The sequence below is a fragment of the Thalia democratica genome, chromosome 3, assembly GCF_965202585.1.
Source record: "Thalia democratica chromosome 3, ktThaDemo2.hap1.1, whole genome shotgun sequence".
NCBI classification, from domain to species: domain Eukaryota; kingdom Metazoa; phylum Chordata; class Thaliacea; order Salpida; family Salpidae; genus Thalia; species Thalia democratica.
In genome coordinates, this window is record NC_139167.1 from 64,599,795 (window position 1) to 64,671,883 (window position 72,089).

Sequence of the window (72,089 nt, forward strand, 5' to 3'; positions counted from 1 at the left end):
TATTTACTTGTTTTTATTAAAATAATCAAAATATCAAATGATGCCTTGAAAATAAGCATCAAAATAAAGGCCACCTGCCCTAACTATTAATTAAAGAAAAATATTTTTTTTTTTTTGTTTAAGAGAAAATATAAATTAAATTTATCTTTAATAACAAAAAATAATGTAAACCTATCTATTTAAAGGAAACACTCCTAAAAAACTAGTTTCTATTGGAATTTTATCAAAATTAGAAATAATATACGTTTGTTTTATAGTTTTTCCACGTTTTCAGCAGAAAACTTATGGAATTTTAAAAGTTGCGAAACTTTTTTAATTAAACTTTGTGTCTACTATTGAATGTGTTTTGATTTTTTTCTGACCGAAACTGTCCGGATAAGTGAGCGTTAGGATAAGTGAAGTCCGGTTAAGTGAATAAGCACTGTACTATTGTTCTGATTATTGTGCAATGTTGGACTCAGGCATCAACACCTGGGCCAAGTAAACAGGACACACAAGAAGAAAAATATCACGTTCAACTACTAAAGATGAAAAATAAACATAAAAACACAAAATATAATTTATAAAGAATTTATTAATAAGTTTAAAACTATTTTTTTAGTATAAAAGGCGAAACCTTAGTGCATCTAAAATATAAATAGTAAATGGTAATTTTAAAGAAAGTGTAACCTTCCAGAAGCAGCATTGTTCAACAGACATAACATATCGCTAAAAAATATAAAAGTAATTTTATATTCAGTTAGATTACTTTTGTTTTAGTTTTTTTATTCCAAACGTTTTAAAATTAACAAAAGTTGTTCTTATATTTTTATACTTTATTTAGTTTTATATGTTTATTTAAGAACTATTTACAAACAGTCGCTTACTAAATGTAGATAAAAAATCATATAGGTACATTACAATGCTTGAATAAAATGAAACTGAAACTAATTCTAGTTAATAAAGTTTACTCTTATTAAAAATCAGTTAGTTATAGTATTTATAACAATTGTGTCGACTTTGACAAACTTAATTTGATAAAACAGACCGATTTCTTAAACTCATTTCACTTTTAGTTTGCAATTTTTAAAATAATTAAATTTTGAAATATTTGTACTTTAAATCTTTTTATGACGCATATAGTTTAATCTCGTGTTAAAACTTCATACGTTTTGTATTCAATTTAATAAGGCAGTTGAATATTAGCAACTACATAAAGTAATCAGGCACATTTTAAGTCATAAAACTGTGACTAAGGTAATTTAACACAGTTACAGCAGTGTTTATACTAATTGGTGTTATACCCTTATAATCCTAAGTAGTTCATTACTAGCTACAGCCATATTGAAATAAACTGATTTCTAAGTTAGCAAATTTTACAAAATAGTTTTATAACATTACAAATTTTACTTAAGCTTATTAATGTTTGATTTAAATTAAAGTTTTCTAAAATAGTTATTATAACAATTCAATAGATATATAGCTGTTTTTCACTTTAAAACATTCTAAATAAAACGAAAGTACTTGTTAAAATAACAGCGTGCATTTGCTTATTTTTTAAAACAGTAGAAATTTAACTGAATTTTATTTCAATAACTTTGTTCTTGGTTATTATTGGTTGTTCTAATTAATATAACTTTGTTTTAAATTATTATTTGAAGTTTTTACATGCATTATGTAGTTGTGCATAACAGTTTTTGTACTTTAATGACTCAACCATTTTGTTTTAATATGCTGAAAACACGTGTAAGTTAAAAAAATATATTGAAATTTTTTTTATTTTATTAAATCGGTTTTTAGTATATCCTTAGAGGTTCTAAAAATTTTCTATGATACTAATGTATGTACTTATCTATATTTTTTAGTTTTTTTTTCAATAAGTGTGTTGTGAGATCAGAAAATCTCTTAAAATTAAGTATTTAAAATAAAACTTATTTATGACCTAAAATTTATAGTTCTTGCATACTATAAAGGAGCTAATTGACAAATAATTTTTTGCGACAGTAATTTTTTTTAATAACTAGTTAAATTCCGTAAATGAATGTTATTGTTAAATAAGTTAACAACACCTAAAAGCCATTCATAAGTATGAACAATTAAAGCAATATATAATTACATTACATTTTATTTTATATAAATATTTAATTCTTATTGTTGTTGGTAAATACTAATAAAGTCAAAAAAAGAATAAAAAAGTTTGTGATAATAAATATAGAGTAATAGTTTGTTTTGTTTGAAGTGCAAAAAAATTTTAATCTGATTTTCTTCTTTATAGTTGTTGTTTATGTTTTTCTGATTTATTTTTTAAAATAATCTAATATCACAAAACAATAAAAACCTTAATAAAGTTTAGTTTTAATAAAGTTTAGTTGGTAATCTTTTACTATGTAAAACTAAACTAATATAAACTTTGATATTATTATAAACTTTGATATTTAATATTAGTAGAAAATTTGCTTTTTTAAACAGCTTGTTGAAGTTAAACTATTTAAACATCATACTATAGTGTGAATAAATATGCCTTAATTGTAAAATAAATGTCACACATAAAAGGACAAAAAAATGTTTCACCTGGATTTACGAATCGAAAAAGAGATTTTTTTTGTTCAAATTAAAAAACTCTTAGTGCAAAAATTATGTTTTATCACTTCTATACTTTATCTTAAATATTTTCAATTTTAACAAAACTTTTTTGGACTAGAAAAATACTATAAAGACGTATTTCTTTAGTTAAACATAAAATGTTTAGTTTAAGCTACAGTAATGATTTTAATTCTCAAAAAGTAACGTTGCCTAAAATAACAATTTAGTATAAACATTCAATTTTATAATTAAATTTTCTTTAAATATTTATCAATATTTTTAGCAAATAAGCTTTCACAAAAACGTTTTTGCGCTTAAACCTTTTTTCACAAATTAGTGACAACAAAGTTTAGTATCCAATTCAATTGAAACCAAGGATCTTATGAAGTTTAATTTTAAGGACAAATTAAGACGAACTACTTATAACATAAATTTCAAAAGTATGCATTAAGTAAGATAACAGTGGTATAGGAAGAATTAAACTTTAAAAAAAGAATTAATGAGGTTAATTTTGTACTTGTTTGAACAAAGCTGTTTAGTTTAGCGTGCTAAATTCAAAAATAAAGAGTAAAGTTATGATGTTAGAAACAAAAAATGTAAATCGACAAACTTAACAGAATCAAGAAAAAAACGTTTGTGCAATATTATACCAATTTTTATTAATAAAAAAGCTTATTGATTTTAGTAAATTTAGTTAAAATTTAGTATTCATTTGATTTTAGAACTAGGATCTTAAGAAGTTTGTTTTTACGGACAAACTTAGACGAACGACTAAGTACATTAAATTTCAAAAGTTTTAACTCAGAAATAAATAAATAACAATGATATAGCAAATATTCTTTTAGAAAATAAAATAAGTTATAGTGTTAATTTTATATCTGTTCAAACAAAACTGTTTTGTTTAGCGCGCTAAATTCAAAGAAAAAGTTATGATGTTAGGTACAAGAAACTTAAAACGACAAAATAAAGAATAAAGTAAACAACTTTTGTGCAATATTATAACAATTTTTTTGGTAAAAAACATTTGTTTTTTTAACATTGTATTTTGAAGTTATTTGTGACGTAATGTAGTTTATTCTAACTAAAATTCAATGAAATTTTATTCATAACCTTTTGAATTGGAGATAAACTGAGAATCAAAGAAACAAAACAGTTTAACAGTCACTAAGTGTGACTATTAAAATTATTGTGGGCTACCGATGTTGATGACCCAACATCTAAAGCCTAAGTTTGGTCAGGGTGACTTACTGTGGGCAGATAGTCAACCTGACCTTTTTGTTCTGACTTTTCCTGCAAGCGGGGTGACCTTCTAACAGGCTTATTTTCAGGACCCGCTGCAGGCAACTTATCATTAATATTCTCTAAGTGGGACATAGTACTATAACTTATTTATAAGTGCTAATTTGTAATTATCAGTAGAAAATATATTTAAAACACTTAAAGCTTATCTAGACTATTTTATATAAATCAGACAGACAGTTTTAAGTGATGACTCTTTATATAAAACAAAACAAGAAATAATAGCATATACAAAACTATAAATTACTATGACAAACTTTTTAGAAACTACAATCTATTTAAATCTCTTTAAAAGACTTTAAACAATAAACTAAAAATTTAATAAAACTTTTAGTAAAGAAGAAACTGTAAAAGAATAAACTATTAACTATAAACCTGGCTTAAATATTAAAACAATTAAATACCAGTTAAAATATTTACTTTTAACACAAAACAATACTTACAATACACAATCACAAATCAAAACAAGTTCAATATGTTGTTGCTTCCAGCTGCACACCAACTCACCAACTGCTTACAAATACACTGACTGTCATTTTCTGATATTTAGTTGCATCAGAATTAGTTTGAAACACGTCAGATGATTCTCATTGGCTAGTGCAATGAAGCGTGTCAAACTCAAAATATTCTCTGAGCTCAACTTTGAATAATGAATAATGCACGTATTCATTACACTATCTTCTGTAGTACTTTTTTTTTAAGAGGATTATCACTCTATCCTCTGCTTGCCTCCTGCTAGAAGAATTCTAAGGTGATGTTCACCTAAATCTAATTGGTAAACAGCAAAAAAACAAAATAAAAGGAACAGTGTAAAGAATAAATAAATTCAAAATAGTCATGAACTAATTTAAAAATCAAACTTAAATAGAATATTAATAGGAGAAAGAAAAATTAAGTATTTGGTTTTCACATAATAAAAAAAAAATTATATAATAACATAAGTTTTGTCAGAATAACTAACTCAGTAAAAAAAATCTTAGACAACATGGTAAAAAAAAAATGGTATCAACAAACTTAATTACAACTTAGACAACATAGTATTTGCACAATAAATAAAATGAAATATCAATAAATTTACGGTTACAATTCCAAATATTATTTTTACTATAAATAGATAAACAACTCTTAATCAAAATATTAAACTCAAAAAAAAAATCTTTGGCAATATAGTATCAATTGGTATTAGAATCAAAATTTTTTCACAAAAAATAAAAAATAAAATTTTTTTTAGTCATACAGAATCATCACTAAATTGTCATGCCTAACTAAACCCTAGAATAATGTTATTTTACATTAGCCTTTCAAAAACTTTATTTCTTAATTTTTCAATTTTAAGTTTAATACTCTCAACATTTTCTTCAATTTTTAAACCTTCTTTAATCAACTCATCTTTTTCTGAAATTAATTTTAGAATTTTACTCAGAGGTTCAACCTGTTCTTGTTCATTGCTAATAGGTTGATAGCCTGTTGAGATAATTTTAAATGAATCATTTGAACATATAGTTTGGGTGCTTTCTTTTGCAAATTGTCTATCATCAGTTGCTTGACTCTGGTGGGTTAATTGGTGGTTGTGTTTTATCTCATAACAGTTTTGCTCTCTTTGCTGTTTTTCTCTTACTTTACAATAGTCATTGACAAAATAACATTTTTGTTGAGGCCTCTGTTGCCTGTTAATCCTCTGGTTATAGCTTGGCCACCTGTCTTGGGCATATTTGGAACCTTTAACTGGTTTTTTATTAGGACCTGTTACGTTCACAGCCTGTGGTAAATTTCTTTCACTCAGGATAACATCAAACTGAACAGCCTCACCTTGAGCAAATGACCTTAAAAACTTATTAGGGTTGTTTTTAGTAATTTTAGTGTGATGAACAAAAACATCAGTGTCTTTATTATCACAATGAATAAATCCATATCCCTTTTTGACATTAAACCACACAACTCGGCCTGTTACTCCATATCTTATTATTTTTCTTGGAGCTTGAGGTTTAAATTTTTGTGCCTTTCTGATTGAATAAACTGAAGGAGTATTTATGGTTGCAAAATTACAATGCTTTACTGTTCTATCATTTTTTCCATGTACTTTGGAAAAATTTTGGTTTAGATAGCCTTCATTTTGTTTGTTGTTATAGTGGTCTCTGCCATTATTTGTACATTGGTTGTCTCCCAGCCTATAGTGCTCTTGATTAGGCTGGTTACTACTGTGGTTATTATGAAACAGATTTTGGTTTTGCTGCCAACCTACATTATTGTGACTCTTACTTCTGTACCTACCATAGTATGGTTTGTGAGGTTCATATGAAAGGTTTTTGGAATGCTCAACAATTCTCTGTTCTTCTATTTCACATATGGACTCTGTGTGCCTTAAAAATTCCTCATACTTTAACCCAAAATTTTCCTTAATTTTCTTTTTTAATTTATCAGGAGCATGAACATACATGAAATACTTAATTCTATCTTGCTCATTTGATTTTGCCCACTTTTTTGCTGATAAGTATAAATTTTGGAATTTTACTGGACCTTCCCATGTTGGATGGGCTCCTAAGATTTTTGGCAATTTACTGCCTTTGCCTTCTAAAAATTTGAAAAGATTAAAGTATGTTCTGTCCTCATCATAAGCTTCAAAAAAATCTATTATATCAGGACGTGGCCAGATTCTTTGAAGTATTTCAAACTTCTCAGTATCATCAGTAATGCCATAAGTACTACACCTATCCTCAAAAAATCTTAATTCAATGACAGGGTCCCCTATGGCCTCAATCTGGGAAAAAAGTTTGCAATTTTCTAGGGTCCTATGTTTCAAATTGCTGTTATATGTAGCCCCTACAGTGTGGGAAGAATTATATACAGGACTACTGCCACTATAACTTATCTTACTTTGGGATTTGTTTTGACCTTTGTCTAATCTATTATAAATTGAATTTAATTCCTTTTTTAAGTTGGCCTTCTTTTCTAAAATTCTAGCTTGGGCTACTAGTTTTGTAAGCTGCTCTATATCCAAGTTTTCCACCTCTAGTGAACTTTCATAATCTAAAGACTGCCTATGTCTATTGGCCTGCACATTTTCATGTATAAGGTGCTGACTGTAATTACCCATATAAGAATGTTGATTATTTTTATCAAATTCTGACTTATTTAACTGTTGGTTAAAAGATTGGTAGTTCTCACTACTTAAAAGGACGCCATTTTGGGCTACCGATGTTGATGACCCAACATCTAAAGCCTCAGTTTGGTCAGGGTGACTTACTGTGGGCAGATAGTCAACCTGACCTTTTTGTTCAGACTTTTCCTGCAAGCGGGGTGACCTTCTAACAGGCTTATTTTCAGGACCCGCTGCAGGCAACTTATCATTAATATTCTCTAAGTGGGACATAGTACTATAACTTATTTATAAGTGCTAATTTGTAATTATCAGTGGAAAATATATTTAAAACACTTAAAGCTACTCTAGACTATTTTATATAAATCAGACAGACAGTTTTAAGTGATGACTCTTTATATAAAACAAAACAAGAAATAATAGCATATACAAAACTATAAATTACTATGACAAACTTTTTAGAAACTACAATCTATTTAAATCTCTTTAAAAGACTTTAAACAATAAACTAAAAATTTAATAAAACTTTTAGTAAAGAAGAAACTGTAAAAGAATAAACTATTAACTATAAACCTGGCTTAAATATTAAAACAATTAAATACCAGTTAAAATATTTACTTTTAACACAAAACAATACTTACAATACACAATCACAAATCAAAACAAGTTCAATATGTTGTTGCTTCCAGCTGCACACCAACTCACCAACTGCTTACAAATACACTGACTGTCATTTTCTGATATTTAGTTGCATCAGAATTAGTTTGAAACACGTCAGATGATTCTCATTGGCTAGTGCAATGAAGCGTGTCAAACTCAAAATATTCTCTGAGCTCAACTTTGAATAATGAATAATGCACGTATTCATTACATTATTATTATTAACACTGACTGTTTAAAAATAATATTAGTTTGATGTTTATGATTAACATGCAATAAAAGTTTTTAAAAACTTTCAAGGAACAAAGTTCGACTATTAAAATACTTTCTACTTTGTTTTTCTAAAGAAATATTTCAAAAACATTGTTACATAATATTATAAATAAATATTATTCTGTAATTAACTTATTGAATTAAACACTGTTATTTAAACAAAATATGTTTTAATGAAACAAAACACTTTTGAGAATTTTTTAGTATTAGCATGTATGTGTTAAAGTGTCACAAACTTAAGGACTACTTATTTAAATGGTAGTTTCACAATGTGTTTGTTTTTTTTTATTGATTTTATTTGATTTACACTCAACTTTAATTTTTGTTAACATTATTTTTTTTTAATTATTAAACTATACTTAGTTTTTAGACGCTTAGAAAGAACTTTAAAAAAATTATTTAGAAATAGTCGCAATTAAAACGTAAAAGTAACACAGGCACACTGCTAAACTTTCTTTAAAGGAAACTTAATTTATTTCCAGTAAATAGAATTTATCTTAACCTTTAAACGTTTAATTTTAGCTCTTATATAAAAAAATAAGTTTTTTATATATTTTAAAATAAGTCTATTGGCTACGACAAACAAAAAAACAAATAATAAAGTTAAATAAAACAAAACATTGCAACATTTTAAAATTTATTACATTTTGAAACACATTCACTCTGAATCAACTTATGACGTATGTATTTTATTCTCGTATGAAAAGTTCCTAAGTTTTGTATTTAAGCTAGCAGTTTTAATAAATGATATTTTAAATGAAGTAGCATTTTATTTTACAAATAACCTGACTGCAAATAGACCAGTGTTGTAAATTTTCAGGAAGAAATTTGTACTTTTTAATGGTAAATATATTATTAAAAAGTACACCTAACACTTAAGCTATATATATTTTGATTCTTTAAACGTTTTCTAGGAAGGATTTTATTACAAATTTTTTTTTTTCATGATATACGGGTTTTAAATATTCGTATAAGTTCTTGACTAGCATTAAGGGCAATAAAGCTAGTTTTTTCGCAGAGTAAAACTTTAATACTAATATAAACTTTCCATATTTAAGTATTCAGCTTGAACTTATAATAATACACAATTTAATTTTACTTCACTTATAAATAGAAGTATTATAGCTTTCTTATAAGTTTGAAAGTACAGAATTTTTTTAGATTTTTTTTATAAAATAAATTCATTAGTTAGTTGTACAGGTGGTCAAACTTAATTTACTTTCAGTAAACATGTGTAACTTTTAAATGACTTTAGTTAGTTTTTAAAAAATAAAAAACTTAAAAATTAATACTAAGAACATGTGTAGTGTAGTTGATAAACTATACTTAAAACAGGACATTTTTGTACAGTTTTTATACTTATACTTAGAAATGCAAATGTTTCTTCGTAAAATATTTCACAATTATCAAAAGTAGTAAGTTAAGTGGAATGTAACATTGTGACAATTTTTGTTTTCATTGTTTCATACATTAAAAATTAAATAATAAACATAAGTTGATTTTTGTTTTTAAACTTTATTAAATGTCAAATATTTAGATAAAAATTTTTAACATATTATTTCTTTTAAACGTGGGTAAAAAAACATACTTTCAGTAAAATGTTAATTTAAACTTAGAGCGTTTAACTTAAAGCTCAAACACTTTAAAACTGAAAAAAAAAGTATTTAGAACAAGTGTATCTATTTCAAGAAACTTGTCTAGTAAAAGCACAGGAATTTATACACTCCATATAATGATATTTTGCAAAATGTAGATTAAATAAAAATTTGAAATCGTGCACTTTAAAGCTATTAATGACGTAATGTATTTTTTACTCGGTTTAAAAAATGTATTACTTTTCTATTTAAACTAATAAGTTAACTATAACCAAAACTGCAAAAACAGAAATAATATTTGTAAGTCACGAAACTGTGTCTAAATCAACTTGATCAAATTATACCAGTTGTTTATGTTTTATCTTTAATTTTAAATATACTCTTACAAGATTAGTTTACCACATTAATATTCTAACCTTCTTTAAAGTATAACATCTTAAAAACTTCCTTTTGCTGGTTCTATTAAATTTAGAAAAATATTGTTTGGTATATAGATGATTAAAAACTAAGAAAAACTTAGTTTATTAAATGTATATAAACTTAAAAATATACATCATTGATTTGATAACTGTAAGTGTTATTAAACTTAACTGTATTTCAATTCCATAGTTTTAAAACTATCTAACAAATTTACTCTTATGACAAACTATAAGGTCTCGTTATTTAAGAAACCTTATACATATTTAATATGTTCGACTTGCTTATGTAATATTTTTAATCAATTTTTTAATGCTTTTTGCACCCTCATACACTTAGTTCTAAATGTCAGCTAAATCTTAAAAATTTTAACAATTCAAGAAAAGTTTAGCAAAATCTAGCTTAATTCTTTGTACTTTTATTTAACCAGTTTAAAATGTAGAAAACAGGTAACAAACTTAAAATTATGTTTTTGAAATTGTTATAACTGTTTCTTGAATCCTGAAACGGCAATATAAAAGCTAAACGCTAGGCAATTGAATTATAGTTTTTAAATACTGAATTGACCTGAAAAATTACGAGTATATCTTATAAATAAAATTTGTAATGGAGTTTATTTTATACATATTACAAAGTCGTTAAAAATATAAACTTTATTTTTTGATTGGTTAATATTAATAACAATTACTTAAAAAAAAACTAGTCTTTTTATTATTTGTTATTTAAGGTTTTTAATTAGTGATTATTTTTATAAGTGTAAAATAGAAAGTCTTTTGTTATGATATTAAAAGTAAGAATTATTGTTGGCTCTAAAAGGTTCTAAATTTTTCGGACTTTTTAAGTTTAAGTTTGATAAATAAACTTAACTTAAAATAAATGCTTTGACGTTATATAATAAATTCTATATTAATTAGTTCAAAAAAAATATTTTTTTTTTATTATTTCTTAATGCAATTGTTAATATACAACAACTAAAAATTTCTAATGTAATTATTTATCTTCTAGATATTTATGTACAACTAATTACAAACAACATTAGACCTGTAAAAATTCTTTTTTTTTCCGGGTTTGCACCTTCTATTAGAAACTTTAAAAGCACACAGACTTTGATGACTTATATTTCAAAATTTTATTTTATTTTTTTCAAGCGGTTTAAAATAACTGATTGCTCAAATAAAACTCTAACAAAATACGTTTGTATTTTAACTTAATTCACTTGCAACAAGCATGAATGCCTTTAAACTTTAAATCAATTTAGTTTATATTAAAAGATATTAAGTTTATACTTAAAACTTAAAACATAAATTTAAAAAGATGTGATAACTTTTATTGAAACGGAAAATTTTTGCACAGTTTATATACTAATATTTAACAATATAAATTTATTTTTTTTATTTATATAAATAATTATAGTTGAAATGTCATCAATTATTTGAACAAGCGATATAAATTGAAAAGTCACATTGTAAATTGTTTAGTTTTTTTTTTTAACAAAACATTTAATAGTTAAGAAATGCTATTTCTTTTATTAAATTTGTTAAGAGACTTTAATGAGACATATTTACAAATACTCTGTTTTTAAATGAATATAATTACTATATTGACAAAGTTTATGCCTGACTAATTTTTTTTTCGGTAAATAAGAAACTTTAAACTTTAAGTATTTCGCTTTAAGCTCAGTTTTTAAGTAGAAAAAAGATAATCGTAGTATTTTGTACAAGTGTATCGATTTTTAAAGTTTATTTCAACAAAACAGAAACATTTATTACATTAATTTCGAAGTTTAAAACTTAATAAATTCTATTATATTGAACTATAAAACTGCTTATAGCGTAACGTAGCTAATTTTTGTGTTAGAAATACATAGAATTTGTTTGAAACTAGTAAGTTGATAAATACAGGTAATTTAATTTCAAAAAGTATTTTTAGCTAACAGAACTATGAATATTTTTCTTTGTACAAAATTTACCTATTTACCTGTTTAAAGTTTAATATCAAAACTTAAGTATATCCATTTTAAATTGGCTGTTTTTACGCAATATAAAACATCATTGTTTTAGAAATAATTTCTAATGATATACTTTACTGTTTTATATAAAGTTACAATGGGTTAGTCTTATTATTCTAGTGTATTTATATAAAACATATGAAATAATAATAAGTTTTAGAATTATTCATTTAATTTTATGATAATAAGTAAAAATAACTATTCAAACAAAGCAAAATTACAAACACTTTAAAGTGATTCGATGTCATCGACTTTGCTTTATAAATGTTGTTTGATATCAAATGTCAAAAAATAAACCTCAATATAAATCAAGGCTTTATTAGCAAGCTGTAAAAAGTTTTTCCTTTAAGTTTAGTTTACTTTCTATAAATATATGTATTTTTAAACTTTAATTTAATCAAATTTTAAATGAGTTTTAAAGTTTTAAAATAAAACTAATAACATGTTAAGTGTATTTAAAAGACTTGAATTAATAAAACAAAACAGCTTTTCTAATTTTTTTATTTTTTTATTTAGCGACACAAACCTTTACAAACTTTTAAACTAACAAAATAAATTGAGAATTTACAGTGTGGCTATTTTCTTTCTTATTATATTTAACTAAAAACTATAATAATAACAGAAGTTAAACTTGTATTGTCGAGTTTAAAAAATTGTTAACAGTTTAAACAATAAATACTTTCAAAACGTATCTTTTCAAATATGGATAAGGAATTTAATAATTGTATTTTTGTGCTTTGAATGGCACTTAGTAAAAGTAAATAAAACTTGCTTTCAACTTGTAGCGTTTTATTTTAACTCCGATTTAATTCTAAAATAAAGTTTATTTCAATATAACTAATAAGTTTATAGACTTCGATTTACTTTTTTCGATAAAACAAAACAATTGCTTACAATCTTATCGCTAAAAATTCGCAACATAAAAATTTATTAAATTTTGAAATATTACTGCTCTAAAACTAATTATGACGTATGTAGTTTATTTTCATGTAAAAATGATATTATTTTATATCTACAATAGTAAACTGTATTAGCATCTAAGTGCTAATAAAATTTCTGATTTATAAGTCACTATACTATGTGACTAAGTTAATGTATACAAATTAAATAGGTTGAGGTTGTACCTTACAATTGTAAACGTTTTACAAAGTATTATAGAAATACTGAACAATACTTAAACTGAATATTTTATTTTGTTTAAACAGAAAACTTTTTTTATACTCTTTATACTAATATTTTTAATGATTTAAATTATAAGTTTTTGAAATATTGAAATTTGAAGTAATCTATGACATAAGTCGTTTATTTTCATGTTATAAACACATAATACTTCTTTTTACACTAGTAAGTTAACAATTTATTACTACATATTAAACTAAAAAATATATAAGTTACAAAATGTAGTTATAATGTAGTAATAATAAATATACCTATATAATATTATTTTTAAAGTTACCTAACTAATGTTTAAAACTGTTATATTTAAGTCACAAGACTGTTACTTAAGAAATTTAGAAGTATTATAACATAGGAAATTGTACCTATCATAAACAAAGTGCCTAGTGATTAGTTTAGCAAAATCCTGTTTTAAGTCTTAGTTACTAAAATATTTTAGTAGTTTGTATCCTTATGTTCAGTACATATTTTTGATTAATAATTTGTCTTAGTAAGGTTTGAAAAAAAAATATCAGAAATACTTAAGTTTGTAGCTGTAAAATAAGCTATCATTTGTTTTCTTAATGTGTCTCTTACAAGTTGCTAAAGTATCTTAGTGTTGTTTATTAAAAGGTCAATCGGGTCAAACGGTTATGTTTTTTCCTAATTGTTATGATTTTACATTTTTCGAGATTTGAATCAAGTTTTTTTGATTTTAGTTATTTTTTGAAAGTATACAGTGAAGGTTGTTAAAAAGTTTGTATTATCTGTAAATAAACTAATATCACTTTTAATATAAAAGTTTAAATTAATAATGTAAATTAAAAAAAAGGACCAATTATACCATCTTGTGGTATCCCACTGTAAATTGATATATAAATATATAAATTGTTTGACACCGTATCATCAATGACCACTCTTTGTGGTTGAAATTGAAAATTATTGATCCATTTAACTAAAGATTAATGTAATCTATACCGATCAATACTTTTAATAATAGTTTGTGCGATACTGAATAAAAGAAAGCTTTTGAATTATCAATGTAAATTACTTTAATGTATTCGTTTTATGAGATAAGGAATTATCAATGATTGTACGCATGTTAATAGTTGAGTACTTGACGAGCACTTAAGTTTAATTCTTTTAAAAGTTTTTTTTATAGACAATATTAGCAAATATTTTAATTTTGAACTCAAACACTGTTTAATTGAAAAAATGAATAGACTATCGATAAATTACAAAATAAAAAAATAAAAATTTTGTTATAAAACTAGGTTTGAAGAGGTTTAAAAAAAGTTCTAAAATATTATATATTAAATAAGATATTTAAAATAAAATTACTAACTTTAAATAGCTTATTACTACTACATAATTACATATAACTAATTTTTTTTTCTAAAGCTTATCTAATTGATAAATGCTAGATTATACTCTTTAATATTTTTTAAACAAAGTCAATAATGCAAACAACTTGTACATAAAGAAAAAAATCAATTTTCAAAACCTAACGTTAAGAATAAAATAACATTTTAAAAGCAATTTTAAAACTTTACCAGTTACATAGAGTTAAATAATTTTAGAACGACAGAAAAAGTTATTACCAAATTTGAATTAGTGTCAGAGGCTTAATTAGGACGTTTTTAATTAAATTGTCATTTCAAGTATATATAATGGATCATATAAACCAGTGGTCGGCACGCTACTTCGAATCCGCGAACCCTAAATCACAAAATTAAAATTCTGTGCACCCCAATTTGCATTCTTTAGCGCCGCTATTTTTTAAGAATATGTAAACACTTTTAATCTTTTATTTTACTAATAATTCGGTAACACCCAGTTAATTTTTACTCGCTAACTTTAAATTTACCAGTTTACCCTATCCATTTCAATAAACTTTTAATATCGATGAGGTCTAACTAAATTTTAGTCAAATATCAGTTAATTAAGCTGATTAATATAGTGATTTTTAATGTAGCAAAACGCTTTTAAACAATAAGAGTTAATAAAACTAAACATTAATAGAATACTAAACGTTTTATTTTGTTAAAAAATCTATGAGGTTTGCTCACTTCGGTTTTTCTTTGGGCGGCTAAAGATGGAAGAATTTTTACATAATGTAACAGAATAGAACTAGGAGAGTACAAAAATGGTCGTTTTATTAACAACAAAATGGTCACTTAGATATCAAGGTTGAATATGTCTTAAATGTAGAAAGATTAAAAAAAAAACTTTAACTTAGTTTCTGCGCGAAAAAAAAATCATGTACCCCAAAATAAGTTTCATGCACCCCAAAAGTCTCGTGCACCCTAAAAGAATTTTCATGTACACTAGTGTGCACCAGTGTACACCGTGCCTACCACTGATATAAACAAACTGTTCTATTTGGTTCTAATGAAACTTAATTTAATTTCAGTTAGATAAAAAAACACTTTTTATTTAATATCTTATTGAATTTTGAATTTTATTTACATTAATAGTTTAATAATCAACAACAGTTATGCATATATTTTTAAGTTTGATTAAGTATCAGAGGCTTAGAGAATTTTCTTTTAAACGTCGATAAGGATTTATAAAACTGTTATTTTTCCTTAAAAAATTACTTGTAATTTCATGCGCGTAAGTTTAAATTAAACAGTGTATCGGCTTTGATAAGCTTAAGTATTTTAAAGTTTGTCTTTAAAAATTTGTCAAGTTTTATAAAATTTGCAAAAGCTTAATGTAAACTATGTAACTAATAAATATTTGAAATAACAAAAGCTTGTCATTTAAACTAATAAGTTAATTAAAAACTTATTTACACTATAAAACTTCAGTTTTGTGACTGAAATTTAATAATATGACTAACTAAATGCTAACAAATGTGACTAAACCAATTCAAAAGAACTTAAACTGTAGAAGTTTTACATTTTTAGTTTTAAAACAATTATTTGTAACTTTTCTACAAACGATTTTATATACAGATATATACTGTTTGTATTTGAAAATACTTATTTTTTTAGTGTTTATTAAAATCCTTAATAAGCAGTAAAGCGTTTTAGTCAAGTAGAATGGCATGAAAGCTTTTGTACATCTATTTGTACTTTAAACCAATTTATTACGTATGCAATAATTTTTGTGTGAAAGTTTTAAAAACTTTATATATATATTAAAGTAAGTTAACTTTATGCTATCAAGTCTTTAAGTTAATAAGTTTATAAGTCACTAGAACGTGACTAAATCTATAATTCAGTAATATAACAATAAAGGTAAAAGTAATTATTAGTAAATATTTTGACACTAGCTTTAAAAAAATTATTTATTTTAATTTAAGCTCTGACTATAAAATATGCAAAGTATATTATAGAGAACAACTATAACTGCTTTGACAAGCTTGTTTTGATAAAACAGAAAGTTTATTTTTATTCGTTACACTGTAGTTTGTTATAAATAATTTTTTTACTTAAGTTTTTAGTTTCAAGCTTCGATTTTATTAAATAAATGAATTAAATGTAGTATTTGAAACAAGTTAATTGGCTTTTGACAAGCTTGATTTAATAAAGCACAAAAGAGTTTATTTCACATTTTATATTAATACTTTGCAGAAAGTTTTTCATTAAGATCTTAGTATTTGCACTCTAAGTATTTGTACGACGTTTGTAGCTTATTTGTATGTGAAAAATAAAAACATTTTTATATTTAACTTGGTAAGTTTACTAAAATAATTGATGACTACGACACCTTATAAGTCTTAAAATGGGACTAAACCAATTTGAGAAAAATAAACATATTGAAGCTGAATGTTTTTTTTCGTAAGTTGATTCTAAAATAATTTGCTTTTTGAGTTGGCTAATTGTACAAAGTATAATATATAAATATAAGAGAATTTTTTTTTATTCTTATAATTGACTGTTTTGTGAAATATTTAAAATGGGCATATGGTAATAATCTAGTTTTATATGAAAGTTTAGCAAAATGGAATAAGATGTAGAACTATGTCCTAATAATAAAAATAGAAGTCCTTAATAAGAGGTTAAAAGGTATCTGTGTTGTGCGAGTAGAAAACCAAATGGTTCTTTGGGCACCAGGTCATTAAACCAAATAATTTCAGTAAATAAAATTAGTTTGAGCTTTAAGATCTAAATTTATCAAATGTTTTAACTCTGACCAACTTATTTTAATAAAACAAAATTTTATTAGACTGACTCGACTGATATTCAGTAATACTTTTATATTAAATAAAGTAATATCTGCACTTTGAATCTTTTATAGACGTGTGTACTTTATTTCCCTTCAAAAAGTTTAAACACTTTTACAATTAAACTAGTAAGTTATCTAACATTTATTAGCTATGTATATATTATAATTTGCATGTCATACAACAGTGACTAAATTAATGTAATAAAAACTACAAAGTTAGAGGATGCACCTTTTAAATCGTAAGTAGTTTTATACTATGTATAAAATATCAGAACAAACTGTTTTTTGTAAAAATTTAATGTTTAATTGTTTGATAAATTATTTTATTGATTTAATTAACTATTTTATATAACATTTCAACTGAGTATATAAATTTAATCTAGATCTTTTTTAATATAAATATCAATTTTAATTTAAATTGAATGTAGAATCATTGTTTTATAAACCTCTGTTTTAATTTAACAAAGCATTTAAAGCTATATTAAATTAATTTATCTGGCTTTGCTAGGAAAAAATTTACTTCTGTTAAACAGTATGAAAAAAAAAATTAAAAGCAATCTGTAAAGCTGGTTTTTAAAAATAGTTTACTTAACTTTCGGTAGACACGTGTATACTAAAACTTTACCTGATTTTAGTTAATTTAGTGCGGTATACTTAGCAAGTCTATCGGCTTTATAAATAGTATTTTTTCAAAACTATATACTTTACTAAAGTCGAAAAACGACGTGGTGTATAAATTAAGCATTTATTAGAAATATTCTAACAGATAAGATTGGATTTTTTTTTAAGCTACAAACTTAATATACTTTTATTTGATACATTTGTATAATGAAGAACGAACTCTGTAAAAATAGTACAAAAACATTTTAAAAAATCTTTAACTAATACATATAGTAGAAACGAAAGTAAAAAATTGAAAAAAAAACAAATTTCCATATTTTTTTCAAGTTTAATAACACATTTAAAACATAATTCTTATTTTGGTCTCTTCAGAAAAGTACAAGACATGAAAAAATATAGCTAAATGTCTAAAGTTCAATGAATAGTTAAATAAGCTATACATACTTGGTATAAAACAATAAGTAAAAACAAATTATTTCAGTACATAACAACTATAAAGCTGTTTTAAAGTTTAACAAAGTTTGATCACTTTAAATTTATCTTCTAACAATCTTTCGTTGTAATAAATACATATAAAAACTTGTGCGGCGATCTGTTTTGACTAACTATTAATGACGTCACTAGAACCATAGAGTTTTCTTAAAGCTTATTTATTCTTATTTCAAAATTTTATTACAATAAGGTTTTTCTTCAATTCAACTTTTTTTATTACTTATTTTATAGTTTTTTTTTTCGCTGTATTGCTTTTGTGAAAATTTTAAGTTTTTAAATTGCAGTAGCAATTTTAATTTATATAAATCAATTAAGGTATGACAAAATGTAACAAGTTGTTTAAACTATATATTTTTTTTCTTAAAATTTATTTAAACTAATAGTAGTTTTATTATAAATTTTTAATAATATTTTTTTTTATTAAATTATAAATTTTAGTAACTTTTAAAATATTAGAGGTCATAGGCAAACTTTAAAGTATAAAAAAGACATTTGAATGTATCCGCGATAATATAGAGTTTATGTTTATGCAAATTGTTATTTAATGAGCTAAGAACAACTTATTTTAATTAAAATCATATTATTTCAAAATTTTGCGTACTTAAAAAATTTTAAATAGTATTTTAAATATATTTTAACTGTTTTTAAGCTATAAATAATGTCTATTAAAACAAAAACAAAAGTTATTAATAAATATAAGATTTATCTCATTTTTTGTAATAAAATGATTGAAAATGTAGTTCATACTGAATTAAAATACACCTGTAACAAGATTGAAAAATAAATGTTTAATAAAAGTTTCAAAATTTTTCGTGTTTAAATTTAATTTTTAACGCATTTTCTGTTAATAAATCAATTGTAATTTTTTCTAAAACTATGAGCAATAAATAGTGATATTTTAAATGTGGCTGTAGTTTGAAAAATAATCATGATACATAAAAACAAAACTGATTACATGTATATAAAAACATTCGAAATTTTACTTAACAATTAAAAAAGTTTTTTATTTAATATTAAACAACTATCATTTAAAAATTATAATTAGTTTGTTAAGAAGTTTTGAAAAATTTACGAATTTTCATAATAGCAAGGTTTAAAAATTACATTTCTAAACAGAAAAAGTGTCAACTAAAAAAAACAAGTCTGTAATTTTGTGAGTTCTAAATAACATCTTAAAACTTATGATGTATATTTCTTAATGGCCTTTAAGTATTTTTTCTAATAATATACGCAAGATAATTAACAAAAGTATATTTTGCGGCAAAAAATTTATTATATGATGAGTAAAATTCAGTTGCTGCATATTTAATGATAATATGATTAAAATATGATAATTTTAAAAGGCTTTTAAATGCTGTTATAAAAGATAAGAAATAAAAATGCTTTTTAAATTTAATTTTTGTGTAAAATATAAGATGCTATTATTTAACAAATTATTTTTCTGATCTACTTGACTGTTGTATATTATGTTTTAAATGGGTATATCGTATTATTCCAAAAAGTTTTATAAAAAAATTTCAATAATGTAACAAGATGTAGAGTTAATTTTAAGTTTTTTGGCAATAAAGTATTTATGGCCACCTAATCTTAAGTCTGATTAAGACCTTTTTTTTCATCTTTATTATCAATTCCAGAATATCTAGTCTAAAATTTAGTTTATTGACTTGAGGCGACCCCTTAGACAGTTTATGGCCCCAAATTTTACAATTATGTCATTTAAAAGTTTCAAAACTACCTTTTTATGCGCTTAAGACCTTCTTGTTTTGTATAATTTTTTATCTCTCCATTATTTAACTCCAGAATATCTAGTGTAAGTTTCACATTATCGCACCTTTACTCTGCTTGCCCCTTTACTAAAATACAAAAATATTTATTAAAATTTTTAAATTATATTTTGTAAACAAAAATTTCTTAAAATTTAAAACATTTATAACTATGCTATTTATGACGTATATAATTTTTTTTGTGAAAAATAGTTAAGCTTTGTTCTCAATCTATTAAATAAGCGATATGGTTCTCTTTTACATACTGTTTACAGATTAAAAATAATATAAGTTTAGGTTGTATCTTTTTTGATTGTAAATAGCTTGATACTAACTTTATCTTCATTGAAACAAACTTCTTTCTAATTTGACTATTGTTTACTAAACATTTATTTATTTTATTGATTATATGTTAAATAATGTTATATTGTTTAATAAGTTTCTAAAGAAAAAAATTTCCCAGTTATTACCAGTTTTAGCCATAATGAGATCAACTACATACTTTTTAATTATTATTTTTTGCAAAAAATATGGTATAATTAATCAAAAAATGATTTATACTTTAAACTTATTGCTTTAATTGATGTTTTAAATAAATTTACTTAATCTCGTTTGATTTCATTTGAATTTCAAAAAAGTTCTGAAAGATATAGAATTATTGTTTTAATGTTTTGGTAATAAAAAAAGAAACACTGTTTAAACATAGTGTAATGCATCTGTAATGCATACCTGAACATAAGTTTCGAATATCAAAATGAAACTGTACAGCCAATCATAATCAGCACATTGCATAAATGGCAAATAACTTATTGCATAAAAACTGGATTTCTGATCCAATCATAAGAAAAAAACATCCAATTTTTTGTTACTGGCTTGCAGCCACTTCTGTGTTGTTGTGTCACAGTTTTATATTTGGATTTGAGTGTTGGTATCAGTCCAATTATAGCTTATTTGATTTGAGTTTGTTACTTCTTTAAACACAAACTCTATATTTGATTTTGATTAGTTGAATTTCAACTTAGCAGTTAGCTACCAGTTCAAAATAAAATAACATATTAAAAGTCTTTGTTTTCAAAGATAATTATTAATAATATATTAAGTTTTTCACTATTTTAACTTCTATATATCTTATAATAAAATATGAAATTTATTGATCAATTAATTTAACATCTTATGAATTTAAATGTAATATATTTAAATTAGCTAACTTTTTACTTTAAACTTTTACCGTAGATTTATTTTTTGTTTTTAAGATTATACACCAATTAAAAAACCTTTAAAATTTAGTAATTAGAATTAAAATATTAAATTTTAACTAATTGAGCTTTTCACTAAGTTAAAAGTATTATAAATTTTGTTGGGTTAATGTAAACTACTAATAAATTTAAATACCATGTTCTAAAGTAAATATGAGTTTATTTTAAATCAAAAATTCATCGTCTTTTAAAGTTTATTATTACGTCAAGTCGCTAAAAAGCGGGAAAATGTTTTGATTCTCAAAACTAGTAGAAATTCATATCATTTAACTTTTGTCAGATTGCGTTTTTGCTTAAATACAAAAAATAGTGACTATTTGACTGATTATTAAAATAAAAGTTTTTGCTGTATTATACGTTCACTAAAAAAATTAATATACACTTTTAAAACCTTATCAAAGTAGTACGTTAAAAACTGAGCTAAATTACATTAATTAAAGTGTTAAGCAGCTGTTTTATATTTTTGTACTCTTTATTGTACTAATTTTAAATTATTAAGCTTGATTTTTTTTAAGTATACGCTTGTAAAGTTTCGTATTTCTGTTTACTGTTGGTGACGTAAATAATGTTTGTTTTTTTTTGTAAATTTTCTCTGAAGAAATATCATTTAATGTAAACATTTAACTTTTTATTATTAGTTATGATGCATTTATTTTAAAATACAAATATAAGTTTAATATTATATTTTTTATATAACACTTTTATGTAACACTTTTGAATTAATACTTGTTTTTGATAGTCTTAAACAGTAGTCTACAAAGAATACCGTAAAAAAAATTATTCATAATTATAAAATTAATAAATTTTTTTTAAGCTTTAACAAAAACAATACTTATTATACTATAAAAATCTTTAATTGATACTTATTACTGCATTTTTGTTTGTTTTCAATTTATAATTAATTTTAATTATTTGTAAGAAACAAAAATAGATTCAAAGTTTATAAAACATGGTTTTGTTAAAATTTCATAACTATAGTACTGTTTATAATATAAAAAAATATAAATTCTTTGTATAAAGCTTCACATGAAAAACTAAATTCACAACAAAATCTAAAGCGAAAAATAGTATTTGCTTTGATAAGAATAGTAATGACAGCTATTTTAAGCTGGTTTAAAAATTGAAGTGAATATCATATTGAATGTGTTTCTTCTAGAATTTTGATTTTAGTTATAAAGTTTCCTTGTATTTATCTTTTTGCGAGTAATTTTTAATGACGTCACAGGAGTATAAAGCGAAATTGCGGCAGAAATTTGTAATATTTAATTTTACTTATCTTTCTGTTTGTTAATTATATTACATCTGTTATTAAATGTTACTTATCATTTTTTAATAGATGTTGTTTTAATACCAGTAGTTATAAAGCTTTAAAAAATTTATGTCAACAAGTCTTGTTTCGAACTAAAAAAAGAGGTATAACAGTTTCATATTAATTTTTTTTTTTTTTTTCACAGGTGAATAAAGCAGAAAATGCGATATATATTTGCACTGCTAAGTTTTGATGTTTCTTACTTTATCAATTTTAGTGTATCTGAAAAGTTTAAATGTATTTCAATAAAAACTTCAAAACATTTGAACTATGAAATTTTTTAAATTGAAGAACCACACCTCCATTAAGTTTTGATTTGAATGTTCGAATTCGCAAATAACAAGAGTTATTTTTGCGAGAAGTTTGCAGGAATTCACTTGGGTATAAAGAAAATTATGCGATAAAACATTGCAAAATGCGATAAAATTTAGTTATGTTTAGTTTTAATAAGTTTTCTTAACATTTAATAATAACTTTAATGTATAAAAACTCTTTAAAAACAATAAATAAAAATCTTAAAGTAAATATCGTAAATTCACTAACATAATAAAATTAATTATAACATAATAAAACATACATAGTGAAAGTTTTTTAATTTGATTTGAAAAATCAGCAATAACAGTTTTATAATTTTAAAAGTTTAAGTAGTTTAGTTTTAATGTTAGTTTTGTTTAATAATTTAATGTCTAAAAACTTTTTACATAATACTAAAAGCTTGTTTAAGTAAAATACTAAATAGAAAAAGAAAAAATCTTTCAAGTATATCTTTTTTTAATATAAAGTATAAACACAAACTTGTACTAAACAGTTTGTTTTTTATACACTTAAATGATAATCTTAATTTTTTTAAGAAAAAATTGTAAAACAATAACAAATTATGCTTTTGATATATATAACGTCATTATATATATTGAAAATGTCTAGTACAGAAACAACAAGCAATATGTTATTTATCTTTTAAATTGTTATGCAAGACTTATTATGATACGTTTTTATTATTGCTTATAAAATTTAAGTTTGCATAATAGTTTGGCTGTAAGTTTTATATTATGACTCAAAAACTTTTCTATCTATATTTCTATCTATCTAACGATTTTTATTGATTGTACGCTTGTAAAGTTTCGTATTGCTGTTTACTGCTGGTGATGTCAATAAGCGCTCGTTTTTTTTTTTTAGTTTTCTCTAAAAAAATATCATTTAGTGTAAACAATTTCTTTAATTATTAGTAATGATGCATATATCTTAAAATACAAATATAAGTTTAATAATATTTTTTTAAAAATATTTATTTATGTAAAATTTTTAATATCAATACTTTATTCTGTGAAATTAATACTTATTTTTAAAAGTTTTAAACAGCACTCTACAAAGAATCTCTAGAATAAAATTATTCAAAATGTTAAATATTATAAACTTTATTTAAAACTTTAATAAAAGCAATACTTTTTATACTTTAAAAATCTTTAATCTACACTTATTACTTTTATTTTTTTTTAATTTTAATTCTTGTACTAATTATTTTTATATAACAAAAATAGATTCAAAGTTTTTTAAACAAGATTTTATTAAAATTTCATAATTATTGTACTTTTTATTTTATTAGAAATATAAATTATTTGTATAAATCTTCAAATGAAAAACAAAATTCAAAACATAATCTAAAGTGAAAATAGTATTTGCTTTGATAAGAATAGTAATGCCAGCTATTTTAAGCTGGTTTAAAAACAAAGTGAACATTATATTAATTGTGTTACTTCTAAAATTTAATTTTACATATATAGCTTTCTTGTGTTTATCCTATTGCGATTAATTTTTAATGACGTCACATGAGTATAAAGCATATAGTGCGACAGAAATTTGTAATAATTAATTCAACTTATCTTTTTGTTTGTTAATTACACTATATCTGTTATTAAATGTTACTTATCATTTTTTAATAGATTGTTCAAATACCAGTAATTATAAAGCTTTAAAAAGTTTATGTCAACAAGACTTGTTTTAAACTAAAAAATGAAGGTATAACAGTTTCATTCTAATTTATTTTAATTGTCTCCACAGATATATAAAGGAGAAAATGCGATATATATTTGCAGTGTTTAGTTTTGATGTTCTTTACTTTATCAATTTTAATTTATCTGAAAAGTTAAAATGTATTTACATAAAAACTTTAAACATTTGAACTATAATTTTTTTAAATTAAAGAAAAACATCTCCATTAAATTTTAATTTGACTGTATGAATTCGTAAACAACAAGAATTAATTTGCGAGAAACTTGTGGGAATTTACTTGAATATAAAAAAATATATGCGATGAAACTTTGTAATATGTAACAAAGTTTCGTTATGTTTAGTTTTGATAACTTTTCTAATCTTAAATATAACTTAACTTAAATGTATAGAAATTAATAAAATTTTTTTTTTTTAATTTTAATGTAGATATCGTTAATTTGATTTAATAATAACATTATAAAATATACATAGTAAAAGTTTTTAGTTTTTTTCTGAAAAAACAGTAATAACAGTTTTATAATTTTTATAGTTAAATTAGTTTAGTTTTAATGTTAGTTTTTTTTTATATTTTAATGTCTGAAAATTTGTGTACAAAATACTAAAAGCTCGTTTACGTAAAAATACTTAACTGAAAACAAAAAAATATTTTAAGTATAGTTTCTTTCAAAATAAAACATAAATAAAACAATAAAAAACAAAACAATGTTACACTTGTTTGAAGATTTCGTCTTCAAACGAGTGAAACATTGTTTTTTTTTATGAATTTAAAATTTATTATTGATCAATCTCCTTTTATTTTATTTAAGTTAAGAACTTTAATTGCCACCTTTTTAGTATAAAGTATGCAATATAAAACATAAACATATAATGTTTATAAAAACATTAAAATTTTTCACGACTATTTAAATTTGTAAATGATTAATAAAAGTACCTATATTTTCTGAAAATGTACGTACAATTTTTTTATGAAAATAGTTTATAATTTATAATGTTAGTTTTAAACAGACTCTTAAAATTTTACTAATATGTTTGTTAATAACCTATAAGCATAAGTTTGTAAAAACTAGTGATGTACCGGACCCACAATTTCGGGTCCGGCCGGAACCGGATCCGGACTTTTTTTTCAAATTAGAATCCGGCCGGAACAAAATCCGGACTTTTTTTTTCAAATTAGAATCCGGCCGGAACCGGATCCGGACTTTTTTTTCATATCAAGATCCGGCCGGATCCGGATATCAGACAAAAATGGCAATATCCGGCCGGATCCGGACCCGAATAGTGAGTCCGGTACATCACTAGTTTTCACATAAAAAGTAAAGCTTACATTTGTAGTTTCAAAATTTCATTTCTATAAAAGCTAAAAAAAAACTATGAATAACTTTAAATTTATTATAAGGAAAATTGATAGAAAGATAAATTACATCACAGAAACAATATCTGGTAGCTAAGATTAAAATCTATTAAATAAGATCAACTTGGAGGGCCCCGCCCCCCTATAGCCTTGACAATCTAAAATCAACTAAAATCAAGTTCTTGAAAAAAATTAACTAGAAAATCACAAAATATTGAAAACTGGATCAGTTTAAACTCATTCAAAATCTAAAAGTAAACTAGCCTGAGTTTTTCAAAAAATCTTAAAACTAGCTAAACAATTTGGTAGTAAAGTTTTAAATTTTACAACATAGGTAAAGAGTTGCATTTATAAAATGTTTATTTCATAGTTTAAATGTAAACAAATGTAAATTAGTCACGTGTTCAAAATGAGCCAAATCACTGTAGGTGTTTAATTTCAACTGACGAAAATGACTCTTTTACAAAAGGTTTGTTTTTGAAAAAATACATTTCTGTATGCTCTTTTTTACTAACGAGATCCGAATCGGCCGAATCTCTCTTAGGATCCGGCCGGAACCGGATCTGGACTTTTTTTTTTAAATTAGGATCCGGCCGGACTCGGATCTGGACTTTTTTTTCAAATCAAGACCCGGCCGGAACCAGATCCGAACTTTGTTTTTTTAATTAGAATCCGGCCGGAACCGGATCCGGACTTTTTTTTTAAAATTAGAATCCGGCCGGATCCGGATATCAGACAAAAATGGCAATATCCGGCCGGATCCGGACCCGGATAGTGAGTCCGGTACATCACTAGTAAAAACATCAACTATAATAGAATAGTGTTTTGCAACAGAGATCTTTTAAACTCAGTGATAGTATGTTGCTGATAAAATAATTGACAGATTTATGAAGCTTTAAAAAAAAAATTATGACCTAATCCAGTGGTCGGCACGGTGTACACGAAATTCTTTTTAGGGTGCACGAAATTTTAAGGGTATACGAAGCTCATTTAGGGGTGCACGAAATTTTGAGATTACAAAAAAATACATAGAGTTAGATTAAGTATGTAGTTAATGTTTTATAAAGTAATCAAAGAATACTGAACTGGGGATTTTGTGGTAATTGCGGAGAGTGTCCAATTAATAAATATGTAAGACAAAGCCATATAACTAATATATCATTGTGAAAATAAGGAAAAAGAAATAAAAAGGTCAATTAAAAAGAAGATCAAATAAAAAATATCAGCTTTAGTTGTTAAATGGTTTGCATGTAAATACAAACTGAGTTATGGCTTTTAAGGAGAAATGCACTAATAAAAGTGTTTACGTAATCCCACCACTAGTGGCGCTTATTAAAATTAGATCTTGGGGTGCACCGATTTTAATTTTTGCAGCTTGGTGTACACAGAATTTGATTAGCTTGCCGACCACTGACCTAATCAATGGACCAGAATGTATATTTTATTGAAAAACTGTTTTGATACTTTTATATTGTCGAAGCTTATTGTTGCGGGTTTTACATAAATGACGTCACAAAGCGCATAAAAGTATTTTTAGTTTTGTACACTTCAATTTTCTTTTTACACACTATGTGCGTATAAATGCAACAGTTTTTTTACAATTTGTATGTATATTGGAAAATTAAACACTTAAAAAGATCATAACAAGTTTTCATAGATTTTTGAACATTAGTTTTAAGAACCTTAGCTAAACATTCTTTGCATAAGTATTTTAACTAAAACTAAAGTTGTCGCAATTACAAGTAATTTTGCATTATATTTAAGAAATAAAAAACTGAAACACTAGATAGCAACCATTTTATAATTAATAACACAAACTTTTAACGTAAACCTAATATTTCATTAGATTATAAAAGTATATAGCAAAAACATAAAATAAAACTCAAAAAAGGTTTTTTTTCATATGATTAGTTTATATATAATTAACATAAAGATGAGCACGAATTTATGTAATCGAGATCTTTAAAAAAATGGTTTTTTGTAGTCATAACATTTATGATAGTTTCTCGTAGGCAATGTAACCTTCTAAAAACGTAATGTAATTTTATTACTACTTAAAGAGTTCAAAACAAATTATAGTTCTTTAAAGATAAATCTAATTGAATTTTTTTATTACTTAAAAATCAGAACTTTAATTCAGTTTAAAGCTATCATTGTTTATCAAAATTAATAATAAGATTTGTTCTAATGCTAAAGTTGCTTAAATTAAACGTAACATAACCTTTTTTTAATATATTTTTTACTTAAAGCACTAAAAAGCAAGTTTGTATTTTAAGTTTTTGACACTGCAAGTTAATTAAATACATCTATTATTGTTATTGATAAAAACATATTTTTTTTCTATAAATGTTAATGCTTGAAAATATTTAAATATAAGTCGAATTCGAATAACTTAACAAGTGTTATTTACGTTTTCTGTTTTTCAAATGTAAGGTAAGATTTTCCTAAACACTAGAACTCCACGGTATGCATTTTTGTAATTTAGTTATTTGATTTTATGTAACTTAATAACAGTATGTCTTTTTATATTTTTCATCAATAAAAAGATTATATTTGGTTATTTCTCTTAATTTCATGAAGACTTATTAAAATTAATACTTAAAACTTATTTTATTTGTTACTATGAAAATATTTTTTGTATAGTGTTTTAATTGAGATACGCTGAAAGATAAAGAAAGTTGTAATTAGAATTTTTTATCTAATCGTTAAATTTTATTAAAACTTGGCTTTTTGAGGAACATGTTTTTTATATGTTGATTGAAACATTAAATTAATTTAACATAAATATTAAAAAAAGCTAAAAAGTCTTATGTCCTTTATAAAACAAACTTTTTTCATGTTAGTATATCTTAATGCAAACAAAAGTTAACGCATTTTTTGCAACAAGTATTTAATTTCCGCATAAAATACGACTTTTTATATTTAAGTTATTTTTGAGTTTATTTTGGTTTTAAAACAATGTAACTGTTGCATTTTCAATCAATTCTGTTTTTTATTTTTTTTAAGTGAAATAGTAATACAATCATTATAAAAAAGTATTAAAAATTGTTATATCAAAAGTATAAGTCTGTGAGACTGATGATTTTTAGCAAAAATTTTATTATAAAAAGATTTAACTTTTATGATTTTATAGAGTTCTTACAATTTTTTAATAATATCTATTGTATAAGAATTGTTTGTTGAACGGCAAAAAAATACGCTCAAAAAGTTAGGTCCAAGGACTTTATGTACGAACAAACTTTTAGTTATCGGGTCGTAAACCAGAACAGTTTAATGTCATGTCCAGGACAGTACTTACTTTGAAGAAAATCTAATTATTAACTATTAATCATTTAAACTATTTAAGTTACTAACAAAAATAAAACCTTAGAAAAATAATAGTTACTAAATACTAATGAAAATCTTATATGTAAAGAGTATTAAGATGAACAAAAAAAAAATAACGCTATAAATTAGATTAGAAAATAAAATTAAAGGTTGAATAAAGTAAAAATGATACTTAAACCATTTTAATTTTATATTTGAAACGTTTAAAGTGAAAAACGAAATGTTGTACCATTTTTTAGTCAACTCCTTTATAAAACAAAATTCTTAAAAAGCATGTTTCTTAGCTTACTACTATTTTTATAGAACTTTAAGTAAACATCTGAGTTAATAACAAAATTTAAATTTGCTTAAAAATTAGTTTCATAACAGCATGTTACAGCTATTTTAAAATGTGGCAAACAATACTTCAGTTTTGTTGAACTGATTAAGAATTTATTGTTTTGACTATATACAGTTTTGTGAAGCGCTTTGTTGCGAGTAAGCATTAATGACGTCAGTTGATGCACAAGTTCATTATGTAGTAACTTTAAAAAGATTATATAAAATTAAGAGTTTCAATTTGTATTTAAGATTTTCTTATTTTTCCAGATTTTTTTAAATTTTTGATTTTGAGTTATAATTACGTTTATTAGTCTTATAGCTAAATAGCGTTTAATAGTTTTTAATAATCTTATATATTTTACTAGTGCATAACAGAGTTAATAATACAAAATTTAAAAGTTCAATATGAACTTGTATATGTAACTTTTACGTTTTTACTTTATCTGTAGTTTATAATAACAACAATCATTAAACCAATAGAAAAAGCATAAAATTACAAGAATTCTAGTGGTGAAAGTACTTTTATAATTACCTTTAAATAAACGATCACATTTTCTGTAAAGCTTTAAAATACATTTTTGTACTATAGCTTGTAAATAGCTAGAAATATCCCGACCAGTTAAGTATGTACTACAAAATAGCACAAAATTACACTTTTATTTATATTCTAAAATCAGACGCATTATGAGATAATCGCTTTGTCATAATAAGCTTGAAAGCATAAGAAAATACATTTATCAACAAAAAACTGGAATTGAAATAATGCTTAAAACTTGTAGCTGTATAAATTTTTAGTAATACAACTCAAAATTTAAATTCAAAGTACCAGTTATAACAAGTTAAAGTTTAGTTAAATGTCTACAAAATAAAATTAACCCTTTACAATTCTTTTTATATATACTTCTTATATCAATTTAAATATCAGTCAACTCATACAGTAAACATGATGTAGTACGATAGCTTCAAGTGTTTGAATCAGAGTTAAAAAGTACTTCAAATAAAATTAAGGCAATAACAGGTTCTGCTTGTAAGGACTTAACGGTAAAAAAGACTACTAATAATTCATTACTTTCGAAAAAACGATAAGTAAGTTTCACTTCAGAGCGGATTTATAAATTGTAGATCTGTAGTATAATAATAATGGTAAAAATGACAAATAAAAAAATGGTTTGAATTAAATTTTTTGTTTTTAAAAATTTAATTTAGAATTGAATTATTTTTGAAAAAACATTTTATTTGATAAATATTAAATATATATCATAAACAAAATTAACTGAACCATGGTATATAGTGGGGTGTTGATATCTAATGTATTTAAAAACAAAACTTTACATAGTTAGAAATTATAAAGTTTTGAATTAATATTAAACAAATTGTTCCTATGTTTAATTTATAATGTAAAAATGTTTATAATAAAACCAGGGGGTAAATACTTGAAAAAAATTGCTTTATAACATACCCATTTTAAGTCTAAATTCTTATTTTTAAAATTAAATTATTATAATTTTTATTCAGCTAGATTATTAGTAGATTTTATTCTTTATGATTATTCCTTAACTTTATTTTCAATTTAAATTTTAAATTTCAAATCAAACCCTCATTATATCTTCTGCTTAACAGACATTTTTCAAAAAATTCCAGCTAATTATATATCATAATATAACTTAACAAACATTATATAAGTTAACAACAACATTTACAACAAACGAGCGTGAACTTAGCTTGGCAGCATCTTTTAGAAATTTTATAAAAAAATCCGAACCTTAGACACAACTATTTTCCCTATCTTAATAGCTAATTGATTTTTTTTGTTCTAGAAAACGTTCCTTTGTTTTTAATTTTATAAAAATCCGTTGGATTTGGGTCTGACTTTTTGGGGGGGCCCCTTAAAATTTTTTTAGTTTTTATTTATTAATTTATCTAATTTTTTCGCTAAAAATAATTTTTTTGTCAATTTTTTTTAAACTCACTTATTAAAATAAGATAAATTATTTATTTTTTTTTAATTATGTTTTATACCATATGCCCAAATACAATTTTCAGAATATTCAAATTTTGTACGATTTTTGGTTTAAAGGTATACAGCTTTTTATTCCAAAAATAAAATATTATTTTAAGAAATTTTATTTTCAACAGATTTCTATAATTAAGTTTTATGATTTTTTTTTCCAATTAATAATTGTTTTTAAAATGTATAAACCTTACAAGATTTAGTTAAATTCTTAGCAAAGCTATCTGAGGGATTTCTTGCTTTAGTGCTAAGAGTTTAGGTAAAACTTGTATGGGTAAAATATTTTAAAAACAATAATTGATTGGGAAACAAGAATTAATAAAATCATAAAACTTAACTATTCTAAGTCTATTAAAAATTAAAATTGGTAAAAAATTTTATTTTTAATGAAAATGTGTAAATCTAAAAAAAAATCTTGCAAAACTGGTATTTTTTGAAAAATTGATTTAGGCTTATGGTATAAAAACATTGGAAAAAAAATAATAGTATCTTATATTTTTTTTATTAAGTATGTTAAAAAAAAATTAAAACATTATTTTTATTTTCGGAGAAAAGTTGTATAAATAAAAAAATACAAAAATAATCAGAATTTTTAAAGGGGCTAAAAAAGTTAAACCCCAATTAATGGATTTTTTAATTAAAAACAAAAGACTGTTCTTATAAAAAAAAAGTTTTTTATTAGCTACTAAGATAAGAAAAATAATTGGGTCTAAAGTTTGGACATTTTTAAAATTCCTTAAAAACGTTGTCAAGCTCGTTAACAACGATTCTTTCTAAGTTTATTTTCTAGTGGTTACCCCTAGTTTTATTTTAAACAATATTACATTAGAAATTAATATATCAAATATTGTGTTTAATACTAATTTAAAACTCTATAATTTCTAACTTTGTAAAGTTTTGTTTTTTGAATCCATCAGATATCAACACCCCTCTATATGCCATTTAGATTTGCTTGTCATTTCAATAGTATTTGTTTATTGATTATGATTTAATAGTTTTCAAGTTGAAGAGTTTAACATTTATTTAATTCTAAAATGTTTTTGTTTTAGTTTTAATTTTTTCAAGAAAAAACTTAATTTGAACCAATTTTATACCATTATTATTTTACTACAGATCTATAATTTCAAAATCCGTTGTGCTGTGAAACGTGGTAATTGTTTTCTCAGCAATAAAAAATTATTAATAATCAATTTCCCTTGTGGATAGATTAATGATTCTTATTTATTTGTTTTGAACTAGATAGTTAATAAAGACTACTTACTAAAATTCTACATTTTATTTCATACTTTAGCAATTACTTGCAAAGTTTTTTAGTAAATACATTAGACTTTTAAAACATTTTAGAAACATATTTTATAATATTTGATTTCTTTTTTTTGATTTAATAATTTTATCCATAGTTTTTTTTATTTTATTTTCTAATTATGCTAAGAACATCTTTTTTAATTCAAGATAAGAACACTTTCTAAAGTTTTTAGGTTTTACTAGGTTAAACAATAAAATAATAGATAAGTTTTTACTTAACTATTTATTGTTTTTATCCTCTCCAACAAAATGCTCTAACTTTGACTGACTTCATTTAAAATTTAAATTTAAATTTTGAAATCAGTAAATGAATTTGTGGGCTTGCTAGATATTTACAAAATAACTTTTAAAATAGCAAACCCGCTTCAACAAACAAAAGGTTGTGGATTTAACTTTAAACCTAATATCTTAAATAAATTTTACTAAATTTTTATGTATACATACTACAAACTATAATTACATTTTATGTTCAACATTTTTTATACTTACGTATTTAAATTTTAATGTTTACACTTGGTTGAAAACAACCCAAATATAACTTTTTAGTTGTTTTAAAAACCATACTTTAAAAATAAAGCTTAACGTTCATATTTAAGTTTCTTTTTTCTACAAGGTTTAATTTTATAATTCTTAATTTTAAAGCTAATAAATTTTCCAAAACTAACTTTCTGATGAAGCAGTAATAGCCAACTTAGTTATAACTTCCAAGTTTCGTTTGTTTTTAAAGAAGTGTTTCAGGTTATATGTATTTACTAGTACATGTAAAAGATAAAGATCAAGTTTTAATATTTTTTAAGTTTAAGTGTAAAAAAGTTTAACTAGCTAACTTTCTACTTAAAATTTTTAAGGTAGTTACAATTTTTGTTTTAAAATTTTGTGAATCAATCAAAAATGACTTAAACATTAAAAATCTAGTAGTTAAAGCTTAAATATTCAAATTTAAACTAACCCAGCTTTTTAAAAAACTAAAAATATTACAAATTTTTTTTAAACAATACTAATGTACACTAGTACAATACTAGTACAATACTATTGAATCTTTTTAAAAAAAAGAAAATAAAGTAAAAAATTACTTATAGTTTTTCTTTGAGTAGAACTTAAAACTTAGTTTTTGTCTATTTATTAGTTTTCATTTTTAAATATTGTTTAAAATGTTAATTGGTTAATATTTGATCCATTATTTTGAAAAAAAAGTTTTACTTATAAAAACATTAGTATGCTATTATAAAACTAATATGAAATAAGTGAAACTATAAGAGTTGATTACTGTTTTATCGATTTAGTTTAAATAACTGCACATGTGAAACTTTTTAAATAATAATTATAAAACAAGTTTGAACATGAAAACATTTAAGTAAGCATAATATAATTTTTGTGAAACTAAATTTATATTTATAATCAAACTTTTTGTTTCGTTTAAATATACTTTATGACTAAAGTGTTTATTATTATATTAAAACTCTCATTTTTAGCTTTTTTTAACTTATATTTTGTGTTGTTCTTTTACTAGTATTTAACAACGTACCATTTATTGAAACAAAACAACGTTTAATCATCAAGTACACTAAGAAAATTTTTATCTAGTTTTAGAAAAAAATTCCCAGTTCAAATAAAAAAATAGTATATCTTACAAGCAAAAGTGTCAAATATTAATAGAAAACTTAGTTTAACTTATTAATAGACTGTTAAACAAACTTAATTAAAATTAAAAAAATACAATTATAATAAACTTATTAACATAAATACTAAATAAATGATAAAGCAACTTTTTAAATTCAAAACATAAGAGCATGTTAACTATTGAAACTTTGAAAACATTAGAATTAGTATAAAGTATTTATACTTTACAAAAATTCTCTGCAAATAAACTACTACTTAGAGATAAAACTGCATAAATAAAATAAGTACTACACTATATCAAATCACTAAATTCTAAATACATATCTGATATATACAAAAATTAATAATATTTCTATTCACTACTGTAAACAAAAACTACCTAAGTCACAAAAAACAAGTAAATATTTATTACATGTATTAATATCATATTCATAGTTAAAAAAACTGTAAATGTTTTGTTTATACAATTTTTTGTCCATAAACATGTATAAACTAAATATATGAAAAGAATTAAAACAACAAATTAAAAATACTTTAATTTCTCATTGATTTAGTAAGTCCATTTTAATTAAAAACTAAGATAGAGTAAAGAAAATTATTTGAGTAAACGTTTACCTTCAGGAGTAGTTGTGATTAAGTTGTTTATTATAGTTCCCCTTTTAGATACATACCACATTTTACTTATAAAGTGGTATTTGCTAAAAAACACACACAGCTTTAGCAGTATTTAAAAAAACTGTTCCTAAAAAAACATAACATAACTTTTTATGTTATTTTTATTGGTATTCTTGACAATTTTGTATAATAAACTATATGGGTTTGTTAAATCAAAACAGTTTGTACAACATTTTAATTTTACAAAAATATAATTAGATGTAAAATTCTTGTTTTAGTTTTGTGGTAATAGACAAAAAAACTATTTTAACAAAGCATTCAACGCTAAACTACTTTTGCAAAATTTATTTGCTTTAAAGTGTAATATAATAAATTTTAAAAATATTTTACTTTAAGTAAGGATGTGTACCTTTAAACTTAAAATTCTTTTTTTACTATAAATTAATTAAAATTTTAAGACATAATAATAAGAATATGAAATGGTATTTGACAGGCTTGTTTTATAAAACAAAACAAATTTGCAAATTTGTATACCAGTTCTTACCTGTAGAAAAGTTTGTATCTAATTTGCGTTAAGCTTCACAAACTTTTGTATAAGTAAGTTAAACTAAAACCACTCTGTAGCTATTTATGACGTATATAGTTAATTTTAAGTGAAGTTTTTATAAGTTTTTTATATAAATTAGTACATTACTATTACATCGGCTAATTTATGATATAAAAATTTTTATGTCACAAAACTTTGACTAAATTATATTAAGAATATTAAACAGTGGAAACCGACCTTTTTGATCGCAAATATGTTGTTATTTACTAGCATTGTCAATACTAAAGTAAACTGCTTTTGAAATCAGTTTTCTTTACAAACTTTTAGATAGAATTATTTGAGAAAATATCCTTACTAATATAGTTGACTGTTTCTACAATATTTTAAATAAATGGATGTTGTTAATCTTGTTTGTCCTACATTTAATCTTAACGAAATATATTATTATGTAGAGTTCTACAGTATTAAGTTAACTTGAGAAATAACATAACTTACTTTTAGTAAATAAAGCTCATTTGTCAATGTAAATATAGTATCTTTCAAATTGCACCGTATAACTTAAGCTTTTATACTTATAAATTACAAATATAATATTAGCTTGAAAAAACTTGTTTTTTGATGAAACAGAACAGTTTCTTACATTCTAAATATTTATATTTAGCAGTATGAAACGTTTATTAAATTTTGAGAATTTGTTCTCTTTGACTATTTATGACTGTAGTTCTTTGTAGTTTTTTTAGTGACAAAAGTACAAAAATGTATAAAAAAAGTACTTCAAGTTGGCAAAACTGCATAAAACGCTAAATCAATTATTTTTGTAAGTCACAAAACTTTGACTTAATCATTTTGAAAAAACTACAAGAATGATGTACCTTGTTTTCGAATGTAAATGTTTTTAAAAATAACTATTACAAGGTAAAATAATACTTTTTGTTAAAAAAATTGATGTTTAAGTTTAACTGGGAACTATTTTATTTTAAACTAGTTTTACTAATAAAAATAACTACCTTTTGAATGTTTTTTTTAAAATTCTTGATAATATTGAGTCTTTTGTTTTAGTAAAAGTTATGTATTTAAATTTATATAAAATGGGTCAAATTTTATACACAAAGGAACTAAATTTTCAAAAATTTCTTGGTTCTTTGACTAATAAATGGCATTATTTTAACCAGCTGTTTTAACTAGTTTTACGAATCAAGATGATAAATACATATTGCGTGAAAAGATAAGTATAATATTATATTTATAGAATATTTTTATTGTATTGTGAATAATCTTACGTTAGTTGTTTAATTAATTATAAACTACTTTTATTTAAAAATAAAGTATACTAAAATTTAAATAATTTGTATAGTGAAATTAACACTGCAATCACAGTATTAACTGTTTAACTGTTTTATTTTATTTACTTATTTTATTGTTATTGTTTTAATTTATAGTTTTTGTTATGATATTTGTTTTTCACTTTATATAATTTTAATTATTATATTAATACTATCTATTTTTTTAACTAGTTAAATTTTTCTTTATAATTTATTTATTACTATTTTATTAAGATTTGTTTATTCTTAATTCATTATCACCATAAACATTTTTAGCTTGAAGGCTTGTTTACAAAATGTAAGCATTTGTCGTTGTAAAAAAATCAATAATAACTTTTATACTACTGCGGAGCAATACGATAGCAGTGCACTTTTAAGTCTAAATTCTTATAAGTTTATAAAACTAAAAAAAAATCTTTAGGGAGTTTTTCATCAAAGCCGGTAAACAATGATACGCACCGGAACCCGGCTTTGTATATTTTTATTCAAAACCTCGTTAAAATTTTTGAATAATACATAAACATAGGTGAAAAAAAACATTAAAGTGCGAAAAAAGTAGAAGTACTTTTGTAGTCCTCCAGGGCCTGTGGTAGGAACTACCTTTAATTGGGGGAAGTCTACCTTTTTGTGCTTAACGCTTAGCGCGTTTAGCTCTTAAGGTTTTTAATGAATTTACCTTACTCATTAGAACTAACTTAGTAATTAATTAGTATATAATAAACTTAGTATATATAACTTCTTTAATGAAGTGAGTTTATTGAAAACGTGATGTTAATGTGAAAAATAGGAAGTAGAAATGATAAAGCAGCCAATTTATCAGTAGATTAAAACTGCAAAAACAAACACAAGAAATAAACACAAGGTTCTACAAATAAAAATGTTCTTTTAGTATTTTAAATTTTAAATACAAAAATAGGTCTTACTAGTAAATCAGAGTCTTAAATTGTTATGTGCTTCTTGTAAGATCTTATGGCTTAACTAAGCACAATATAACACAATAATGCAAATAAACATTAAGATCTTATAAAATGAAAATAATAAAAAAGTTCTTATAATCAACTAGTGTGCCTCTCGCACGGTCTTATGGCTTAACTGAGCACATTATAATACAGTAACACAAGTAAACATAAAGTTCTTATAAAATGACAATCATAACAAAGTTCTTAAATTTAATCAGTGTCTTAAGTTCTTAAAATTATTGTGCTTTTTGCACGATCTTATGGCTTACTGAGCCAAAAACAAAAATAACGAACAATATATCGAGCTGCGCGTAGTGCGCAAGCTAGAAGCTAATGAGCAATTTCTTATCGTTACCATGAAATAAGTACACAATTTCGGCTGACTATAGCGCCAATTGGCGGAAAAGTATAAAACAACGAAATCGAGAATTGAATTCGTTACACTAAAACAAAACTGTAACTAGACTTGCAAAATATATTTCGCCTCAACAGCCGAAGCGACAAAAACAAAACCAAAAACCAATAAAAAAACAAAGACCAAAAAGCAATCAGCCGAAGAAATAGCCAAACTCAAACGAGTTTGTTACTTTTAATGGAAATTTGAGGAAGAAAAACAAATAAAATGATTTTCTACCGCTATTAAGCGGTCAAATTAGATTAACTCGGTTTAGTAACTAATTTTGAACAACCATTTCCGAACTGTTACACGAAGTTGTTAATAAAAACATTATTTGACGTATGATTATAAAATATTTTACCCTTTGATTTTTTTTAAACTTACTAAAAGATTTGTAATCAACAAAAATCATGTTGTTATTATGAAACAGTAATCAGTATCAACAATTTACTTAAAATACAATGACAAATATTTTCCTTTCAAACGCAATAATTTGAAATTTATAAGCAAGTTGTACGGCTCGTTTCTGATGAATTTTGCTTACAAAAACAAAAAATGTGTATATTTAAACTTCGGAAACTTAAATTAAAATAAAAAGAATTGTAAAACTGACAGTTTTATTAAGAAGAAGGCTTAATATACTTGGTAGACTTTTTTTTTGTAAAACAGAAAACATTCGCACATTTTATGCTATACGGAATAAACCTGTTTTAGGTATAAGATGATAATACTTAATAAATAAAATTTAAGTGTCATTAAAATACAAGCTTTACAACTAATTTTGAAGTTTAAAATGAATTATATTCTGCAAAGCTTTCTGAGTAAAGTTATTTAGCTTTGAGTGATAATTTCATTTATCATCACAAAAGTAGAAAAAATAAGTTTTACATATTTTGAAAATTTTATGAGAGTTATATGTAAAACAATCTAGACTTATAAAGTGCATCGGGTAACGTACAATGCGAAACAGCCAATTAAAACAATGAAAGTAATTTCTAAAATGACATGGAAACTAGTAACAATAGTTAATCAACTATAAGCTTTAGTTAAGAGTTTTTGAGCAAAGTCTTAAAATCGTCAACTAGGCACGTATTTAATAAATTATAAAAAGTAGTATTGCTTTTGAACAACAAAATAAATGCTGAAAATATTTAATCCGAGGAACTTCGTCTATCGAATTGAACTCAGTTATATCAAATTTTTATTACAACATCGACGTTTTTCTAGCCAGGTGTTTACATTACATATAATTTACTTATTATCTTAGGTAGTTACTTTATTAATAGATCTGACTTTTATAAAGAAAATAACAATGTACGCAACAAATTTTATGAATTTTGTATTTATATCTTTTTTTATTTACTAACTATACAAAAGTTCTGTAACAAAAGTTTGAAACCAGTTTTATATTACTCCAACCTCTAGTCAAAATTTTAATAAATATTAATTTATTTAATTTTCTAAAATACTGTTTATTTTTATTTTTATTTATTATTTATAAATTGATTACGATTAATTGAACCAACATAAATTTTTTTATTCAAATGGTTCGCATATTTATAACATAAAAACATTACACAGTTATTTTAACATATGAAAATGCAATATAATTTAACAAACAATAAACTTAAAAAATAACTTAACCGCATAGTAAAATCAAGCCACAAAACTTTATCCTGAAAAAATTAAGAACATTAGTTATAAGTATTAGAAGAATATTTTTAAATTGTATTCAATCGAAACTCATTAAAAACTAAGTTTCAAAATAAGTTTTTTTTTTTGTTTTATGACATAAAAGTAGAATGTTTCTTTTAAGTACCGTTTCTAATTAAAAGTATGTAAAAAAGTTTTTTTTTTGTTTTTATTTTAAGAAAGTTTTCTTAATAATCTATTTATAGCCGAAATAATCTATGCTTGTGGTTAAAAAAATTAAAAAAACATTTTACTAGTATTTTGTTCACATTTTTAACTAATGATGCCTTTCGAAAAATGTTCAAAAATGTTTTAAGAAACTTACCAGAATTTCAAAATTAACAGAACAAAAGATTTTTATCGTAGTAAGTAAATAGCAAAAAACTGTTCTAGATTTAGCATGTGGTATTTTAAATTATAAGTTTAAATGTATGAATTTCTATAATTCTATTAATTGTAAATATCAATATAAAAATAATTATTTAATTTTTTTAATTCTTAGTAGATCCTACATATACATTATAATAAAGTTGAATTAACAATTTATTTAGGTTTTTTTTTGATCAAAATTAAAAACAATTCTTCAGAAAGTAGACTAATTAGAAGTATTTTTGTTTGGATTAATAACTCAAAAGTCTTGAATTATATATCAAATAAAACATTTTCAAATAATAAATCTTTTAGAACAAAAAATAATCTAACCATTATTTATTAAGATAGCAGACTAGAGATTATAATTACTTAAAAATTAGCAACAAATGAATATCATTACAATAAAGAACAGAAGGTCTTAATGACGTCATAATTGCCAACAACGATAAGCTTTATGTAGCGGTTTATAAATAAGAAACATTATAAAGTTAGTTATTTTATTTTACGTCGTAAAATTTTTTTCTTAAGTTTAAATTTTTTTAAAGTATTGAGTTTTCAAGTTTTACTTGATTAAAATAATAACTTAAGTAAAGTTATATAGCCATAAATTGTTATAAGCAAATTTAGTTGTTAAAATCAATAATGAAGAAAATGTAATGGTTAATAAAAACTTAAAAAATAATAATAAATGTAAGGTACGCAGCGTAATCACTCACAAGTAAAAAAAAACATAATTTAAATGTAAAATAAAAAGAACTTAAACTTCCTTAATTATAATAAAAAACAGTTTATTAAATAGATATGATTTTGAAAACATTTTACTTACAAGTAAAAAATATACACACATAATTTTTTTGTACTAAAAGCGGTGTGCAGTTTTTTAGACGAATTCTATGTAGATAGCCAAAAATTTGTTTAGTCATTTTTACAACCATAATATTTTACGTAAAACATAAATTGCATTGGCGATATTTATTCATAAAACTTCTTTTTAGTCATCACTGAAACTAAAACTCTTAATCAAGTATAAGTTTTAGTTACGTTAAGTAATAAATCTTTAATGTTAAAATCATTTAACTGTTTAGAACAGTTTAAAGTTTATGCGGACATATTTTAGTTTTGTTAAAAATGTTAACATTTGCTTTCTAATTTGCCAATGATCACACACAATTGAGAAATTGTTTTGATACTCAAATGTTTAAAATTAAGTAATATGTTGGTTCTTCTGCCAAACGATTATCAAATAAATTTTTAAATCTACACAAGTATAAAAGATTCTTTACCTTTTGTTTTACGTTTATTGGATTATTTAAATTGTAACTACAGTCTAAAATTTTAGACTTGTATCAAAAGCAACAACGTTTAAAAACTTTTTAATTCCTTATCAAAAGCAATTAAAAATAAGAATGTAAGCAATAACTAATGTAATTGAAACTTGCAAAAACATTTAAGAAATCTTAATATAAAGCAATTAAATGCATTTTTAGTTTAAGTTTTAACATAAGTTTTAAACATAAGCAAAACACTCAATATTATTTTAAACTCAATGAAATATTATAAAAAACCAAAAAAAAATCTAACGCAAAACAAAATCTAACAAATTTATTCACGATAAAAACTAAAAACTTTAAATTTAAAGCAAATTTCTATGCTTCTAGTGACGTCACTTATACTTACTCACATCAGCTAGTTGCCCAAGTTTTTACATAAATTTATTTCAATAACTTCTTAACTGAATGATAAACCTAGTGTGACCAGGTTGCGAAAATTTAAAACAGCTTAACTAGCTATAGAATACTGAATTATTAAAACATCAATTTACATTGTTAAAGCTGGTATAAAAAATGTTGATATTTACTATGTTTTGAATAGTAAAGTTCTTGTCTTAAAATACGTAAATATAATTGATTTAATTTTGTAGAGTAACATATTATTTATTTATCTATAACAATCCTTTTACCGATTTATTATAGAAAATAAGCTTTAATTTTAAGTACAATAATGTTATAAAACATTAAATAACTAACACATATAATGATAATATACAGATAATGTTTAACACATATTCGATCACATGAAATAAAGTAATGCTCAAGTTTTAAAAAATAAACATATTTAATCGCTCTTTTTAATCTGTATAAACATTATCTTTTAAAATGAAAAGAATAACTCAAGACATTTGCTTTTAAAATATTTAAGTTTTTTAAATAAAAGACTCGGAATTGTACCGTAAGTTTGATATATCAATAACCTTTTATCAATTAAGTATTAATTTTATTAAAGTTTTAAGAAAAGCTAATAAATTTTAAAACTTTGAATACTTTTGTTCACGGTATTCTTTGTAGACTGCTGTTTAAGACTATCAAAATTAAGTATTAATTCAAAAGAGTAAAAGATTGATATTAAAATTACATAAAAAATATAATATAAAATTGATATTTCTATTTCAAAATAAATGCATCACTACTGATAATAACATACAAAATTATTTACGTTAAATGTTATCAAATAAGAACAGTAAGAAATAATTTCGTTTTATTAAAACAAATTTGTCAAACGGTTATACTTGTATTAAACACTACATTTTTCTTGTAATTAGAGCTTAAAATAAAAAAGTAAATTATACTTCTATCTGTTGCAAAGACTTTAGTTTAAATGATTCCTTGTCTGTATTTTAAAAGCTACCGTTTCGAATACTCTGATAATAGTTAAGTTATAATAGTTTAAACATAACCAGTGTTCGGTATTAGTTTAGTAGTAAAGAATTAAAAAAACAATGATAACAAAAGTAAGTTTCTGTTTAATTTACTCATTAGATAAGTGTAAAATTTTCACAACAAAAATTGTACAAAATCTGTGTTGCTAAGTGTTCGTATAAAGAATTTGAAAAATTGATTTGCTTCAAAAATTAATTTAAGTCATGAAATACACTATATATGTTATTAGTATAGTATTTAAATTTTTTTTTATACTTTAGTTATTTAAAGTTCAAATATAAACATGTTTATTGAAAGTAAATTAAATAACGCTAGCTGTGCAACTAACCCACAAAGTGTATTTTGTTTGAATAGCAAAAGAAATATTTGTCGTTGCATTTAACTTTAACATTTAATACAGAAACTAATTAGATAATGTTTGACTTAATTAATACAAAACGAATTAAAATCTTAAGATTTTATTAAAGAACATATGTAATGTATGGGGATAGACTTGTTTTAGTAAAACAGAACGTTATATCACGACTTTATACTAATATTTACCAATACAAAAGTTTGCATCTTTTTTATAATAAGTTACACTATTTTTTTAAGTAGTAAATTAAGTGAAATATCGTTAAGGCTTTTCGTGACTCAATGTAGGATTTTACCGCCTAAAAAAAACACATAAACTTCTATATATAAATTAGTAACTTAAATGATTACTATAAAAAAGTAAGGACCAATTTTTTTAAGTCATCAAACAGTGACTAAATCAGTACAAGAAGTTTATAAGGATTTAAGTTGTAGATTTTTAACATTTTATAGTTTTTTCCAAGCTTTAAACATATTGAAATATACTATTTTTAAAATATTTTAAAAAAATATAAGTTATCTTTGCATAAAATATTTTATTTGTAAACATTCTAGACTGTTTTATTTAAATTTTTAAACAGGTTTATCTTATTTATCTAATTTCTTTTCATACAAGGTTGATAAAAAAAAAGTAAAAATATATAGAGATTTGCTTTACTTGGCAAAACGTAATTTATTTCAAAAAAAAATTATAACTTTGTTGTAAAGTCGTTTTTGATTAAACTTTGTTGTTTCAGTTAACTTTTTAAACGATTTTACTTATTGTAAATTTAGTAAAAAACTCAAGATATAGCACTAAGAACATATGCAAAGTACTTGATAGTCTTCTTTTTATAAAAGAGAATAGTTTGAACATTTTTATACTAGTACTTAGCATCTATATTTAAAAATTTGTCAAGTTTTAAAACTAGTACGTAAATGGAAGCTACACATAGTGACAACTTTCTTTTGTTTTAAACATTAAATGCTGTTTTAATTCTATCAGAAATCGTTTTTACACTATTATACTTTATTTAGTGTCTGAGGTATAATAATACAATAAAATATTTTCAAATAGAATAAGATATTATTTAACAAACAGTTAAGTTTATTTCGGATTGAGCTTAATTTACTTTTAATTAACAAATTTACTTTAACTTTTAAGATTTTAACAAGAGCTTTTAAATTTTAAAAAGTAAGTTAAATATAGTATTTTTAACAAGACAATTGAATTTTTTTTTTTTTTTTAATGTAATAGAACAATTTTTCATTTTTTTCATACTAAATTTTGAAACATTTGTGCTCTAAAGCTATTTATGACGGATTTAGTTTATTTAAATGGCAAAGTTTTGTACAATATCGATTTAATTTAGAAAGGATACTTAGATAATTTAATTATTTTAAAAGTTAAATACTGTAACTAAATCAAATTATATAAAAAAAAGTGGTCGAAATTTTATATATTAATCGCAGATGTTTTTACAAATTATTATTGTAGTATTTTATCTTTTACTAAGCAAACAAAATTTAGTTGTATAAATGTTTGAAATAAAAGATTTTTTTTTCAATGAATCTAACACTACATTAAACAATTATTTAAATTTTTGACATGCATTAACTATTTTATTCAATTAAACGGGTATCAAAGTTAAAATTAGTTGTTTAGAAGATTTATATTTTGAAATCATTGCAAACTTATACTTTTTTAATCAGGTATTGGTATTAATTTTTAAATCAATTCAACTTTATTCGACTTTCAATAAAAAGTATAATGAATTCTCTTCTAAATATGAATGTACAAAAGAAACAATAATAATCAGGAATGAAAGTTTACTAATACATTGTTCTAAAGTTTTGAGTTACAAATTAAATCACGAAGTTTAATCACAAAAGTTTTATAGCAACTGACTAAAGATAATTGAATTATAAAGTTCATTCATTAAAGTCGTGTGAACGGCACAAGTTTCTTAAAATGTTTACACACACAAAAAACAAACTAGGTTTTTATGTAACGTTGTAAAATAATACTAGATAGAAACTGTAGCCATGATTACCAAGATTTATTTAATTTGCAAACTCATTGCGTTAAATGAAAGTTTAATGCGACATTAAGCAATTAGTTTAAACTATTTAAATATGACATAAATTGTTACAGCTGCTATATATTCATGGAGCCCACACTGTGGCTAATTACTTTGAGAAGGACAATGGAACTTTTTTGGTGACACAATCACAGTTTTACAAAAAAATCTAAATTATATGTAAAGTTTAGATTCTATTTGTTTAGTTAACTATTAGTTTATGTTTAATAGTGTTGAAAAAGTTGTTTCAATTTTTAATCGTACTATTGTAACATTTAAGATATCTAAAGTTTAACTATTTTATTAATCAAATGTATAGAGCGGTGAACAGTTATCAAAAGCAAGAGTTTATTCTACTTTGCTGCACTTATAACAATAATTTTATAAGTATAAATTGTTTTTTTGAACTTTACATAATCCTCACCTAAGCATGATTACAAACTATAAATATATAATACTATTGCTGAAAGATTAAATACCATAAAACGTACTATCTACAGTTATTAACATTTCAAATCTAAAATGACTACTGATTACGTCATAATATTACAAGTTACAAGCTTATTGAAAAACTAATTAATAACTTATCTTTCATTGTTGATAGAGTGAGACAAAAAGCTTAAAATTAATAATGAGTAAAACTATTTTACTTTTTAGTTGCAAATGGTATTTATAAAGATATAGATATTGAAAAGCAAATCAACACAAAAATAGTTTTAGTTGGTAAACGTCAAATAGAGTATTGCTGAAAAGATGTTACAGAAATATAGTTTTAAATTATTATTAACTTACCACTTATGGTTTGTTTTTGGACAACATCAAATATTTATAACTTTTTATTTATTTAAGTTTTGTTATCCGAGGCATTATACATAACACATAATGATTAGTAGCATACTTTATTGATACTATTAGGAAAAAATAAATACAGTACTGAAAATATATACCTCAAAAATAAATTTAAAAACTAACAGTTCATGAAAATCAAGAAATTAAATTTTAATGCTATTTAAACAAATAGGTGTCAAATTTGCATTAGCGAACAAAATTGGACGAAGAAACTTTTGCACGAGGGGTTAGTTTTGCATGAAGACATTTTAAACGAAGAGTCATTTTTGAACAAGTGACAATTTTGCACGGGTTGAAAGTTAAAAAGAAAAAAAAAATCTAGTTTAGTATTTTTTTAAATAATTTGAATTACACATTTGTTTTTTTTTAACTACACTATTACACTTACTTTCGATCGGTAATTTTTTTTTCTAGAACGTTTATTAGCTTTTTATTTAATATAACTGTTCAAACTAAGGTTCATACTAGCAGCGAAATTATAAACTATAGAAGGGAAAGTTTTGTATGAAAAAACCAAGTCATTTGTATCAAAATAAACTTATATGGTTTATTGTTGTTATTGTTAAAAAAGTCATATACTACGAAGTTTTTATTAATATGTGTATGAATTTTTTTTTTCTATACATTCTTTTTATTGCTGACATTGTCATTTTTAATATTTTCTGTATAACTTAAACAAAATAATTTCCAATACAACCTTTGTCACGGAAATTAGTTGTGCAGTTAATTTATATTTGCATTTATAAAGATTTTTATAGCTTTTTTTCTGTAATTTTGATTTTTTTTCAACTATTCTAAATTACTAGAAAAAATATGTTCTTAATCTTTTTGATTCGAATGTGAATTTTGCTTTTGTATAAAAACACTGTTGAAAAAAAAAATAGTTGTTCATCTTAATATAATTAAATATATTTATTCTTTCAAAAAATTATTTTGCAAACTAAGTTTCGGTCAAAGACCTCGTCAGTGCTTAAATAAATCTTATTCAAATAGAATTATTATTCTTCAAATATTCTATTTGAATAAGATTTATTTAAGCACTGACGAGGTCTTTGACCGAAACGGTATACTATCAAAATCCGACCGCGTTCAAAATCCACCCGATCAAAATCCACCCGCGTTCAAAATCCACCCGATCAAAATCCGACCGCGTTCAAAATCCACCCGATCAAAATCCACCCGCGTTCAAAATCCACCCGATCAAAATCCACCCGGTTCAAAATCCACCCGATCAAAATCCACCCGAGTCAAAATCCACCCGATCAGAATCCACCCAAGTCAAAATCTACCCGATCAAAATCAACCCGAGTCAAAATCCACCCGATCAAAATCAACCCGGTTCAAAATCCATCCGATCAACATCCACCCGATCAAAATCCATCCGAGTTAAAATCCACCCGATTAAAATCCACCCGGTTCAAAATCCACCCGATCAAAATCAACCCGACTCTAAATCCACCCGTTTCAAAATCCACCCAATCTAAATCCACCCGGTTCAAAATCCACCCGATCAAAATCCACCCGGTTTAAAATCCACCCGATCAAAATCAACCCGAGACAAAATCCACCCGATCAAAATCCACCCGAGTCAAAATCCACCCGATCAAAATTCATTCGAGTTAAAATCAATCCGAGTCAAAATCCTACCGACACAAAATCAACCAAAGTCAAAATCCAACCGAATCGAAACAAGCACCTTGTTTATTGATTTCTTTTTAAATTAAGTATCATTTAAACAAATCTCACCACTCTAAAGTACCAATCCATTAAGTTTTATTTAAAAAAAACTTATAAAATCTTGTATTTTTGTCCCTTATAAATTGACCTAAGAATATAAAAACTGTACTACAGATTGAACTTATTTTGTGAGGTTTTTTGAGTTGTTATTTGCTATTTTTGCTTATTATAAGGAATTTTTGACAAAAATATTTTTGTTTTTTTGATTACTGAATATAATTTTAAATAGCTACAGCCGGCAAGCAGCTTTTAAAGGAACTGTTGTTTTTGATATAAGTATAACTATAAGAGCTAATAAAAGTTACACAACGACAGAATAAATAAATTTAAGTTTTACTATACAAATATGACTATGTTAAAACTTTTAGAAAACTAAAGGATGTGCCAGAAAAAATAATCTTGTATTATCTCAATCACAATTACACGACAATCAATTATAATTTACTGTTTCTAGGTAAAAAATTTAATAATTTAGAACTTTTAAGTAATTTTTAAACAAATACGTCAAACGGTATAATTTTTATATAAACTGAGTATTACAAGTGAAAGCTACCATTTATACTACAAATTAATCCATTTAATTTAGGGGTCAGCAAACTGCGGCCCTCGAAGTGTAAATATGTGGCCCTCGAGCATGTAAATTTGGTCTACTAAACAAAACAAAATTGAAATTGAAATTTTCAAAAAAAGAAAAATAAATTATAATAGTTTGTTTTTAAGTTCCTGAATATCATTTAAAAACCATTTATTATGCTTAAGCCTTAGATGTGAAAAAAGACAGATAGTAAATCTAGAAGTTTTTCTTTAAAGTTTAGACTTTACTTTTCCTTTTAAACAACAACAGTTTACATACTTGGATAAATTACTTATATAATAGTGCAATTTTTTTTTAATTGGCAATTTTACTTGTTTTTAACTTTTAAAAACACGGTGACTGGGTTGAAGTAACTGTTGTACTTTTTTTGTTTCAAAAAGTTGCAACCCGAAAAACTTTAGATAGATTATTAAGGTATTTAAAGGTTTTAAAAGAAAAACTTACACTTTTTAAAATGAAAGTATTAATATTTTTTTTAATTCCGAAGTACTTAACAAAAAAGCCAGGGATTTGCGGCCTCTCCATGTTGGCAGTAGGTGTTTACTTCAGAACCAGAGTGGCACTCATCCACGTAAATGGGACAGAAGCGGAGTGATAATGAAGGTGCTTCCACATGATCAGTATGTAGTCAGAGTTGATGGTTCACGGAGACTTACTCGGAGGAACAGAAAATTTTTAAGGATGTACAACCCAGCCTCAACAAGCATTGAAGCAAAAACTTCCCATGTTTAGAGCAGTAATCTATCAAGCTCACATGAGTGCAATGTTGGTCCTCAACGTCCTGATTCTTCTGTAAAGATTACAGAGGATTCTAACAGTGCCAATAGTGGTAAAACCAGTGAGGTTGAAGCGGATCATGAAGAGGTTGAGGAAGAGTACATTTCTGCTCCTATAGTTCACAAAAAAAATAATAAGGTGCCGCTTCCTTTGCGTAGGTTGAAAGACTTCAATGCGCCAGGGAAGCTTGAAAGTGGAGTACTCCAAAGTAGAAATCACCGTAAGTGAAGTCTGTTTGTTCCTGTTTATACAAAAGTTTGTGCTGAGTGTTCAATTGATGCTGATAGTGATGATTGCTGAGCAAGGAAGGATTCAGCGTGGAATTGCACGAATTTGAATTGTTTTGGATTTATTTAGTGCGTTTTATAGCAGTTTTGATTTTCTTCTAAAAAATCCCTTGTTTAAAGATTTTTTATTTAAGTCAATTGAGTTTTTTTTAATGCATAAAATTTATTTTCATCTTAGTAAAATATTTTTGTTACTTGTTTAAATCCCCTCTTGACGAGCTATGTCATTGCCTTAAACTTGTTATTATCTTTAATGAGCTGGTGGGGATGTAGGATAATTAGACTATAGCTCGTTTTAGTGTTTATGTTTATACTTGTTTTCTATTCAGATTTTACATTGTTAATAAATTATTAAACTAAATTGACGAGGAGTTATTCTTCAAAGCCAAGGAAAGCAAAGATATCTAAAAAAGCAAATAAGATTCATCAATGGTTTATGATATGTTTAAACAGAAGTTTTTTTTAAAACATTACAAAACTAAAGTAGTAACTTTACATTTTATAACATTTTTGTGAGATCTTTGAGTGAAATCAAACTAAATAGAGCTATTTAAATCATTGTATAAAACAGACAAGTATGTCAATAAAAATTAATTCTTTAAAAACAAAATCTTGTATTTTGCAAAAATATCGAATTTACAAAGTAGTTTATTTCATTATGCCTTAAACTGATAGTAAAATATTTACGATTTAAAAGGTAGAACTTCAATTTTTTGGTTTGGTCACGTAATTGTGACATTAAAATTTTAGTTTATTTATAACTTGAAATATAAATAACTTACAAGTTTATAAACAAAATTTATCAAATTTTTACAAAAAACAAAACTACACACGTCAAAAATAGCTTCAAAGTGCAAATTATTAAAAACTTTACTAGTTTTTATGCTTCAAATTCTTGTTATAGATGTTTCTACAAATTTATATACTTATTTTATTAACGATGTTTAACTTTTGTTTTCAGATAATAGTTAGAGCTTAAAGTTATTTCTTTTTAACTGAAAGTAATTTTTACTCAAACTTTAAAGTGTGCTTATATAATTCCTTATCTACACTTGAAAAGATAACTTTTGTAAATATGTTTAATTTAAGCATCTTATTCTAAATAAAATCTAATATTATAAGACTAAATTCTTCTAACTACTAACTTTAAAAGTACATGATGCGAAATAATAACAATGTGAAGTTTAAGTTTAAAATATTAGTTCGAAAATTTGTAAACATTTTAGAAAAGAATTATATTAAATATTGTATTGCAAAATTATGTGAAAAAATACGTTAAAAACTGATCTGTTTTACCAAAGCAAATATATAAAAGCTCTATCTTATTACTATTTTTTTATACTTTAATTTTGTCTTATGTAAACTAGAAATAATTTAACGTTTAAAGACACATATTTTTACAAAAACTAATTTGTATTATATTTAAAACAAACTTGCTTAGAAAATTTATTTATTGTATGTGAAAACAAATTAAACTTTGTGAAGCAAAGCCGTAAATAGTTAATAACTAAAGATATATTACTATGAACATGTGCAAAATACTTCTTAACTTTTTTTTGCATTAAAACAGAAGAATTTCAAACATTTTTATACTAATACTTAGCATTTGTGCTTAAAATTTTTACAAATTTTCAATTTAGTAAGTTAAATGTATGATACGCATCGTAAGGATTTTAATTTATTTAAACAATATAAACGCTATAAAGTGGGCTCCTAATTTTGAAATATTTGTACTTTAAAGCTATTTTTGACGAGCTAACTAGTTTATTTTTATGGTAAAAGTTTAAATAATATCTTATTGATCTTAAAAGGAAAAAAAAAAACTTAAATAGCTTAAAAAACAAAATTATTTTATACTCCACAGGTCCGTGGTTAAATCAGTTTATTTAAAAGTATAACAGTGGAAAATTTGTATTTTAATCGTAAATATTTTTCCAAATCATTAAAGTAACGTTATACGTAGAACTTGAACTAAAAAAAACATTAATTTTTTAAACTTTTCAAAAGAGCTTAAAATAATTATTTAATTTCTTTACATGCAATAAGTCTTCCACTCAATTAAAACGGTTTCAAAACTAGTTCTTTAGCAGAAAGATTAAATCAATAGAGATTATAAATTGAGATATATTACTAAAAACCTTTGTAAAACACTTGATAGTCTTGTTTAAATAAAACCGAATAGTTTTAAACAATTTTAGCAACTTAGCATGTAATTTAAATTTTTTTTTTTAAAAACTTTAACCAGTTAGTTAAAAAAAAGCTTTACATTGTGACAACTTTGGTTTTTAAAAATTTTAACATTAATTAAACTTTTAACATTAATTAAACTTTTAACACTAATTATATTTTTAACATTATTAAGGGTTGTTTAATGCAACGAGTAAGTCAATAATCTCTTTTGAAATCTAGACAAGTAATCGTATAGTCAAACCGTTATATTTGACCAAAAAGGAACTAAAATAAATTGCTGAAATAAAATCTTGTTAACTTTGAACTCAAATTAAAAAAAAAGCTCAAATTTAGTGTTTAGAACAAGTGTGTAAGCTTTAACAAACTAGTATATATAAAGAGAGCAATTTATTTTATTCTTTGTACTAGAATTCGCACTGTTTTATTTTTAATTTTAGAAGTATTTGCACTCTGAAGCTATTTGTGACGTATGCAATTTATTTTCTTGTAAAACAATACAAGATTAATCTATAAATATTTAGGTTATTAAAAGTGTATATAGTCCTAGTAAAAATTAGAATTTATAAGTCACTAAACTGTGGCTAAAAAGTTATAACTATAAAAGTTGCACTTTTTTATTCGTAAACTTGTTTAGCCATAATTAAATAAACTGTCTTTTCAATTGGCTGTTTGTACGACAAATAAGATATGCTTATTTGACAAACATAACAAATTGATATGCTTGATTAGTCTATATAACGATTTAGTGTGTATTTTATTAATCTAGTAGGTGCATTATATAAAATTCTTTTAAAAGTTATGAAATGTAGAGTTATTGTTTCACTTTTGTATTAATTGTGTAAAAAAAAATGATTTTTTAAACAAAAGTTTTAAAACAATATTGATTAAAAGCTTTTCTTTCTTAATCTGTGATTCGCAAAATGTAAAGCATTTTTCAATAAATTTAAATAAAGGTAAGTAACTTTAAACTTCAAGTAACATTATTGATTATATAAATAATTATAATCCTAAGATAAAAAAAATTATAACATATGTACGTGTAGGTATACATAATATACTTGATTCAATGAAAAAGAATAAATTTGCTAATTTTTGTACTTATACTTAGCAATAAACTTTAAAGAATGTTTTGAAAAATTAAATTAAAACTTCAAATTGCATTTTAATTGCTTTATAAGTGTAATTACCAATATAGCTGTGCTTATATAATCAAATTCAATTTAGTATCAGAGATAGTAAGATGTATTCACCAATAGTCTTTTTTCAAATGTTGATTTATTTGTAATGTTTGATTTAAAACGAATTCATTTTACGTTTAGTAAATAAAGTTTACTTTTAACTGTTAGTTTTTAACTATCAGCTTTATTTTTGAAAAGGAATAAAAAATATATACAGTACTTAGAAAAATTTTATTGGCTTTGACATACTTGTTTTAAAAAATACAAAAAGAATTTTTACACTATACTGCTACTATTTTTACTATTTTTACACTGCTACTATTTTTAAACGTGTAAATTTATTACATTCAAAATGTTTTCACTTAGAAGATTTTCATTACGTTTATACTTTATTTTGTGTATAGATTTTATAAAATTTTATATCTAAACTACTAAGTTAACAGTATTCTATTAATCTAAGCTGTTAAATTATTTATATTTCACAAGACTGTGACTAAATCAACGTTACAAATTTTAACACTAAAGTGATCTTATTAATCAAAGTTAAAACGTTATTAGTTTAACAAGATCTTGTGTTAATTTTCTGTAACATAAAAGCATCTTAATAGGTAGGTTTCTTTTGCTGATTCATTCTTTTTATTTAAAATATTTAATTGTATGGTTTGTAGTTGTGTTTACAAATAATAATAGAAATATCAAGTTTGTAGTTAACTTAATTTAATTAATGTTTAAACTTAATTTAATTGATATTTAAACGAGATGTCCAATACTATAAACAAATTTGATAGTTTGTTTGAGTTTGAAGCAAACTATTTACCAGCGATTACTGAAAACAAGGTGGGTATATTATTACATCATAAAGATTAAAAAAGAGATTGAGTTATAAAGAAAATAAATACTACTATGCAATGAATAACTATTTTTCAATATATTTCACGAGTTAATTAAGCACGTGGTTCAAAACTTGTTATTGTTAAGCATAAAACTATGCAAGTATAAATACGAGCTAAATTACTTTTTTTAGATCAACAGCTAGAAGTGAACTAAAAGACCTTTAAGAGGTTTCTTTAGATCTTAGTTCACACAGTTTAATTTAGACCTGGAGAGCACTTATCAAAGAAATCATGCCATGGGTCAGAAATGTGTTGTAGTAGGTATGTTGACCATTTTTGCAGCTATAAATTTTATTTATAAGTATAAATTTTAATATAACAGATAATTTATAGTTGTCCCAATTATTTTTATTAGTATACTTTAACTTTTAGCAAGGCTAGAATGCTAAATTTTTGTTATGCTTTTTTAATAAAAAAATTTCTCTTTAAAACATTCATGAATATTTTAGCTGTTTTAGTTTACAAAACTAAAACAATAATTTGACTGTTGTAAAATTTGTATATAAAACAAGCAAGACCGATAAAAAAAAACAATTTGTAAACAAATTATCAGTTGCTTTTTTCAATTTGTTCTAAATTAATATATTTTAAATTAAGAAATTAGAACAAAATCATAATTAATGTATTATATTAAAAATATATTAAAGTGCAGCTAGAAAAAAACTAATGGCATGTTTACTAATAAATATTTAAATTTAAAGTTAAACTCTATAAAACTAACTAAAAATATAGTAAATTTTTATATATTTAAATGTTTGTGAACTAGAATAAGTGCTAAGCTTACTTAAGTTCAGCCATATATCTACAGTAGAACATAATAAAGTGTATACATATTTTTTTACAATGCTAACTAATAAAAATTAAAAAAAAATGTGAAGCATAAAGGCTTTAAATTACTGTTGTACAGGTTAAATAATAAGACAGCAACTTTTATATTTGACGGTAATAAATTTAATATTGAAAAAAATTAGTTTAGTAACACTTATAATTAGCACTTCATTACTTTTAATTTTGCAAACAACTACTAACTTTAGTGTTTCTAATTTCTTGTATGCAATCTAACTATACAATATTAATATTATTTCAAATTACTATATATATATTAATTTAAACTAACTTAAAAAGGATGCAAACTAGTAAAATGTTTAGTTCGGTTAAACAAAAAAAAAACATTGTCTCGATAAACTAATCTCATAACATTTAATTTACGAGAAAAACCTAAAATTTTTATTGTTATAAATTTATTATAATTTTTTTATTTATTAATTATTTTAAACACTATTTAATGAATAATAAAATTTTGAACGATTTAGTTAGTAAAGTTAAGCAAACTTCATAATTTAAATAAAAAATTTCTTTAATGTAACACGAAAATAAACTACAGACGTCATAAATGGTTTAACAAGTACAAACATGACAAATCTAATAAATTTACACATTGCAAAGATTAGAATGAAAAGTTCAAATAATAATGTTTTATAGTTTTTTTCAAAGCCTCAAATTGAAAACTTATTTTTGCATGTAAAGCTTTAGGCAGTACATTATTACAAAATCAGAAGTTTATATCGATTTCAAATCTTTACTCAGCAACTTTTAGTGAAATTTAAATAAAAAAAACATAATGCATGTCTAGAATTGTAATAAATAATAAAAAAATGATTATGTACATTAGAAAAAAAATTACTAACTTATATTAAATTAAATTAAAAGTTTTTTAGCTAAGTTAATATTTTAAATGTTGTAACATCATTTTTTAAAATTTTCTATACCAGTGTTGATAAATTTACTATTTAAAAAAATAATTATGTGTTTCTAACACAAAAGTAAACTACATTACGACATATGCAATTTAAGAGTTCAATGTATAAAACTTTATTATTATTAAAACTCCGAAGTAGTAGTATAAATATATTTGTTGCGCTAAAGCAATTTTTCGTTTTTGTTCAATAAACCAATATTTTTGAACAAGTTATAAAAAACAAACTTAAGTTTAAACTTTTATGTTTTAAATTTCTTAAATATATATAGTAGTAAAAATTTTACAGAAAAACATCAAACTTGTTAGAATATAAAACTTTATTTTATTATAGCCATCTTAAGTAGTATTATTAATTCCTCTTAATTATTAATAATAAATTAATTTTAAAACATACACTTGAAACGATCAAATAACAGTTAAATGTACTACAATTAGCACAATGCCAGCTCACTTAAAGTATTAATGATATTTTGACCACATAAAAATATCTAAAAAATAAAAGTTTTATATTTAACGATCTAATGACATCATTAATGCTTTACCGCAACAAAACAAATCACAAGCTTGTATATAAAAAAGCAGAAATCTAAATGAATCCACTTGGTTATTGTTTGTAATTTAAAACAGATGGTACGTGCTGTAATAAAAAAAACTGAATAATATTGTTTAAGTTAGTTAAAAACTAAAACTAAAATTGAAACGAAAATAAATGACCTGTGGAAAAAAAAATCAATAGCATTAAACATAGTAATTTTTTAATAACAATAGTTATCTAATCTAAATACTAATTTTAGAGGGTGTTATTTAACAACTCAAAACTTTAAGTAGTCCTTTATTTCAAAAAAAAGCAAAATGTTTAAATGGTTATTTGCTTTTATCAGCTATTAAGTAAAGGGGTTTTGTTATTAACAAAATATTTTATTAATTAGCCTGGTTTTTATAAGCAAAATAATTATGTTTGGTAATAACCATTGTGTATTATATTAGTTTTTCTTTCTGAAAACTATCTCTTAACTGTTAATGAATATTTTCTATAAAAATAGAAAAACAATTTTTTTTTAAAAGAACTGATGTGAACTTTTAAAAAATGCTTGTTTTACAAAATCTAATGGAATTAAAGTACACAAGTTTCTATATTAATTTATAAAAAAAATCATTTTTTAGACTGTACAAGATGTAATTTCCTAGAGTAATGATTTTTTGTTTTCTAATAAAATTTGCAGTTGCTTATATTATGTTTATTAATCAGTTATTAATAAATCTACCAATAAAGTTTATTAATCCACTACAAGTTTTATAAAATATAAAAAAGTAATTTAACTATTTTATTAATAATAGTTTATCAACTAAATTTTTTTAAAAATTAGACAATTGTATAAATATGGAGTTGAGAAAACTAAAAACATTTAATAAAAACTATATGTAGTTTTTCTCAAAAATAAACTACATGAGTAATCAATTTTCTTGGGCTCAAAGATTATAAATTTTTAAAACTTAAATGATTAACGTATATAAAAACTATAATCTCTAAAGCCTAAGCCTGGACTTTTGTATGCCTTGCAGAAGCATATGTTAAAATACAGAAGTGATCATACCAACTCAGTTATCAGGCTACAAGTCTTTGGTAGATTGAGACCATCAATCAGGACAAAACCGGTCTCAGTATACCGAAGTTTGTTTTCGTTTCAAATAAGTAAAAAAAAACAAAACCATATTTTTTTAATTGATGGTACTAGCAAAACATTTGTGATAAAATAATCATAACTTTTTTATCATAAAGTAAAGCTGTTTTGTTGGTTAAATTTGTAGTTAGAAAATTAAAAATTTAGTAAGCTTCAGTTACAGTTTTTGATACTTAATTATGCTTAAACTTTTATTTGTAAATGAGAGTTCACCTTAACACTTAATACTAATATATAGTATAAAATTTGCTTAAAAAAAAGTATTTGTTCTTTTATAAGTGATTACTCGCAAAAAGAATTTTTTTTTCATTACATTGTTACTCAGGGTTTTATTTAAGCAATTTTCATAGACTAAAAATTTATTCATTTTACTTCAAAGCTTAACTTTAACGCACCATTTAAAACTACGAATAACATCATAATATTATATATTTTTATTTCGTTTTAAAGTAATTTTAAAAACTTATTCTAAACTACAATCAGAGAAATTTTTAGCTTAAATAATTTAGAAAGTTTATAAAATTTATAATCAAAGCTTTAAATACAAAGCAAGTTATATTTATCAATTCTAAATGTAAGGCTGTTTTAGACAGCTGGTAAAATTAAATTTCTACAATCAAATTAGTCCTGCTATTTAATAATAGCTCATTTAATCAAAATACAATTTTGTTTATATACATAATATTTGACGCGTTTTAGTTGGATTTTCATACATGACGTCACAACGAATTTTATAATTATGTTTAGAAACAAAATAATTTTGCGATATTTTTGAGTGCTGAAGTTTGAGTTTTGATTTTACATAATTTTCTAATTTCAGAAATTTTTATTACATAGTTTTCCCATGATACTAACACAATTAAGGTTTTTTAAGGCTTAAAAAACTTTATACTTTTTTTGTTAATATATTTTCAGCTTTATTTAGAGATTCTATAGTTTATTTCTTTCGCTTAACATTTTATATGTTAGTTATAGATGTAAAAAAAAAACGTTTTTCACTTATTTTTTTATATATCTATTTTCTAAAACTGTTTTACATTAAAAAAATAACTGACACATTCTTATTTTTCAAATTTTTATCATTATAAGTTTTTAAAAACATAACAAAAAAATATTTTTGAACTTTTTGTCTAATTCAATTACTATGATATATTCCTTTGAGATAGTTATAGTGTTTATAGTAAATAAAATATTTTCTTTAAAGAATTATTTTAGTAACACATAAATAAATAACTCTAATCAAAAATTTCTGCTTAAAAGATTTAAATCCAACATTATAAATAAAAATTTTCGATTTAATTTTGCTTTAATCTTTTTTTAGTTTACAACATATTAGCTGGATATAGTATTACATCATAACATATTATATACTATTATCTATCTAGCTCTAAAGAAGTCTAGATTTTTTAAATTAATGAAAAATAAAAATACTATCTTTTGTTTTAAGTTTTTAAATTTATAAAATTAATCAATAAAACGGTTTTAAAAAAAGTTTAAACAATTGTAGATGTTTAAACACATTAAGAAAATTGCAATTTTAAATTAAACTTCTAGTGATACTTTATTTAAAAAAAAAACTGGTTTTAAAGAACAACTTATGAGCATCTATAACATTGTAGCAGAAAAAAAAAAAATTTAAATGCTTGTTTTCAATAATAAAAAGCAAAAAAAAAAGTTTTTGCCACTAAAACCAGCAATTTTAGTATTACTTATCCCAATAGATAACTTTAGTTGTTTAATTTGAAATTCAATGTAAAATTTCCCAATATATTTTTTAAGTTGAAATCTTCTAGTTTAGATTTTTTTATGTTTAATTTTTTATAAAACCAATTTATTAAACATATGAATTAAGTAAAACTACTTAAGAAGCAAGTATTTTTTAATTAAAACTTTTATATGAACAGTTGAAATAAACTAGGGAAATTTTTCAAACAGATAAATCTGATAAGGAGACAAGATAGTAATATATTTTTGTTGTCTTTAAGTTTAGTGATTGTCAAATTAAGTTTAGTAACTTAAATAAGTATTAATAAAGTTTTTATTGTTAAGTTGTAGTGTATCCTAAATTTAAAAATCTTTTTAGTCCTAAAAACAGTACATTTTAGTAAAACAGTACATTAGAGTAATTTTAATAAAAAATTAAACAAATATATTTGGTATACTAATAAAAATCGTTTAATTAAAAACAATCTAAAATAAACCAGCAATAAAAATTGAAATTAAAACTTTAGTTTAAAAATAAACTTAACACGAAACTAATTACTTTACTAACAAGTTTTTTAGTATGCAAAATCTATACAATATAAGAATTAAATTAAATTCTAACAATCGATCATTACGTAATTTTATATTTTAAAAGTTTAAACTACAGTATGATTTTATTTGAAATTTAATTCAATTCAACTTAGTAAGGTAACATTTCTTATGAGCCTTACTACGAAAGTACTAAGATAAGTTTAAGAAATTAAAATGTTTTTTGTTATATTTTTTAAATAAGTTATGCACCAGAAAAAAAGCTGCTCAAAATAATATTACCATCGATTTAAAAAAATTTGCTAACAATAAAACCCTTTTTTATTTAAAAGTAAAATTTGGATGTTTTCAGTAAATGATAAATGCCAGTAGTAAGCGTTTAAATTCTAAAATTTATTTGAAACAACTAGACATATAAATATGAAGACTAAGCACAAAAAAACGTTTAAAGTTGTTTGGTAGAATTTGCCAAACTTTTGGTAGAATTTGCCAAATTTTAGTGCATTTAACTGTAATTTTTTGGAACTTAATGTACTGCAGCTAAAAATGGACTAAAAGTTAAAGTTTTAATGCGACCAGTTATGTCATTAAAATTTACTCGCATTAGTAGGTTCACAACCTAGTTTATAAACAAAATATATTTTGAAAACAGTTATCTAAACACCTAATGTAGTATTTCTTTAATTTTAACGCAGTTTAAAAAACTGCAAACATTAATTTAAGATTTAGTTACTAGAACAATAGAAAAGTGAATAACTTATTAAAAGTTTAGAGCGTTCAGAATACTTTTAAACTCATTCTAAAATTAAAATTATAATTAAATACATACAAGTGAATAAACTGTTGAAAATAGGTTTAAAGTAGATAATTTAAATAAATTTATCAGAATTTATTATGTAACTTATTATCGCATAACTATTTTTTTTAGACAAAAAAATTTAAAAGTTGTTAAAAAGTATAAATTAGCTCAAAGTATGTAAATTATTTTTTAAAGTAAGAATATTTATAAAATACTGTATATCAAATTTTGATTAGTTTTCAATATTGCATTATATTGCCTATTTATATTAAAATAAACCAATAAAAAACAAAAATAATTCATCTAAATTTAACTTAAAATATTTGAAAAATAATCCTCATAAACTACTGTCACAAATGTTATATAAACAATAACATTTAAATAAAACCAAATATTACATAATTTCCACCCCATGTTTAACTTTAAACTCATGTGACGTCAATACAAATTATTTACATCAGAGACAGCTTGTATTTAAAAAAATAAATTATTGATATATCAACATTATTAAAATATACTTATATAAAGCATCGCAACTCAGAATGAAAACGAAGGATCTTTATAGTCAAATTAGTTTTGCAATATCTAAGATTTTTAATATTAGTGATACTATTTTTTTTAAACAGCTCAAAAGTCGTTCTTTGCAATATTAAAATGCAAAAACTGTTTTTTTATCTTTATCTGATTTATATCTAATTTTTTTACTTGAAAAATTACATAAAACCTTATTAATTTCTGATATATCTAAGAGGTATAGGCTTACTTAATATTCATAATACTTTAATAATTTTTTGTAAAAGTTCCTAGTTCAGAATGTACTTTATCTCAATTATTTAGCAAATTCTGGTAATTGTCTTTTTACGATTAAACAGGCAACATCCTTATAGTATTATTTTGGTGAGTTTGTCATAGTCTTGTGACTTGAAAATAAATATTCTATTACATACATTAAATTCAAATTAACTTATTAGTATAAATAGAAAATTTAAAACATTTCAAGCGAAAAATTACTTCATACGTCATAAGTACCTTCAAAGTGCAAAAATATTAATATTAAATTAGTTCACACATTGAAAGCTGTTGTTATAAAAGCGTAAAATACTGTTCTGTTTTATTAAAACAAGCTTGTCAAAGTCTGAATCTGAAGAATGATCTTATGACAATACTTTATTATAAAATCAAACGTTTATATATATTTCAAAGTTTTACTTTGATAGTTTAAATGCTTTTCTACTAAAAGAAAATGATTAAAACATATTCATTTAAAATAGTTATATATGATAGAAAAACATACGATAGCTAGTTATATAATAAAATTTTTAGAAAAATTTTAAACAAGCAAATGTTATATAGCTTAAGTTTTGTTTTAGTGTTGTAATTATAACTAGTTAAAACATTTCATTGTTTAAAAACAGATGATTTCCTTTAGTCTATAACACGTTAAATCACAATGTTGTGACTTTAAAGTATTGTATATATGTATTACCATAACCTGTATAATGTTTTTAACTTACTTGTTTATAAAAAAAAATTAACTATTAATAACACTAGTACAAAAACTCAATACTTTATAAATGGGAACGGGTCAAATTTACACGAAGTCACAATTGCACGAGGGGACTAAATTGCACGAAGACAAAATTGCATAAAGACAATTTTATAGTAAGGGTCATTTTTGCACGAGAGTAAAGAAAAACAAAAAGAAAATAAAAAAAAAATCAAAAAAAAAGTAATAGAGAAATTATTTAAAAAGCAAAATGACAAAAAAGTTACTGACTGAGGGTGATAGTTAGGGGTAAAAGTAATTGTAAAAATAAAATCAAAAAAAAAATAACTAATAAAAGTAATTAAAAAATAATAGTTAAATAAAACAAATTTAATTAAGAAGAAAAGAATAATACCGACCGAGGGTAACAGTGTTACTATTAAACAAACTATAAAAAATCAACCCGCGCAAAAATTTATTAGTGCAAAATTGTCTGCTTGTGCAAAAGTGACCTTTCGTTAAAAGTGACTTCGATCAATTTTGTCTGCCTGCAATTTAGTCTCCTCGTGCAAATTTGGCACCTACCCGTTATAAATAGCTTATGATAGGAAATATTTTAAAGTTTTATAAAGATTTATACTGCGAACTCACATTTGTAATAATGTTATAAGTAGTTTTTTTTATCATAAAATAAGTTTATAAAAGCCAACACACGACTTCTAATTACTATATTTATTTTTTTTAATAAAAACTTAAGCTGAAATGTTTCAAGTTTAGATTAGTTCTATTTATTGACTGTAATTTATCCTGCTTCTAAGTTTAATTACTTGCCTGTTTAACTCTATGTCTTATTACATTTTGTGAAATTTAATTGTAAAACAAACAAAACTAACAATATACACACAATTAAAATAGTGTATAAAACAATATTGTTATAATAAAACTATTTTCTCAAACTATGATACCTAATACTTTGTAAAGAAAACCGATCTAAAAAGCAGTTTATTTTAACATTAATGAAGCAATTAAGTGACCACATAATTACGACACAAAAGGTCAGTTTGAAATGTTTTAGTTTTCTTTTTTTTTAATTTATCACAATTTTGTGACTTAAAAATATTTTAGCCGAAAACTATACAAAGAGTAATTAACTTACCGGTTTAAATATAACTTTTATGAAATTTTCCAAAAAAAACAACATATATACGTCATAGATTGCTTTAGAGTGGTTTCAGTTGAATATACTGATAACAAACCTTTCGAAATTTTTATAGCAGAAATATACAATATTTTATATCGATAAATATAGGATGATAATGTACAAAAACTTTCTATTACTTTGTAATAAGTCTATCAAATACACTAATCTTCTAAATAGTTTTACACCTTAAACTACTCTTTTTAAAAAACTAAAATCATATGATAGATATGAAAGATACACATGTTGTGTTTAAGTAGTTTATGTTTATTTAAAATGCTGTACAACTTTCGTTAAAAAATTATTGTATTTAAACTATATATAAAATATCATATCTCACTTAAACTTTAGTATATTTCATAATATAAACACTATTTTGATTATTGTACCTATTTTAGTACGTTCAAACCTATATAACTTCATAGTTAAAATTAACAAAATTAAACTGGGTGAGTAATATAAATTTAGTACTCTTATTAGAAAATAATTGTTTAAATTTGATCCTAAAAAGCGTACACTTATCTTTGAAGCTTTAAAAAAAAAAAAACATAAATCTAACAATATTACCTTTAAGTTATCTAAGCTTTTTATTATATATTTATTAAGTATTTAAACTAAAAGTTAAATTAAAAAAAAACAAGTTGAACCAATAAAATAAACGGGAGATAATTTAATGGTGTAAGAATAAGGTTGTCATTTAAACTTAAACACCTTCTACTGAGCCACACTGGAATGGCTATTAAATAATTTATTAGAAAAATAAAATTTCAAAAAAACTGGTACACATGCTTCATAAAAGTAGACGACTTAGTTTCAGCCAGCTTAATTTAAAATAGAATAAAAGCTTATTATTTTAAATTTAGCTGGCTGAAGATAACGTTAAGTCTTATGAAACACGTGTACCAGTATTTTTAAAATCTTATTTTTCTAATAAATTATTTACTATATATAATAAAAAAAAATAAAAAAAAAGCAATAATATTTTGTCTCATTAAGTAAAGTCTATCATATAAATTTCACGTGTTCTCAGTATAATATCTTAAAATTTCAACTGTTTTTTTATTAAATAAAATAATCTCAAGTTTGGTGATACAAATGTTTACTGTAAATAATTAATCACAAACAAGCTTTACTAAAGGCTTATAAAGCTTTTTTGTTACATTTGAAAACTAATTACTATTTTTGAAGCAAATCCGAAGAAAGCAAAGTAATTCAGCTTTGTATGCTTTGTTTGCAAAATTTCATACAAAAGTTTTGCTAAGAAATATTTCCTTAGAAATAGCTTTAAATGCACTGTTAAACAGTTTTAGTTTTTTATTATTACAACAAAACTAGAACAAAAATTATATTTTATAAAATTTTGTAAAGTTTTAATGTAAAACAAACTAGATCAAGACAAATATATACAAAGTTTTAATAAAGCAATAAGTACATGAGTTGAAATATTTTTGAATAATGATACCGTATATTTTGCAGAAATACTAAATTTTAAAGCTGGTTATAAGCTAATTACAATTGAAATTTACAACTTATACTGTTATAGTTTTTGATTTTGGTTTGGTCACGTTTATTTGACTTAAAATAACAAGATATTATATAGCCTAACTTACTAGTTTAAGTTTATTTTTTGTAATTATTACAGTAATTAACCTACCTACGTCATATGTAACTTAAGAGTTCAAATTACAGAAAAATTATGAATTTTGCTTATTGACAAATTTTAGTGTAAAGAGTGTGATAAATTTTCTATTTTGTAAAAACAAGCTCGTTAAAGCCAGTACACTTGTTAGTTTAACTAGATGTCTTCAAGCCTTTTTAAATAGACGTTTACTTTTGTGTTTAACTATTAGTGTTTACAAACTGCATTAAGTTATTAAACGTTCTAATAGTTATTGTGTTAAATTAACAGTATTATATTCAAAAATTTAATTACAGAATAGTATTAATTTATAATATCATCTACCAATGTTTATAGAAAATTGCTTTAGTTTATTAAAATAAACTTAAATAAAGATATGCAAATTAAATATCAATATTTACAACCAGGTTTGCTAGATAAGAAATTACGACCTCTTGAAGTAAAAGAAAATAGTAAACTGCACATAACAATGTTGCTTGTTTATAAAGTTATTTGAAAACTTATCCATACATGAAAATCAAAACAAAAACTAAAACATTACATATTCAAAAACTCAAGCTTATCAGTGTGTAATAAGGTAAACATAGTATTAGTTTTAAAACGAATTGTATTTAATTAATAAAATAAGTCAAAAAAAATTAACTGAATTAATACCGTATTACAATTATACCTTGACCATTTAAAAAAATTTTAGTTAGTTTGAAGTAGCTTACATTTTTTAAGACATAAATTTTAATTTTTTATTAGTATGATTTCAAATTATAAGTATTACAAGTTTTTATTTCATGATAGTTTGTATTATATTGGTTAATGAGTTCAAAACTTATAATACTTTTAATTTAAATATATAGATACATATTTTAAAGAATTAATTAAAAGTAGTCGTCAAAAAATTGAATTGAGCTAAATATTTTCTTGGTTATATAAAAAACAATAGTTTAGACAAACGTTTTGTATACGAAATTAAAAACCCGACTTAATATAATACTTTAATGATGTAGATATATTCCTCAGTTAGCTTACATTCTAGCTACATTAAGAGACACCATCTGGCTGTTCACGGTTGTTTTTCAGATATAATCAACGTTAATAAGTTTTAAATGCAAGTACAACTTGCAATTATGATTCATTACAATAAATTAAATTTAATATCTTAAAATTTCAACTGTTTTTTTATTAAAAAAAATAATCTCAAGTTTGGTGGTACAAATGTTTACTGAAAATAAACAATCACAAACAAGCTTTAGTACAGGTTTATAAAGCTTTATTGTTACATTTGAAAACTAATTACAATTTTTGAAGCAAATCCAAAGAAAGCAAAGTTATTTAGCTTTGTATGCTTTGGTTAAAAAAATTCCATACAAAAGTATTGCTAAGAAATATTTTCTAAGAAATAGCTTAAAATGCTCTGTTTAAAAAGTTTTAATTATTTTATGTTACAACAAAATTAAAACAATAAATCTATATCTTATAAAATTTTGTGAAATTTTAATGTAAAGCAAACTAGACTAAGACATATATATTTAAAAAAAATTAAAAAGCAATAATTATATAAGTAGAATAATGAGATTTTATATTTTACAGAAATACTAATTTGAAAAGCAGTTTATTTCATTATTGATAAGAAAACTCGTGATAAGAAAATTACGATTAAAAATATACAACTTTCTTTGTTATATTTTTTAATTTTTGTTTGGTCGCGTTTACGTGACTTAAAAATACGTGATGAAAAATCCGATAGCTTGTGGCCTATGCTACTAGTTTAAATAGTATATTTTTGTAATTATTACACTAAAAAAAATATCTACGTCATATGTATATTAAGAGTTCAAACTACTAAAAAAAATAAGAATTTTACATATTATAAATTTTAGTGTAAAGAGTGTGAAAAATTATCTGTTTTATAAGAACAAGCTCGTTAAAGCCGATATACTTGATAATTTTTTACCCGTGGCCTTCAAGCCTTATGTAATAGACGTTTACTTTAGTATTAAACTTTTAGTGTTTTTAAATCTGAAATAAGCTGTTACAACGGTTCTAATAGTTATTGTGTGAAATTAAAAATATTAAATTTAAAAATTTAGTTACAGAATAGTATTTATATATCATATTATCCAACAATGTTTATAGAAAATTTCTTTAGTTTAGTGGAGTAAACTTAAAAAAAGATGTGCAAATTAAATTATTTATTTACAACCAGGTTGCGGTGACAAAAAAAAATTGCAACCTGTTCAAGTAAAATAAAGTAGTATACCGCACATAACAATGTTGATTATTTATAATGTTACTTTAAAATTTATTTATGCATGAGAATCCAATTAAAAACTAAAATGTTATATATTAAAAAACTCAAGCTTATCAGTGTAAAATTAGGTGAACATAGTACTAGTTTTTAAACGACCTGTATATAAGTAATGCAATAAGTCGAAAAAAAAAACTGAATTTAGACGATATTACATTTATTCCTTGAACATAAACGTTTTAGATATTTATACCTTGAAATTTATCTAAAAAGACTTAAAACTATCTGAAACTGGAATTTTAAGCCAAGTAACAACAAAACATTAACAAAACTCAAAGTCATTGAAAACTTCAAAAATCATATTTTATTTTACTAATGTTAAGTTATACTGAAGTTGAAATTTTAACGGATTTAAAAAGTAATTTAGTTTGCTTAAAACAAACAAAAATAAATATCTTTTGTCACATAATATCAAGTATTTGGAAAATTTGTGTGGAAGTATTTTCTCATTGTTTAATGCAACCAGTAATGCTCTTTATACTAAATTTAAAGTTAAAATAATGATAAAGATGTTTATTAGCGAATTAAGTGAAGTCTCAGGGTGGTTAGATGAATGGCTAGTGGTCTCGTTCTTTAAAGCTAAAATAGTCATAATAGCTGAAATAACTGAGTTTTTAATTGCTCGTTTTCAGCAGACGAGTGAAGAAAAGTAAATATAAACTATAATAATATTTTTTTACATTTCTGTTTGTTGTATAAAATGGAGTTTGTATTAATATTTTTGTTTAATAGTTGACTAATTTAATTGTAACTTTTCAATGTCTTTGTCGTTTTGAGTGTAATTTCCTTGACTTTTAGACTTTAAGATTGTGTTTAAGTTTACAAGTTGTTTAACAATTTTATTTTAATAGGTAAATCTATCGTTTTGTCTCCCTTGTAGACAAAACTTTGGGGAAAATGTTTAAGTATTTACATAGCTTCTATTATGTTTTAATGTACATAAATTTTCGTCTCGTAATTAATTCGTGAATAAATTTAACCAACAAAGATACTTTTTTGATTGGAACAAGGTTTTCAACGCCGATACACTTGTTCTAGATATTATAGTTACCTTTTTTTCTAAAAATTTACAGTTTAAATTTAAAGGTAAGTTTTGTTTACTAAAAGGATACTAAGCTATAATTAAAAAAATATTTGGCCAATATGAGTCGCTATCTACATTTGTAAAGTGACTTAAGTAAAATTGTTATACTTAAACCTCATATACTAACTAAACTTTATAATAAAAGTAAATGAGAAAATAATTTAGTTTTGAATTGCTTGCTTAAAATTACAGCAACTTTTACGGCTTACAGAAAATGTTCACCAGAATAATTAATTTGTATATAGAGCATGTTATAAAATTTTCCAGCATGATTTGGAAAGTTATATTGTAAATAATAAATGAAAAGCAAAACGCAAAATTTCAATGAATCTATGAACTAACAAACTTTAATTTGTGCTTAAAATCTAACTAATATAGATAGCTAAATAAAAATTTTCGAATACTACATTTTTATTTAGTTTAAAAATGTATTACAATGTAAAAAGTACATCAAGAGTATGCTTTAAACTTTAACTACTGCTTAAAATATTTTTTTTCTATTTAATATTTTCTGTTTAAACATTAATTTAAAATTTAATCAGTTTCTTATAAAGCTTTACATGGTAACAACATTTTAGCATTAAATTAAATTTAGCTTTAGCAACAGTTACATTTAGCATTTTAATAATATATGCTTTTACACTTAACTACAAAATAGTATTAGAAGTATGTAAAAACTTTTTTATCATCAAAAACTAAATTATAAATTTGGACTTAACAAAAGGACACAAAGTATTAATATATTTTTTAGTTACTTTAAGTCAAAACAAGATCTTGTTAAACTTATTCTACTACACTTTATTTACAATTGGAAGAACACAACTTACCTTACATAGTTTTTCTATATTGATTTAAACACTGTATATTGAATAAATATAAACTATTAGTTTTGAGGTTATTAAATTTAATCTATTTACTAGTTTATTCATAATATTGTAAGAATTGTAAGAATGTAAGAAATAGTTCTTTTATATCAAAAAATAAGTTTGTAAAAGCCGACACACGTTTTTAAATAAAAGATGAAGCTAAGCGGTTCAAGTTTAAATTTATTAAATGTAAATTATACTGCTACTGAAATTAACTTAATTGCTTGTATAAATATATATCTCTATATAACTTTATAACTCTATATGTATTGTAAAAACAAACTTTACAGTAATCTTCCTTTATTGTACCAACATATGTTTCTGTGTGTTAACAAATCAACACACTTCAACTAGGTTTTGTATAAATATAGTTATCAGAATTTATAGAATAAAGTAGGTGTATACATAATAATATCTTGTTATATATTTATAATATTACTAGGATATTTTGTTAGCAAATGATTAGTTCTAACATTTGAACAGTTATATGTATTGTATAATTATATAGCTTTATATCTTATTACATTTTGTGAATTTAATTGTAAACAAACTAAATTAACAAAATACACACAATTAAAGTATTGTATAGAATAGTCAACTATATTAATGAAAATAATTGTTCAATCAATGATATCTAATACTTTGTAAAGAAAATTATTCTAAAAAGCAGTTAATTTTAAATTAATAAAGCAAGTAAGTGACTATATATTTAAGATTCAAATGGTCAGTTTTAAATGTTTTAATTTTGTTATTTTAATTTTATTACAGTTTTGTAACTTAAAAATATTTTGTTTGAAAACTATGCAATGTATAATTAATTTACCGGTTTAAATATATTTTTTATGAAATTTTCCAAAAAAATAACATTTATACCTCATAGTAAAAACCTTCAGAGTGGTTTCAGTTGAACTTACTAATAAAAATATTTTCGAAACTTTTATAGCAGAAATATACAATATTTTATATCGATAAATAAAGGACGATAATGTACAAAAACTATCTATTTATTTTAAATAAGTCTATCAATTACACTAATCTTCTAAATAGTTTTACACCTTAAACTACTGTTTTTATAATGACTAAAATCATATAAAATTTAAAGATACACATGTTATGTTTAAGTAATTTATGTTTATTAAAAATGCTGTAAAAGAATTATAAAAAATATCAAAAAACTAAAATAATTAAATAATTAAAAAAATTAACAAAAAAGAAAAAGCTACTGACCGAGAATAAAAGTAAGAGTGATAGTAAAAATAAAAAAGAATAAAAACTGAAAAAAAAAATGTATATATATATATATATATAACCTAAATTTCATCCCGTGCAAAAATATCTCTGTGCAAAAGTATCGTCGTGCAAAAGTTACTTCGTGCAATTTTGTGCACTCGTGCAATTTTGTAGGCTCGTGCAATTTTAACAGCTACCCATTTAATATAATAGATTTCTTAAAACTCAAGGAACTTGATTGCTTTTACTTTAAAGTCTAATTATCAAATGAAAAAATATTGTTGCTTAATTTTAAAAATAAAAACTTTTATACAATGGTTTCAATAAAAGTAGATTTTTTTTTTAAATCTACTGGAACTAAAACAATGGTTCTAAACTTAATTTTAAAATATGAAATTTATATGTAAAACTAACTAGATTGTTAACATGTTCTCAGTTGAAATGTGCTTTAAAATTTTTCATTATATCAATAAAATAATTTACTAAACAATTAAACACTTATTTTTTTATAAAATTAGTTTATTCTGATATTCCTTAACATAGTACTAAACTGTTTACAATTAATAAAGTACAGCTTTTAACGTTATATTTTGTAAAATTCATTTAGTCATAGTTTTATGACATACAAACTAACTTATATTCATGATAATCAAATATTAGATACCTTACTACTAAGAGTATAAAAATTTTAAAATTTTTAACAATATAATAAAGTACACATGTCACAAAAAAGCTAGTATTAAATAATACACTATTGAAAATACACAACTTTAACCTTTACAATTTACCACGTAAGAATTGTTATTATATGGATTTAGTCACATCTATATGACTTAAAACAAAAATTTTTTTAGTCATATGGTTGGAAAAATTTCGATTAAATAGTTTAACCGTATAAAAATTTGTAGTTTTTACACAATATTTTACGTACGTAATAATTTGCATTAAAAGTACAAAATTATAAATTTTATTAACATTTTATTTAGAAATATAAGTATTAGGAGTGCAAAAAATTGTTCTGTTTCATTAAAGTAAGTTAGTTAAAATCGATATACTTGTTCTAAGCAAAAGATAATTTTTTTTTCTATTCAAAATCAAAGCCTTAAATTAATGCTTATAGACAAAGGTATTTGTTTACTAGAAGTTAACTTTAATAACACATTAATGTTTGGTTAAATATTTTTTTATCTACATTTTTAAAGACTATTTGCAAATATGCGTTATTTAAGCCTTTTCAGATATATTTACTCTTTGATAATACAAGAACAACTTCAGTAATTATTAAGGTTAGTTAGAAAAAAAAAATTAAATAATTGCAATTTGTAGTTTTGGTTTAACATAATAGCTCGAAAATTTGTGAAACTTCAAGACTTAATTTATACAAGATTTTGTATTTTAAAATTTCTGTACAAATATATGCAAAAAAAACTGTTTTTATTTTTATATTAAGTATTACGTTTTTAACTGTTTTAATACCAACTACAATAACTTAAAGTTTAAGATACACATGATTACTAAAAGTAAACTAAATTTAATTAGTAACAACCTGTGCAGCTTAAATTTACGATTCTATTTATCATACTTAAAATGAAGATATTTGTCACAATATTTCAGTTAAATTT